Here is a 72,089-nt window from a genome sequence, read left to right as displayed (position 1 = left end):
TGCTCCAGGGTCACATATGTAGATCATGTTTTTTAGTTAATTTTGTTCACGTTGGAAAGTTTCACCCACACCTTCACGTCACATTCTTCTCCCATGATGCATCAGTGCATGACACCGTTTATGCTCATCTTTTGCTCTCACCTGTTATTTACATGTGTCACTTTAAACCTTTTCATCCTGATTCTTCATTGAGGTGATACAGGTTTGCTGGGCCGTTCTCTATTCTCACTGTTGTGTTTTTGTGCTGTTGTCATAGTTGACCTCTGACCTGTGAGGTGAACGTCACAGTGTCATGTTTCATGTACACGGTGGGAGTGCAAACTGCTGCTGTTGAGATGGTTTTAGGTTGAAGTGTTTACACACATTATGTGATGCATTAATGTTACATATTTCTGAGTGAACCGATTTTCAGTGGGAAATTATTTTTTATTCATCATGATTTGATTGGGCATGAAAAGTATGTAATGATATTATTAGTGGAGTTTGCTAAAGTATGTTTCACTATTACTAATGCTCATTCTTATGAGGTATTGACATGAACAGACTACTAACTCAAACTGTGACACATAAATATTAAATCTAGGAAACTAATTAAGAAAGTACGTCTTTTTGACATCACATTGTCTTTAAAGGAATATTTCATCCAAAAATGTACATTTGCTGAACATTTACTCACTCTTAGGTCATCCAAGATGTAGATGAGTTTGTTTCTTCATCAGATTCAGATAAATTTAGCATCACTTGCTCAGCAATGGATGCTCTGCAGTGAACGGGTGCCGTCAGAATGAAAGTCCAAACAGCTGATAAAAATATCACAATAATCCACAGCACTCCAGTCCATTATTTTAATGTCTTGTGAAGCCAAAAGCTTCATGTTTGTAAAAAAAAAAAAAGCCATCATTAATTCATTTTAAACTTCAAACCAATGCTTTGGGGCAAAATTCTGACGGCACCCATTCACTGCAGAGGATCCATTGGTGAGCAGGTGATGGTACATTTTTGGTAAACTGTGCCTTTAAGAACACTAATAGTGTGCACCTCTTCTGCAGGTGTCCTGTGTGCAGATACTGTCAGACTCCTGAACCCGTGGAGGAGAACAAGTGTTTTGAGTGTGGAGTGCAAGAGGTAACAACCCTTTCAGATCTCACTTAACTAATCGATAAAAAAGAATCAACAGAAAAGAAGCTGAGTATCGATTAATCGCACACAGAAAACATCATTACAGTAACGAATAACACATTTCACAGGACAAAAGACATTTAAAATACACAATTTTACAAGTTTAGGACTCAAGTTATCTTAAAAATAGGAATATTTTACATTAACCCTTGTGCATTGTTCAAATTCACTACCCTTTCGGTATGTTCGGGGTGAAAGCATCAACTCGATTAAACTGCTGTAAAAATGTGTCAGATTCATATTTTTTTCAAAATTTTTTTTTGCATAAATCTGTTAATCAACTTCAGTCCTGATCAAAACTACCAAATGTTTTTAAAAAAAATCCAAGATTTTAACTCTTTAATTGCCATGTTTAATTGCAATTAGATTAAAAAAATGTTCTCCCTAATTTGTTGTTGGTGGCTGTTTTTGCCCCATTGACTTCCATTATAACGACTTTTTTTGATTGCAAAGCCATGACACCATATAACCATGCATTCTTGATTGTTTGTGGTTTTCCCTTTTGGGAAGAGGTAAAATTTGTTATTTTTAGAGTTGATCACTGGGTGGGACCATTAACCCTTTAGATAGGCCTGTGCAAAAAAAGCTTAGTTTCTGACTTGTATATGAAGCTATATGGAGTATACGAACATAACGAAAGGGTAGTGAATTTGCCCAGAGTGTACCGTTAAGTTTTTGAAATTTTTTCCCAAAATATGGGTCAATGTAAGATTTGTCACCAAAAATCATTCCATTAGCTCAAACAGAGAAAGTTGTGGCAAAAATAAGACTCAACTTTACCCCCTAGTGGACGAAAACGCCCCCAACAACGCATAAGGGGTTAAGTACTCATACAATACTCATGATATTAGTTCTAAAAAATATTTTTTGAATGTTGGTTTAAAAGCTGCATGTAACACAAATGGTGGTAATTTGATCAGAACAGAAAATATAAAGGGACTGTTTTAAATGGATAATCTCGTCTTCATTAGAAATCCATGTTAAAACGGGATTTAAAAGATTGACTGAATTAATTCAACTAAAACTTTCTCTATATAACTGTGCTGTTTTTAGCTGCCACAGTAACAGCAGTAAGCTTAAGGAAAGTCCTGTATGAGAAAACGAGCACTTAAGTTAAAATACGATGTGCGAAATAATAAAATAATGTGTGCTCTTAGCATTTTTTGGACAAAATCCCCCGAACTTCAAGCTGTATGTAGGATATGTGCCCTCGTGTGTTTTCAGACATGTCATCTTCCTACTTCTTAAAGTTTGACAGGTTAGTTACGGCAAAAAGTGATGGAACTTTTTCATATGTTTATCATAATATTATCAGCTCAGAAAATACTTTCGTTTGACTACAAACTGTAGAGACTGTAAATGTGAAGCATCCTTTCAATGGGCCAAGACTTTCATATTCAGGAAAAAGGTGGATATCTAGATAAGTGAATGTGCATGTTTAGTCTTTTTTAGTTTTTTGTTGCATGTAATGTATAGCATATATCCTACGTAGAAAAAAATATTACGTTTGCAGAGTTTACACACTGTATGGACCTTTAAAAAAAAAAAAAAGTAAATACTAAAAATGAAACAGATTGAGTACTTAATCGAAAGATTGATTAAATAATTGTTCGTTGCAGCTCTGGATGTTTCATTATATTATATTTAAGACATATTTGTTACTGTCTCATAGAATCTGTGGATCTGTCTTATCTGCGGTCATATCGGCTGCGGACGCTACGTTAGTCGTCACGCTTACAAGCACTTTGAGGAAACGCAGCACACTTACGCCATGCAGCTGACCAATCACAGGGTCTGGGACTACGCTGGAGGTGTGTGATGTCACCGAGACCAAAGATGCTAGTGGCATTCTGTTCATGTGCAGTCGCATGCTTGAAAATAATGGTTATATATATATATACAGTATTGTTCAAAATAATAGCAGTACAATGTGACTAACCAGAATAATCAAGGTTTTTAGTATATTTTTTATTGCTACGTGGCAAACAAGTTACCAGTAGGTTCAGTAGATTGTCAGAAAACAAACAAGACCCAGCATTCATGATATGCACGCTCTTAAGGCTGTGCAATTGGGCAATTAGTTGAAAGGGGTGTGTTCAAAAAAATAGCAGTGTCTACCTTTGACTGTACAAACTCAAAACTATTTTGTACAAACATTTTTTTTTTTCTGGGATTTAGCAATCCTGTGAATCACTAAACTAATATTTAGTTGTATGACCACAGTTTTTTAAAACTGCTTGACATCTGTGTGGCATGGAGTCAACCAACTTGTGGCACCTCTCAGCTGTTATTCCACTCCATGATTCTTTAACAACATTCCACAATTCATTCACATTTCTTGGTTTTGCTTCAGAAACAGCATTTTTGATATCACCCCACAAGTTCTCAATTGGATTAAGGTCTGGAGATTGGGCTGGCCACTCCATAACATTAATTTTGTTGGTTTGGAACCAAGACTTTGCCCGTTTACTAGTGTGTTTTGGGTCATTGTCTTGTTGAAACAACCATTTCAAGGGCATGTCCTCTTCAGCATAGGGCAACATGACCTCTTCAAGTATTTTAACATATGCAAACTGATCCATGATCCCTGGTATGCGATAAATAGGCCCAACACCATAGTAGGAGAAACATGCCCATATCATGATGCTTGCACCTCCATGCTTCACTGTCTTCACTGTGTACTGTGGCTTGAATTCAGAGTTTGGGGGTCGTCTCACAAACTGCCTGTGGCCCTTGGACCCAAAAAGAACAATTTTACTCTCATCAGTCCACAAAATGTTCCTCCATTTCTCTTTAGGCCAGTTGATGTGTTCTTTGGCAAATTGTAACCTCTTCTGCACATGCCTTTTTTTTAACAGAGGGACTTTGCGGGGGATTCTTGAAAATAGATTAGCTTCACACAGACGTCTTCTAACTGTCACAGTACTTACAGGTAACTCCAGACTGTCTTTGATCATCCTGGAGGTGATCATTGGCTGAGCCTTTGCCATTCTGGTTATTCTTCTATCCATTTTGATGGTTGTCTTCCGTTTTCTTCCACGTCTCTCTGGTTTTGCTCTCCATTTTAAGGCATTGGAGATCATTTTAGCTGAACAGCCTATCATTTTTTGCACCTCTTTATAGGTTTTCCCCTCTCTAATCAACTTTTTAATCAAAGTACGCTGTTCTTCTGAACAATGTCTTGAACGACCCATTTTCCTCAGCTTTCAAATGCATGTTCAACAAGTGTTGGCTTCATCCTTAAATAGGGGCCACCTGATTCACACCTGTTTCTTCACAAAATTGATGACCTCAGTGATTGAATGCCACACTGCTATTTTTTTGAACACATCCCTTTCAACTAATTCAACTAATTGCCCAATTGCACAGCCTTAAGAGCGTGCATATCATGAATGCTGGGTCTCATTTGTTTTCTGAGAATCTACTGAACCTACTGGTAACTTGTTTGCCACGTAGCAATAAAAAAATATACGAAAAACCTTGATTATTCTGGTTAGTCACATTGTACTGCTATTATTTTGAACAATACTGTATATTTGCACTGAAATGCATGAACATTTCTGGTGATTAGTATTAAATGATATCAAATCATACTGGGTAAAATTAAGATTTGCCCTACATTATTTATTGCTGATCATTCATATCAAAATATGTCAGATTATGGATTATTATCATGTTTTACATTGTTTTTATAAAATGTTTTTGAATGATTTTATAAATAGTTTCTGTTTTCATTTAAATGTTAAAGTAAGAGTAATTTTGTGTTTTCAATTTTTTATTAGTTTAATGTCTATATGGTTTATTTTTAGTTAAGATCAAATAAAATAAGAAATGATACTTTGGCAACTAACTGAAACAAAATAAGATTTTTAAATTTTTAAATTCAAAAGTTTGTTTTTGTTTTCACAACTGGATAAAAACAAGTCCCCCCGTTATTATTTCACTCAAAAAAAAAAAAAAAACATGTTAAATGCATTTAAATGTTGTATTATATTTTAAAATTGTAATTTTTTTAACTTTTTTTTTTTTTATTCAAATTGTTTGTGAGAATTGTGACCCTGAGCCTTTGTTCTAATGTTGTTCAGATAACTACGTCCATCGGCTTGTTGCCAGTAAAACCGACGGGAAGATGGTTCAGTACGAGTGTGAGGGCGACACCTGTCAGGATGAGAAGATCGATGCGCTGCAGCTCGAGGTGTGTGTGTGTGTGTGTGTGTGTGTGTGTGTGTGTGTGTGTGTGTGGAAAGCTTGATTGTCTTAGATACTCCTCATCACCTTATAATTTTTTAACGTATCTTTTTCCTACAGTATTCATATTTATTAACCAGCCAGCTGGATTCTCAGCGCATTTACTGGGAGAATAAAATAGTTCACCTGGAGAAAGACACAGCGGAGGAGGTGAGAACCGCACAGCAGTGGTGTCAAAAGTACTGGCATTCATTACTCAAGTAGAAGTATAGATACTAGGGTTTAAAAAGACTTTTGTAGAAGTTGAAGTATCAACTCAAGCTTTTTACTCAAGTAAAAGTGTAAAAGTACTGGTTTAAAAAACTACTTAAAGTATAAAAGTAAAAGTAATGTAAGGGGAAAAAAATGCCTTTAAGAACAAAAGCTTAGGCCGCACCACAGGGGCCTATTGTGTACTACCCCTCCTCAAAAAAACATTTTTCTAAAGGCCATAGGCCATAATGACTATAATGTTATATTAAAATGTTCATGTTGAAAAATTTGGGATGCACTAGGCTACCTGTTTCAGCCGCATATATGAAAATACAAAAATGGTGTGCACATCCCAAACATCCAATTAGGACGCAGGTGCAAGACAACTAAATGATATAGACAAATAAAGAAGTGAAGTCTGAACACTGAAAACTACTGCTCCAGAGGAATTTAATCGAGCAACGTTTCGACCTTCAGGTCTTCATCAGCCGCATATATGCCCATTTAAAATGAACGCACTTTAGTACAATCCAAATAATTAAAGGACTAGAGATATGATGACTAGTTGCCAATAAGTATTGTTATGGTGCAAAAAGTCAAACTTCAGAGGCTTGTCATCAATAACTTTTAATGGAATGTAAATGTACATCCAAGATTAGCTGCAGGAATCTGCGAGGGCAATGGACAAGAACATTGGTGCAGGCTTAGTAACAATTACACTTGTATGGTTGTCTATTTACAGTAAACATTATAGTGCTGTCAAAATGAATGATTAATCCAAGTGATTAATCAAAAACTAAAATAGAAAAAGAAATCATAATCCTGATACTTTCTTGATTGATAGCTTCTTGTATTTGGTCCATACGTCTGCTATGTCCAGTGTTCGGGGGGTAACGAGTTACAAAGTTGGTATAGCCTACTTATCACAACATTGTCAATCGCATCGTCAATCGAAAACGCTAATTTATTAAAACGTCTCGCCACCGAACTACCTACAGTAGTTTAATTTGTGGAGGACGAAGAAAAAGCACTCATTTGGTAAATGAGCCAGTGAGAAATAATAACTTTTAAGTAGGGTCCAGTGCCTTTTCAATACTTTTAAAATGGTACCGGCTCCTAAACGGTGCCTGAACCGATACTTTAAAAAAAAGAACCACAAAAAAAACTATGGATAACTTTAAAGAACATTACAAATATTTAAAATAAATCCATAGCTTGTTGTGCAAGTTGTGCTTCCCTTAATCTAAGGCTAATAAATGTATTTCACAATCTGGGTCATTATTTAATACAAAACCACACATAATGTTTCTACTGTATCTCTGTCACTCACTCTGATATTTAGTTAAGATGAGTGCTGTCTGTCACTGTCTTTAATCAGTTCTGTGAATTACTGTATGGTCATTCTTTATAAAGTAGCAACAATGTCGTTTTTAAAATACAGTACTGTGCAAAAGTCTTATGGACAAATTAGTATTTTCTCCCTAAAAAGGGGTTTTAAGCCAGTTATTTATATCTTTTGCTGTAGTGTGTCAGTTGGAAATATCAGTTTGCCATTAATTTTAATAATAATCTAGTGCGATTTTGAATGCACAAGCAGTCTGACAACGGCAAAATGAATGTTTGGAAATGTAAACTGATATTTTATACTGACACACTACAGCAAAATATATAAATAACTGTCCGAACACCATTCTTTTAAGTGAAAATACTAACGTGTCTAAGACTTTTGCACAGTAGTGTATGTATAAAGTACGTATGATTAAATTAAGTATATTTAAGTAAGTGTAATTAAAGTATGTGTTCGTTCATATGTGTTAAGGGCTAGATTTTCGCTGGAGGAAACGGCTGTGGTGTGATGAGCGAAAACTTTACAGATGAGAAACCGACTGCTACCTCGTGACCTTTTGTAAACTGTATTTATGACAAAGAACTGCACAGATATGGATATTCTAACAATCTATCGATAAACACATACCTTGTGTCCTCTGTTTGTTTAAGTGCGCATGCGCTGCTCCGTTCGCGGTTTGCGCCTCTGCGGATTGAAGAGCGCGCTGAAAGACGGGAGGAGACCGGTCTGACGCTGGTTTCATGTGAAATTTAAGCGGACTGACTCTGAGGCGATCGGATACCGCTTCCATACCCAACCCTACTTTTAAGAAATATATTTTTTGATAAACGAACCCAAAACTGTCTGTCCTGGCTGGACTGTGATGTGATTTGTGTCACGTGCAGGTGCGATGGATCGCGTACAAACCAATAGGGTGTCGGAATGGTATATGTTAATACTTCTCATCCAACCACAATCAAATTCACTCCATCCGGATGGCGCGATTTATCTGGATAGGTTTTTTTTTTTTTTTTTTTTTTGAATGATGACAAGCCGGAATGAAAACAAGCCGAAATGAAATAGCAGTAACGAAGCTATTTTTAAAATGTAAGGAGTAGAAAGTACAGATACTTGCCTGAAAATGTAAGGAGTAGAAGTAAAAAGTCGGCTGAAAAATAATCACTCAAGTAAAGTATAGATATCCCAAATTTCTACTTAAGTACAGTAACGAAGTATTTGTACTTCGTTACTTGACACCTCTGCCGCACAGTTAGCATTAATAAAACCATAACATCATATGTTTAAGATCATAATAATCTACTGTTACTCGTATTAACATAAGTGATCAAGCTTCTTTGTGTTCATGTGGGTTTTAGATCAACAACATGAAGGCCAAGTTCAAGGAGACGATTGACAAGTGTGACAGTTTGGAGCGGAAACTAAACGAACTCATCAAAGAAAGACAATCCATTGAAAAGAAGTAAAATTGACTTTATCTTTCAGATGGATTTTTCATGTTCATCAGAATCATTGTTTGAAAAATGAATATTTAAACTGTTGGTGGCGCTATAGAGTTGGTCCTAGAGACCCCAGAGTTGGTCAGATCATCATTTTCCTATGTTCCCTTCATAGGGCTGCCGTAATAATAATAATAATAATAATAATAATAAAGAAACATACAAATGCAATAGAAATGACTAAAACCTTAAAATAAATGAAAAGAAAAAAAAAAAAGAAAAAAAAATTATATATATAATATATATATATATATATATATATATATATATATAAATTAATATGAGATTTCCTTCCTTCTATGATTTTATTAGAATTTTGTAATGCATAGTTTAATACAAAGGGCCGAAAGCCAATCACACAGTATATTTTTCATTTTAAAACACAAGTTGCAGTGGGATGGGAAAAAAACCCTGCCATAAAGTCTGGAGATATGTTTTTTCGAAGTTGAACTTGCATTAATTTTACATGGCTTTCTAAACATGCAACTCTTTTGTGCGAGAAATGATTGCAATAGTGATCGATGTCCCTCTAGAAAATGCGAACGGATTTGTTTCAGTTTTGACTTAAACAAGATCTTCTCTGCATTGATGTTCTCTTTTCCCGCTATATTTGTAATTAACGTACAGTAGCAGCGCCGCTCTAGTGGCTTCAACTGGATAGGCTGACAAAAACATTAAAATGCAATAACACTTACATCGTCATCGCATCTAAAATTGTAATGCAATGTATTTGTATTCAAATGTAGATTATTTTAAATTCAACGAATATTCAAAATCCGAAATTTACAGTCATTTTTGTGCTGTTTTTGTTTTCTGCAGATGTTCACAGCTGAACAACAAAGTGCTGAAGCTCGGTCAAGAGCTGCGGGAGGAGCAGGAGATGAACCGATGCCTGCGAGCCAATCAGACGCAGCTCCAGGCGCAGCTGCAGGAGGAGGAGAGGCGGGCTCTCGAGACGGCAGCCAATAAAGATGGCCAGATCGCCGAGCTGCAGGAGCAGCTGCGAGACGTCATGTTCTACCTGGAGACGCAGCAGCAGATCGACCGCATGTCGGCAGACGCCCGACAAGAAATCCAAGAGGGTCAGATCAACATCGCTTCGGCCCCCGCCGCCCCACAGCCCGGGCCCTCGGCCCTCGGCTCCGGCAGACTGAGCGGCCGCAAGGGACGATCCAAGAGGGGAAAGTAGCAAAAGACATTGTGTTTAATATATTCAGTGCTTAAGAAATGTTGCACAGAAAATGAGGATGTTTTAATAACCATCCTTTCTCATGTTAGAAGCTCTAATATATTATATTATGATTTGTTCACTAATATCTTGCAAGAGGACACCTGCTTAGAAATGTAGCTCAGCCCGTTTTATATGAAAACAAAGTCACGGAATTGTATTTTCGGATGTGCTCATAGCTGGAAGATGTCATTCTTTGATTTACTTTATGATTGTAGGAATTATTGAATATTGCTTTCTGCAACTCTTGACGGATGGAGCTCACACAATTCTTGTAATGTTTCACATCGAGAGAGAGAGAGAGAGAGAGAGAGAGATAGAAAAAAATTATATTTTGCTGTAATGCATCTGGATTAGTTTTGTAAACTTTTTTTTTCTTTTTTAAGAATTGCATTTATAATATATGGGAGCTCGTTTCCGGGAAGAAAAAAAACAGAACTGTGAGATAAATATAGAATTTTCGAAAAATATTCTGAATTGCTATAAAATACTCCCAATTCTGAATAATAAAAACAAAAATCAATGAGTTTTTTTTTTTGTTTAGATCTCATAATTATGACTTTATTTCGCATTATCCCGAGTTTCTCTCAAATTCTTTATATAAATATATATATATATATATATATATATATGTGTGTAATTGCGACTTTGGATAAAATTGTCCGAATTGCGAGATCAGATTTTTATTTCCTCTGAATCAGGATTTACATCTCACAATTATGAAATTTTTCTTGGTAAATAAATAATGCCTGAAACTTATATAGTAATACACTAAGGACACACCACAACTATAACGAAAAAGGCACAGAGATACGATATCGTACGAACGATTTCGGACATTTTTGGTGAGATTCTCCTCCTCATTGTGAGCAGTGTTATAATCGCAGGTCACAGATGTGCACTGTAACTCATAATCACAAAGACTTGATGCACAGAAAGGCACTTTTGTAGTGAAAGGGTTAATAGACACACACTGCACAAGATCATCTGGCTTTTGTCTTGTTTTACTCTACAACACATCCACCCACTTATTTTTAGAAAGATGGTTACTCTTTGTATCGTGTCATCTTATTGGTTTCCACACCCTTCTCGTCGGTCACAGATAAGTGGGATTGCTGGGAGCTATTAATATCTTTTTTACAGGAAAATGCAACAGTTATTTAATAAACTGACAACATTTCTGCTAAGCTTTAACGTGCTTGACATTACATTTTATTTCGGAGTGAGCCATATTTGGAAAAACAAAGAATTCACTGACAGCTTTGCAATGGATACTCATAATGTAAAGTAATAATAATGTAATAAAGCTCAGAAAGCAGTTGATCCACGCAAGTATAAATGATAAAATAATGTTATTTATTAATATAATTAAACACTTTTAAATGTATTTTATTATAAAATAAAAAATATGAAAAGCTGAAGAAATAAAAAGCAATAAAATTACATGATTATAACTGATATAGGCCTATATATATATATATATATATATATATATATATATATTATACCATTTAAATGATGTATATTTATAGAAAATGTTACATTTTAATTAAAGAAGAAATTAATATTTGTCTGGAAGGTCATAATCATGTAGCCTATTAAACAAAATACAAAAGCAAGCCAATATTTTAAGATAATTAAAAAAAAAAAATACGAATATGAAATAGCAATCTTATTTCCTTTCATACTGTGATTATTTCCATGAAATAGTATATTTAGAGAAAAAATGAAACCAGGTGAATGGAGGAAATTCACTTAGCATCTATGCACAACGATTCAAATATATTAAAGATGATAAATTATATAATAATGATATACTTTGAAATTATATTTAAATATGAATTCTATACATTTATAGATTATTTGAAAAGTTGAAGAAATTAATAAATCAGAAAACAATTAAAATTCATTATAATAAACAATATAAACTTTTTTGTTGTATACATTTTACGTTAATGCATATACAGTAAAATACAATTGGGAGTAATTATTGGATAAATTAATATTTGTCTGGAAAGGTCTAATCCTGTATCAAACAAAATACAAAGCAAGCCAATGTTTTAAGATCAAATAGTTTTTTGAAGTCAAGATGAAACCACAACTAATTTCCCCCGATATTTTGGTTATTTTTGTGAAACAGGATATTTACAGGAGAAATAAATTGTAAACAGATGGAGGAAATATGCTTATACTGAACTGTAAAATTAAAAAATTATGTAATTAGGAGTCATACAATTCACCATTAAATTTAGTTTTAATTCGTTTTATATAAATATAAATTACATAAATGTATATACGATTGGAATAATTCTTAAAATTAAAATGTGTCTGGAACTGGTCAAACGAAATACAAAAGCAAACCAATTTTTCCAAGATCAAATCATTTTAAGGTCAACATGAAGTCATGCAATTAATAAAGTAAATCTCTTGATTTCATGCCGACTTTACAGATAAGGCAAGCCGTGTGAATGCAAACCTTGCTTACACATTTCATACTGCATGAAAGGATGCAAAAAAATTAAAAAATAAAGCAGACATTGCATGTGGAACATTTACTTTTTATTTAAAAAGTCCTTTTCACATTCCAGTGTTTTTGTTTGTATTTTCTCAATTTCCCTAATAAACGATTTCATCAGTCTCCCATCACCTCTTGATCATCTCCAAACGACCTCCTCGGTCCAGACGCGCGCGTCGTCCTCCAGCTTTGTGACGGTCAAGACGTGCAAGAAGCCCTTCAGTCCTGGAACCACACAAGTAGAGCCTGCATCCCGTCGTGTTGGATCAAAATAACAATAAAAAAGAGAAAAGCATCTTTCCACCCTCCCAGTGCAGGTCTAAAACTCGTAGATTTCAGCACACCGTCTAACACACGCTAGAAACATTACATGATTCATACTGGAGCTCGGAAATATTGTAAACAAGTTGCACTTCCCGGTAGACATCGACAAATCAGTCGTATACAAACCTTTCTTCGACTCTGAAGAGTTATTTCACCCCAAAATGATTTAAAGTTACCCCTACGTTATTCCAAACGTGTAAGAAATGTTTTTAAACCAAAGCCGAGCTGTTTCTTTCCTATTCAGACAAAACGTTCGTGAAAATAAATCCGTTGAACGAGTTTATTCCAAATCTCCTGAAGATTAACGGTTTTATTTTAGGCTTTTATTCACAAAAACATTGTTTACATTTGGATGCACGAGAACAAACCAATGAGATTCGTTCTCGTGCATCATCATATAAAACAATCCTGTCTATTCAGAAAACTTGCATTAAAATGCTCGATTCATATGAACAAAAAAATTATTAAAAAATGAATGTTTTAAAGCATCTGTGTTTTGGATGAAAAGACTTTCAGGATCAGAAATATCTCAGAATGGATTAAAACAATTATTTTTGTTGTGAAGATGAACGAATTTATGGGTTTGGAATGACACGAGTGAGTAAATGACTCAATTTGGGGTGAACTATCCCTTTAATGCAAGGCTAATTTTCGGTATGCAACAATTATAAAACCCTCATCATCAGTGCAATCACAATTTTTTGAAGTAAACAACCAATCAAATCATTTGAAGCATAAAAATTAATGACTAAACATGATTGAATAAACGTCTTTAACCATCACGTTAACAAACTTGCCCCAAGCAGAACTCAATGCGATTGGTTTCATACGATGGCGATTCCAATCAAACAGACGGGAAGGCTAAAAGTGGCTCAAGTAAAGTCATTTGTAACATACGAAGAAGCATCTGGATGCTCGCACCACCTTGTCAAAAATTTGCGCAAAATCTCCTCGGGACTAAGCGTAGCTCTTGGCTGGTTGTGCATCGTAAACGGTGTCAGTCTGGAAGTCGGCTACTTGTTCGGGCCCGTTTTGCTTTGGAGAATCGTCTGCAAACGAACCGTCGATCGCAAGTTTTACAACTGGGAAGTCAGAGACAATAACGCAAGACATCGACACAAAAGACAAAAGTAGTTCACTTTAATTTGCCAAGGAGTTCTCGTTGATATTCCTTCTCTCTTCACACTATGTACAATAATTTATAGCAGTACTTCTAAAATTGCTTGTTTTCATTTGCCTATGTAGTTTTGGCTAGGGACATGAAGGTTACGTTTCCACTTAAAAGTGCTGTGCAGAGCACCGTTGATGTCTGTGCTGAAGCCGTTGTAATGAGACGGATAAATAGGAAAAGGAGACGAGACCAGCGGAGTTCACAGACTGAGACGGGAGGATGCGTTAGGGGCCGAGGACCGGATCGAGGGCGCGCTCAGATTTTGAGGGATTTTAACGTGTCCGCTCTCTTCTTCAACAGTTCCCCGATCTCCTGCAGCGAGCGCAGGTAGCTGCTCTGAACCTTTTCCATGGCCGTCTTTGTGAAGGTCGCTTCCGCCTGAATGAAGCGAGAAACAGCGGTCAAAAATAGAGAAACGGTTTCTTTGAAGCATCATCTTAGTTTCAACCTCAGATTGCATTCAGACTAGCTTTACACCATTTATGGGAGCATGGGCCAGCTGGACAAACAATTTAGAAGTCTATAATAAGTTTTTTATTTTTTTTTTATTATAATTCATTTGAAACAACCCAATAAATGTATTAAATGATGATTTTTAATGGAAAGTTAAGATGATTCTTCTCAAGATTTGAATTCTTCAGTTTTTTTTATACCTAAGAAGCATTTTTGGGAATACAAAATATTCTTAACCTTTTTCCTTGAACATTTTTTCTTAAATTATAATTAAGCAAACTTAAAAAAAATTTTTTTTAAACAATCTTAAAAAAATGTAATTATAAAAACATCTTAAAAAAATCATATTAGAATTACAATTAATTTTGAATAACCTTACAAATAGATTAATTATTTTTAAATAAAATTAATTCAAGAAAAAGTTTTGGTATAATACAGCATTTTCCTGTAAATAAAATTAAAATATTTTTTTTATTAAAAATGAATCAATTCAGTTTTAAAAAATGATACATTATTAATTATAATTACAAAAATCAACTTGAAACAACTCAATTTATTGAATTATTTTTACGATTCTCTTCAAGAATTTGAATTCTTCTTTATTGTTGTGATTATAATTTTTTTTAATTTATGTAAATCCCGTTGAATTACCATATTGTGTATGAAATGTGCTATATAAATAAATAAAGAAGAGAATTCTGGGGAATATTCTTAACTGTTCTAATTAAACATCCTTAACTTTTTCCTTAATGACTATTTAAAAAAATTATAAATGTTGGAATATCGAAAACCAACTGAAATAAAAACTACTAAAGCTAAACAGAAATATAAAAGAGAGAAAAAAATAAAAATTAATCTAAAAGTAGAAGCTAATTCAAAGTATAAATGAGATGGTTAATAAGCATCCCTGGAGCAGACGTGATGCTGCTAATGTTTCAGAGACGCACCTCAGACAGGGTTTGTCCCTCCAGACTGAGGGCTCCCAGCTTCAGCGCCGTCAGACTGATCTCTTGGCTCTTGATGTGCTCCAGCGCCTGATTGAGGAGACTCTGCAAGCTGCTGCTGAACTCCTGATAGGCCGAGAGCACCGGAGGCTGTGCGGGAGACACAGATCAGCTCAAACACAGACCGATCCACATCTAGACTCGGGAGAGATCTGCGCTGTTCCTACCGTTACAGTGCTGGCTTCTTTCTTCTTCTTCTTCTTCTTCTTCTGTAAACTGGACTTCAAGGGTCGGAGGACACTTCCACAGTAATTAGACACCCATAAGACGATGCAAACAGTCTGAAACCAACAGTTAAGAATGAATTATTTTATTTTCTCGAGACAGTCCTGTATTCTCTTCAATTCTGTGATGGAGAGAGACTCACTTCAACTAAGTAGACGTGATTCTCCAGTAAAAATGGTTGCGGCTTGCTTTGACTGTCTTTGACTTCTAATAAATCTCCTTTACATTTTTCCAACATGTCTGTAAAAGCATGTAGGGAAAAAAATCTACATGAAACAAACTGCAACACAACTTATTATTAACTTTTGTAATGTGCATTATTTTCTTCAGGATTTGACTAGTGCAGTAAGGCTGAATAATAATAATAATTATTATTATTTTCCCTGCTCATATGGACTTGGTTGCATCAACAGAAAATAAATTATTTTATAAACAGACAATATTTGATGGTGAATTATTTTCATCATGATTTGATTGGAAAGTGAAAGTGGACTTTATTATTATTATTATTATTATTATTATTATTATTATTATTATTATTATTATTATTATGCTGGCCACATAGAATTGGATTCATCAGCAGAAAATAAACAAAAAAAAATGATTAGTGGAAGAAAATAACCAATATTAGTTAATTTGGATACCAATAATGATTCAACTTGTGATAAAATGTGAAACATTAAAAAGTAGTTTTAAACATACCTTGAAGTTGTACTGCTAAGGATTTGAAAAGATTAGAAATCTGTGTCTGAAGCTCTGCGGATTCATCTAAAAATACAAGAGACAACATTATTATTGTAATACAGGATTGGACGGACCGACGCTGTACATAAGGATGTGTGAAGTAACGAACCCAGGCCGGTGGCCTCGAGCTCCTGGAGGTGCAGAGGGATCTGTAGAGAGGAGAGCTGACACTGACAGCAGCCGCTGGACAGAGCCTGAGCCAGACGAGACGCCACGGGACCCACGAACGGGTACTGATGCTGAGAACCACAACACACACACAATCAGTGCACAGAACTTCCTTTCCCACCAAGGAGCACAAGACCAGTTAATGTCAATTTTTCGATATTGAGTTTTACCCTATTTTCTGGACTATAAGTCACACTTTTTTTTCATAGTTTGGCTGGTCCTGCGACTTATAGTCAGGTGCGACTTATGTATCAAAATTAATTTGACATGAACCAAGAGAAAACATTACCGTCTCCAGGCGCTAGATGGCGCTCTATGCTGCTCAGTTCTCTTGTAGTCTACACTGAAGACATAGAGCGCCCTCTAGCGCCTGGAGATGGTAATGTTTTCTCTTGGTGCTTGGTTCTAAATAAATGCGACTTATACTCCAGTGCGACTTATATATGTTTTTTCCTCGTCATGATGTATTTTTGGACTGATGCGACTTATACTCAGGTGCGACTTATAGTCCGAAAAATACGGTATGCATTTATCTAAAAGCTGAATAAATAATTCCATTAATGTATGGTTTGTTAGGATCTGAGAATATTTGTCTGCGATACAACTATTTGAAAATCTGGAATCTGAGAGTGCAAAAAAAAAATCTAAATATTGAGAAAATCATCTTTAAAGTTGTGCAAATAAATTCTTAGCAATTCATATCATTAATCAAAAATAGTTTTGATATATTTACGGTAGGAACTTTACAAAATATCTTCATGGAACATCATCTTTACTTAATATCCTAATGATTTTTGGCATGTTTTTTTTTTATATGAATTTGATGTTAATGTATTTAATTTGTTAGTGTTTAATATTGTTAGCAAAAAGTAGAAAAATCATAAAATAAGACAAAATGTTATTTTTCTTCACTGTAACTAGAAATATACAAAATCACTTTTGTTTATTGAAATAAAATCTATCGAAATGAAAAATTGTCTTGGCTACTAAAAACAAGTTTATAAAGTTGAGTTTATATGAAATGCATCATTCATTCATTCATACTACAATTACTAGAACAAAAATTAAACAGAATAAAGCTAAATTAAAATAATAAAAATGACAAAAGCTCATTACAGAATTACTAAAACTAAAATGAAAACTCAAAATATAAAATAATTAAAATTTATTCTGAAATAGTCTCGTTTTTCAAGGTCTTGGATAGTTGATATATTACATGGTTTTACTCAAAAGAAAAAAACAAGTAAGTCATGAACATCTTATTCATTAATATAAAATAAAATTGTAATATTAGATAGAAAAACAGATGAGAAATGTTAACCAAAATAAAGTAAAAAAAAATATTTAAAAATGGTAAAAATAAATAAATAAATAAATAAAATATCTAAAGGAAAAAAATGTAAAAGCACATAACTAAATATTAATAAAATGTAGACTAAATTGAAGACTGAAAAATTCAAAATATTAATAAATACTATAAATTACAGAAGTGTACGAGAAACTGTATATTACAATTTAAAATGTTTAATTTCATTATCAAAAGCACAATATTGCATGCATTCAGTTAACATGATCTCATAAAACCTGCATGATGCATATACAGTTATGTGTGGCAGGATTTTGAACCCCAACCAAAAAAAAGCATTTGCTGACCGGTCTGTGAGCGTTCTGACCTGCGGTTGTTTTTCCGTGAACTGCGTGGCCTGGTTTAGTGTGTTTTCTAGCTGAGAGAGCAGCGACTGTAGAGAAGACGGTTTGGCCGTCACTCCATTTTCAGTCGTCTTCTCAGAGTTGCGTGACGCCGGCGGATGAGCGAGCGCAGAGACGCAGCCAATCAGACGCAGCGTGAGCGACCTCAACCTCAGCCACAGGGTGTCTTCCTCTAGAGAGCGCTGCTTGTGCTCATCGTTCAGCTGCCTGCAGTGCGTGATCACCATTAAAACAAACGTATGCTTAAAACATGTCATCGTTCAGGAGGATAGACTAGTCGTACCGGTCCTTAGGGTCCCAGCTCACGAGGACAGTCAGGTCACGGTTGTCCCTTAAACTGTCCCACGGGATGTCATCCTCTTCCGGACAGAGAGACATGGATTTTACACTCTCCTCTAGAGACGACGATCTGTGCAACGATAGAGTGGCAACAATCAGAAACCTGTCGAAATATCACCTTGTGACTTCTAAATACAAAGTAGGATAGATAAAGAGCGACTAACATGTCGGCTTCCAGGAAGAGGTCCAGCAGCATCCGCTCCGTGCGCACCTGGGCAAAGTGCAGCGAGTGATTGAGTCTGTTCCTGAAGGCGATGAACTCTGGGATTTTCTCAAAAGCACCGTACTTGTATGCTTGAATAATGTATTCTGAGGTCTGAGGGATCAAGCAGCATGAGCGTGAGTAAATGAGGACAGAATGGTCATTTTTGGACATGAACTGCTGTTGAACTATGAGAACGTACATCTTTCTGGTTCGAGTGAAAAAACCTGAGGGAGAAGTTACAAGACTGGGAAGCAGCAGCAAACTGACCCAAAGACTCTGCATAGCGGGTTAATAAGTACCTGGATGAAGACAAAAAAAAAAAAAACACATTGCTAGTGCTTGCTCAGCGCATTTAACTGTGATGCATTAATGTGATTCCATGATTTTTTCTTTTTTAGATTATAGTATGATAGACTGGCTTAATATCATAACTTCTTGTTTTTTCCTGTATTAGAAGAAATGTCACTTTTCAAAATATTTTGAAGTGTATTTTTTTTCCGTTACTTTGAATTGGTACATAATGCATTCAAATTTATTTTATTGGTGCGTAAAACAGACAAAAGCATACAAATATATATTTTTTTCTTCACTAGTGTTATTAAATAACACTATTCAAATGCCTTCTGTTAATTCAAAACTGAAAATATGAATTAAAATAAAATCTAAATATTATAAAAAAATATATGCATATTTATAATGTGGTTTAAACTAGTAAGAATACAAAAAAATATAAAAAGTATTGCTAGATTTATGATTTGATTAACTGTGTCTGAAATGCTTCATTACAGTCCGTGAAAAGTGTACTTTAAAATAGTTTTTAATTGGAAGAGTAAACATTAAAATTTGATTTAAAAAAAACTTAAACTTAAATGAAATTCAGAAATGTTGCATTGGCTACTGACTGAAGTAAAATAGCTAAGTACTAAAATTACTGTGAACGAACGTGATTATGAATGTAAATATATATACAGTATTGTTCAAAATAATAGCAGTACAATGTGACTAACCGGAATAATCAAGGTTTTTAGTATATTTTTTATTGCTACGTGGCAAACAAGTTACCAGTAGGTTCAGTAGATTGTCAGAAAACAAACAAGACCCAGCATTCATGATATGCACGCTCTTAAGGCTGTGCAATTGGGCAATTAGTTGAAAGGGGTGTGTTCAAAAAAATAGCAGTGTCTACCTTTGACTGTACAAACTCAAAACTATTTTGTACAAACATTTTTTTTTTCTGGGATTTAGCAATCCTGTGAATCACTAAACTAATATTTAGTTGTATGACCACAGTTTTTTAAAACTGCTTGACATCTGTGTGGCATGGAGTCAACCAACTTGTGGCACCTCTCAGCTGTTATTCCACTCCATGATTCTTTAACAACATTCCACAATTCATTCACATTTCTTGGTTTTGCTTCAGAAACAGCATTTTTGATATCACCCCACAAGTTCTCAATTGGATTAAGGTCTGGAGATTGGGCTGGCCACTCCATAACATTAATTTTGTTGGTTTGGAACCAAGACTTTGCCCGTTTACTAGTGTGTTTTGGGTCATTGTCTTGTTGAAACAACCATTTCAAGGGCATGTCCTCTTCAGCATAGGGCAACATGACCTCTTCAAGTATTTTAACATATGCAAACTGATCCATGATCCCTGGTATGCGATAAATAGGCCCAACACCATAGTAGGAGAAACATGCCCATATCATGATGCTTGCACCTCCATGCTTCACTGTCTTCACTGTGTACTGTGGCTTGAATTCAGAGTTTGGGGGTCGTCTCACAAACTGCCTGTGGCCCTTGGACCCAAAAAGAACAATTTTACTCTCATCAGTCCACAAAATGTTCCTCCATTTCTCTTTAGGCCAGTTGATGTGTTCTTTGGCAAATTGTAACCTCTTCTGCACATGCCTTTTTTTTAACAGAGGGACTTTGCGGGGGATTCTTGAAAATAGATTAGCTTCACACAGACGTCTTCTAACTGTCACAGTACTTACAGGTAACTCCAGACTGTCTTTGATCATCCTGGAGGTGATCATTGGCTGAGCCTTTGCCATTCTGGTTATTCTTCTATCCATTTTGATGGTTGTCTTCCGTTTTCTTCCACGTCTCTCTGGTTTTGCTCTCCATTTTAAGGCATTGGAGATCATTTTAGCTGAACAGCCTATCATTTTTTGCACCTCTTTATAGGTTTTCCCCTCTCTAATCAACTTTTTAATCAAAGTACGCTGTTCTTCTGAACAATGTCTTGAACGACCCATTTTCCTCAGCTTTCAAATGCATGTTCAACAAGTGTTGGCTTCATCCTTAAATAGGGGCCACCTGATTCACACCTGTTTCTTCACAAAATTGATGACCTCAGTGATTGAATGCCACACTGCTATTTTTTTGAACACACCCCTTTCAACTAATTGCCCAATTGCACAGCCTTAAGAGCGTGCATATCATGAATGCTGGGTCTCATTTGTTTTCTGAGAATCTACTGAACCTACTGGTAACTTGTTTGCCACGTAGCAATAAAAAATATACTAAAAACCTTGATTATTCTGGTTAGTCACATTGTACTGCTATTATTTTGAACAATACTGTATATACACAAATAAAAAGTACTATAACAGTACATAAATACTACTAAAATAACACTCACAAACCAGGTGATGTTATTTATTATTACATGGTTTACTTAGTTTTTAACGCGTATGGTAATGTGTATATTTATATTGGAAAACCAATTGAAAAGTACAATATTTCATGTATGCATTTAATCTCTAATAAATCATAAAATAATCGCTTTTTTTAATTTTTAATAAGGTGCACTGATCAACCGTGCACAATAAGACCAGGAACACATATAAAAAAAAATATATATATTTTTAAGACACGTTCTTACCCTATGGTGTCGTGCTGGACGTGTTTGGCGTCCAGACTGGAGTAAAGATCTACCACCGGCTCAAAAGCCCCCAGACGACAGTACAGAAGCAAAAGCAGCAGTTTGAACTGAGCGTTAGAGGAACTGTGGGAGAGACCTTCCTCTAACAGCCCCAGACACTGCCACAACACGTTCTGATCACCTGCAGCACAGACACAGCACATTCACATCAAAACATGAACACTTTCAATCAAGCGGACTGTGGGAATGAGCTCAGACTCACCCGTCTCCAGCCACAGGTCTATAAAGACATGAGCCGCCATCAGACAGTACATATCAGAGAACTGGAGCTCGGTTTTTAAACACGACTTCCCTAGAACAAATAGAAATAAATATAAATATAGGAAGCCGAATAAATATTAGACACATATTAGAAGAAATCTTAATGGTTCAACCTGCCTAGTCATCTGCTTACCGAACTGTAAGCCGTGCTGGTAATGTGCCTTCAGTTGTTTGATGAGGCTCAGTTTGCCCTCGGTGTTGAGCGCGTGCTGCTGACCCAGACTGCGGCTCAGCTGGGTCACACACAGATGTCTCTGAAGAGCTCGAGTGTCTCCTGGAAGAGCAACACCATCCTCTCCCGGAGCGCACAGAGGCACGGCCTCCATTAGCCTGTTGATGAACTGAGACAGTCGCAAGAACGTTCATATGTGTGACCCTGGACCACAAAACCAGTCATAAGGGTCACATTTTCAAAATTGAGTTTCACATATAGATATATTTATATATTACAATATCACACAAGCTGTGAAAGCATTATCACATGAGTGCAGTTTTTTGACTGAAAGAGCACAAGTGCAAATATCATATTGATTTTATCCAACAGTTCAGCAAGTAAAAAGTAAAAAAAATAGTCTGTTTTTGCTCAGTTTTGCTCACAAAATGATCAATAAAGCCAGAGAAGAACTGATGCGCGTCTAACAGCAATGATTTTCCTTTCTGAATGAATCAAGTGAGTCAATGATTCAATGGTCCATTCATAAAGTTTAATAAATTAATGAATCAGCCACCTACTGGAAAGTTTTAGTTTGTTATAGCCTATCATTTCTTATTTCCAATATTAATAAAAAACACATTTAAGAGAGAGTTCACTTAAAAATTTAAAAAAAAAAAAAAAAAAAAAAAATCCACCAATTGATCTCAATGCATTATTTATGCAATTGTAATTTCAGTGTAAATGCATTCATGGCATCTATGAGCTGCAACAAACAGTCTGTAAATATATCAAAATACCAATAATCTTAAAAAAAAAAATATATATATATATATATATATATATATATATATATATATATATATATATATATATATATATATATATATATATATATATATATATAAAGTCATTTTCTCATTAAACACAGTAATGACTTTAAATATTCTTTTTGGGGTATGCAAATACACACACGTATAAAATAATTACCTGCACATATTGGTCAGGTGCAAGAAGATCCAGAAAGATCGTCAAGTCGGTGATGCAACATGGCTTGTCTCCAAACTTGACAAAGAACTGGAACATGAGTTCAAGAGGTTCACCTGCATCATGGTGAGAAAACACGTCAGAAACATACAGCAAAGATGCAGCTGCGTGTAAAGCGGCCCGGACCCATCCTGTACCTAGCTGCTGTGCTTCAGGACAGCTGCGCTCCCGGAGCCGTCTGATGAGCTCCAGACGGGCCAGGTACGGCCCTCTAAGATGCTTGGACTCCTTCGCTTCTTCTGTGGCTATTCGGTCCTCCATGAAGCTGAGGGCCTGGGATATGGAGGCATGCACCTCTCCTTCTGCAGAACTGCAGCGTTGAGAGGAACACCACAACATGTATGAGACCGAGACAGGATGTGTTCAGAATAGCAACTACTTTCTAAATTAAAAAAATTTAATGTATGCATTTAGCAGACTTACAGTGCATTCAGGCTAACATTTTTTTACCTAACATGTGTTCCCTAGGAATCGAACCCACAACCTTTTGCGCTGCTAACGCAATGCTCTACCACTTGAGCCACAGGAATTCAACTTCAAGTACACAAACTGTGCTCAATATGCATGGAGTATTCAATCAACTACAGCCAGTATACAATGCAGTGTACTTGACTTTCCATTTCAAATGCAGCAAACTCTTTCCCAGATATAGAATTACTACTTACTGAGCTCCTTCATGTGGAGGCGTCCAGCTCTGATCAATGAGGTGGAACAAAGAGTCAAAGTACAATAAGTAGAACTGCCAGTCATCAGGGCTGCAGGGAAAGATATAAAGTGACAGGTTAACTAATAAAATGGAACAATTTCAGAAGTGGCTATTTATGTTAAATCCATTACGGATCAGTTTTCTTAGTGGACTCACTTTTTTAGGAGCAGCTTGCAGGACAGTGCGTTGCACTCGGCCCAGCGCTCCAGACGGCGGTACATCATCATGCATTTGTTCTCACGACTCTGCAGTTCACTGGTCAGCTTCTCTGAGGGAGACATGGCAGAATGACTGAGAGACATTAAATGTGTGGATAAAATCAATCAAAACTGTATTTTCAGCATCACTACTCCAGTCTTCAGTGTCACATGATCCTTCAGAAATCATTCTAATATGCTGATTTGCTGCTCAATAAACATTTCTGATTATTATCAATGCTGAAACATTAATATTTTAAGGGAAAATTTGAGAGACCGAGACGGTAGGAAGCGGATACTGTTTGCTTTCTTTATTTTACAAAAGCGCAACATACAGGCTTTACAGATTCTAAAGATGTACTACTCTTATAGTAGTACATTGTTTGGATGTAACCTTCCTGTATTACCACAAAATCCAGCCGTTAATGATCTGTTCGTCACAGACCGTGTGACCTCACTACTTCCTGTGGATTTTTTTTTTCTGCAACTAAGCGACTAATAACAGTCTTGTCGACTAAAGGTTAGTCAGCTATTATGGGGGAAGCCCTAATATTCAATTATTTGACCGTAGGTTACTTAATACCAAAAAGAGATGTGAACTATAAACTATTGTTTCTGCAACAGAACAAAAAATAAAGGCAATTGTGACATTTCATCATTTATTCTTGCTATTCTGACTTTATATCCAACAATTCAGACTTTTCTTCTGAGAACTGCAAAACATACTTTTTTTTTTTTACATATCAAAAACTGCAACCTTTTATCAATTTTATATCTTTCAATTCATATTCAAGTCAGAACTGTGAGACAAAAAGTTCACAATTACCTTTTTTATTTTTTTTACCCAGTTCTCGACCCAAGCTTTCATAATAACATGCTGTTTATATGGAGAAAATCCCCATGCATTGGTAAATTGTTCTTTTTTAAATGCTTCTCAACTCTGGCAACTAACGGCATGTCACAGATGCAACACAAAGACATTCAACTGGGAATAACCCAGAATATTCCTTTGAAGAACACAGTGTTTTCTCCTCACCTCCAAGTGGCCCCTGAACCACCTCCAGCGCCTCCACATATTTCCCCAAACGCTCCAAGATCATGAAGTACAGCTGGACCTGGAACGGCCGAGGGAAAATGCATCAGAAACTTCATATGGCTGAAATCAGAAGCAGATTCTCGATACCATTGTCCTACCTCAGCTTCTGCCTCGATTTTCTCCTCCTTTACCATTTTTTCCACCATACGCTCAGCCAGCGGCAGGAACATGGTCTGAGAGAGCTTCTCGTCTCGTGCGGAGATGGCCTGAAACGTACTGAATTGCTGAAGTCGATGTATTTTGTTCTGCATGGGTTCATCTCTGAAATGTATTGTTTATGTAACCAAGAAAACATAAATTGTACCTGCATCACCAAGCTCATAACCGACCAAAAGTAATAAGGGTTTTTGGGGATAATTTTATACAGTGCCATTCCAGCCTGTCAGAAGAGTGGAAAGACAAAAGTCATTCAAGTACTGTCCCCCTTTACTTAACTTACACATAAATTAAAAGAGTATTACTAATATCGATAAATAAACACCCTATAAGGAAAGGCTATTAAATAGCAGTCCCAAACTAGTTTTTGTTAATCCAATTAAGTTGGTATTAGCAACCACAGTCATTTAAACATATACAAAATAACACAACATACATATACAGTATTGTTCAAAATAATAGCAGTACAATGTGACTAACCAGAATAATCAAGGTTTTTCGTATATTTTTTTATTGCTACGTGGCAAACAAGTTACCATTAGGTTCAGTAGATTGTCAGAAAACAAATGAGACCCAGCATTCATGATATGCACGCTCTTAAGGCTGTGCAATTGGGCAATTAGTTGAATTAGTTGAAAGGGGTGTGTTCAAAAAAATAGCAGTGTGGCATTCAATCACTGAGGTCATCAATTTTGTGAAGAAACAGGTGTGAATCAGGTGGCCCCTATTTAAGGATGAAGCCAACACTTGTTGAACATGCATTTGAAAGCTGAGGAAAATGGGTCGTTCAAGACATTGTTCAGAAGAACAGCGTACTTTGATTAAAAAGTTGATTAGAGAGGGGAAAACCTATAAAGAGGTGCAAAAAATGATAGGCTGTTCAGCTAAAATGATCTCCAATGCCTTAAAATGGAGAGCAAAACCAGAGAGACGTGGAAGAAAACGGAAGACAACCATCAAAATGGATAGAAGAATAACCAGAATGGCAAAGGCTCAGCCAATGATCACCTCCAGGATGATCAAAGACAGTCTGGAGTTACCTGTAAGTACTGTGACAGTTAGAAGACGTCTGTGTGAAGCTAATCTATTTTCAAGAATCCCCCGCAAAGTCCCTCTGTTAAAAAAAGGCATGTGCAGAAGAGGTTACAATTTGCCAAAGAACACATCAACTGGCCTAAAGAGAAATGGAGGAACATTTTGTGGACTGATGAGAGTAAAATTGTTCTTTTTGGGTCCAAGGGCCACAGGCAGTTTGTGAGACGACCCCCAAACTCTGAATTCAAGCCACAGTACACAGTGAAGACAGTGAAGCATGGAGGTGCAAGCATCATGATATGGGCATGTTTCTCCTACTATGGTGTTGGGCCTATTTATCGCATACCAGGGATCATGGATCAGTTTGCATATGTTAAAATACTTGAAGAGGTCATGTTGCCCTATGCTGAAGAGGACATGCCCTTGAAATGGTTGTTTCAACAAGACAATGACCCAAAACACACTAGTAAACGGGCAAAGTCTTGGTTCCAAACCAACAAAATTAATGTTATGGAGTGGCCAGCCCAATCTCCAGACCTTAATCCAATTGAGAACTTGTGGGGTGATATCAAAAATGCTGTTTCTGAAGCAAAACCAAGAAATGTGAATGAATTGTGGAATGTTGTTAAAGAATCATGGAGTGGAATAACAGCTGAGAGGTGCCACAAGTTGGTTGACTCCATGCCACACAGATGTCAAGCAGTTTTAAAAAACTGTGGTCATACAACTAAATATTAGTTTAGTGATTCACAGGATTGCTAAATCCCAGAAAAAAAAAATGTTTGTAGAAAATAGTTTTGAGTTTGTACAGTCAAAGGTAGACACTGCTATTTTTTTGAACACACCCCTTTCAACTAATTGCCCAATTGCACAGCCTTAAGAGCGTGCATATCATGAATGCTGGGTCTTGTTGGTTTTCTGACAATCTACTGAACCTACTGGTAACTTGTTTGCCACGTAGCAATAAAAAATATACTAAAAACCTTGATTATTCTGGTTAGTCACATTGTACTGCTATTATTTTGAACAATACTGTACATACATACACATATATATATATATATATATATATAAAATGTATTTCTGCAATAAGAAATTATAAAATAAATAAATAATAATGGCTCCCTGTGGTTTTATGCCAAAATAAAACTCAATGATTTAATGTTTGAAAAACATAAATTACTGTATAATGAAATTATTATTATTATAGTAATTATATACCACTTTTTAAATTCTAGATTTTTATTTTAAAGTGAATAATAAATAGTAATTTCTTATTAAATTCTTATTTTGTTGATTTAAATAATAATAATAATATTATATTATTACTACTGCTCTTATTATTACAGTAATATTAATATATAATCTAAATTTATGCTGAATTTTGCAGCCCTTCAAACAAGCACAGTAAACCTGGAGATTTTCTTTAACTGGATTTTAAAATCAGATTTGATTTTCCCCCATTTAATTCAGCCCTAATTCATTTTTTAAACAGGGTGTAAAGACTGATGAAATAAGAGCGGATACAAACAAAACCTGCTGCATTTTCTTGTACTCTCCGACCCGGGCGTAAGCCATGAAGAGGTGAGAGTGGTACTCCTCGCTCGCTGGAACTTTCCGGACTGCAGCTTCATAAAGCTTGGACACTAACTCGGCTGTAGAAAGAAAGAGCAAAATGCACAAAATTAGAGTTCATGGGTTTGTGGTGCATGTGGTACCTTTGTGTATTAAAACTAAACATGCTCTGACTGGCATTTCGACAGGACAGAAAAATGACATGTCAGTGCTTGTAACACTCACGTCGGTGCATTTCTCTGTAGAGGATGGTCAGGGCCTGCAGGGAGTTGTCATCTGTGGGTTCGAGAACGGCCACTTCCTGTGCGAGTGTGAAGGCTTCATCCTGTTTTCCTGTGCGCTGCAGACCGATCGCCTTCAAGACCTACCAAAAAAGAGCAGAGCATGTGATAAATGTGTCTGGAGCTAATTTTCCAATCTAGCAGGTCAAATTCATGAGGGTTTTTTCTTTCTTAAAGTGCCCCTATATATATATACTTGATTTGTTTATATGATTTAATTAAACAATTATTTTTTTTATTTATATAATCAATTTGAGAATAATACTAGAAATAACAACAATAATATTGCTATAATTTTGTACTATTTTATAGTCATACAGATAAATAAACATTAAAATAGAAATGATATTACTGATATAAAACACTGTGGGCAAACTGTGCAGATTAACAAAGAAGAACAGCAAACCTGGATAAAATAAAAATAAATGCAAATTACATTTTCTCCCAAAAATTCAGCCCTAGAATTTGCTATTACCGTAATATGACCAGCTGGTCATGGGGTTGTGGGGAAAAATAAAATAAAATAATTAAAATTAAAAATACAATAAAAATAAAGATAAATTAAACTAAAATAAAATAAATAATTAACATTTAATTAAATTAAAATAAATATATAAATAAATAAAACACCTTTGCGCAGTGAAGATCTTTGTGCTTCTTCAGCAGTTTGTCAGCCTGCTGGATTGCCATCTTGTTATTGCCATTGTCAAGGTAATCTAAAGGAGAAAAACAAGTTCAATACAACAAAACAGCACAGTTGTGGAAGTAAATAATATTTTTGATGATTACCAAAGAGAACAACCATGTGTTTCCATCATTAAAGTGTGAATTAAGACTGATAAACTCTCTCGCTGCCACTAATCAGCCAGTCAAACTTCAACAGACCAACACCTAATTATAATTTAACATATTCATGCAGTTACAAACCTTTTTCGAGTTCAATGAAGGTGATGTAAATGATGACAGAAACTACCTGAACTTTAATGAACTAAAATTTAACTGTGCAAGAAACCTCAAGTTACATTATAGGTGGAAAAAATGCTACAAAATTGAGAAATATGATTCCCTTGAAAAATAGGTATGTAAATCCAGTCATGCTAAACCATAATCAGCATCGGTGATGAGGACCGAACGCAACACTGCATCACTGTGAGAACATTCTCTCACCAGCTGCTCAATGCGATTCAGAGTACAAGAACCCTCCCTTCCCATGAGTCTCTGCTAAAAGAACACAGGACCATGTCTGATGACAGCTGGATGCCAAAATTAACCAGGCCACATCATAGAACACTTCTGTGTTTCTGTAAATTAATGCATCCTTCCTTATAACGGTACATTTCTAATCAATCACCCACATAAATCCAGATCACTTTCACACAACAGAATGGCAAGAGGGCAAAAAGCACTAGAATGAAGGTCACTGATCTATTAATCAATATAAACCTCACATGCACAGAGCAGCATCTCTAGTGTAGAAGAAGAATAGCGAGTCATTGATATTTTATTTCATAAAAAATAATAACAATTATATATTATATAAATATGTTGTTTGAATCAATGCAATATAAATGCACAAATCTGTAAAGTCTGAACTCCACAACCTGCAATTACATTTAAAAATCTTTTTTATAAAATCACAATTATAAATTCTGGTCCTGGTTGCTGATTGGTAAAAACAGCACTCTATATCTGAATAAAACATTTTATAATTTATTGGATAATTAAATTTAATAGAATACCATAAAAATATTAAAATCAATTTTATTATACATTTATGCAGTAAATCAACCATTTTATAATGTCAATAAGGCAGATCACGCAATAAAAGTATGCATCTTTAATTAATCTGTATTAATATATGAACTAATGTTCTTTACTACTTTATTCTTATCTACCTTTGATTTATCTTTATTTCTGTTTGCAACTTGACTAAGTTCGACAGTAAAAAATACAACATTAAATTAACTTAAAACAAAGCTATGCGACCCACAAGGTTATGTATTAAGACCAATTAAGTTTCATAGTTAACGCATTTAAAGCCACTCATAGGGCATTTCTGCACAGCTTTGGAGCAAATGTTCCAATTTAAAACGCAATAGTTCTTAACTATATAAACAAAGAGCCTTAAATATAATCTCTGGAAGACAATAAGCAGGTCTACCTTCAGATCATTTATCTTTAATACGAACAATTAAAGCACAAATGGCTCATGAGTGTGTTAATCTCTTTGACATCTCACACAGGTGATGAACCGGTTGATCAAATGACATTCACACCGATCTCTGGATATTTAAACATTATCTCTGTGTTTAGATAGGCTATAAACCGGCTTTACTCTACCGATTGAAACATCAGAGTGTGACCGCGTAGGGACGCACTGTCATCAGGCGCCGCAGCGGAACCGACACCGCGGCTTCAGCTCCGCAGGCCTCACCGGCTCTCCACAGCTCCTGCAGTCCTTTGATAAACTCAGTAACGTACAGGCCGGTCGTACATCACTAGTCAGACCCGATATGTCTATGTAAGCTAAGGACTGCGATGTGAATCTTACCGTAAATAGGTCGCAACCTCCTGTCGTTGGGGTCTTGCACATGGCCCCTCGCCGCCATGATGGAGCAGAGCAGGATTAATTGGTGCGCATGCGCAGAGCAGGCACTCCGGAAAGACTTTAAACAGGAGCCAGGAGTAATTTAATGTAAAAGATACATCCTTTCTTTTACTGTCTATGGACACATCCCTGCTTTATTTTTCTTGCCTACAAAACAAAGAAGTGCAGTGGTACGACCATGTTTCTGCTAAAAAAAAATTATAAAATATTTTATTTAAAAATAAAAGCAATTCGATTACAATAGTATAAAACTATAAATTGTTACCAAAATAAAATAATTTAAAAATAATTTTATTTAAAATATAAAATTAGGTTATAATAAAATAAGAAAACAAATTACTAAATTAAGAATCTGCCAGTAACGTGCTATTGGTTGAAAATGTTTACTATGTACTAAATAACGTATTAATCTCCAAATGATATTTCGATTTATTTTGACTTTAATCAGGAGCCAGGTTCAGTGTCAAAGTAAAAACACAAGTGCAGTGGTAAGACCATGTTTTTGCTCCCAAAAAAAAAAATTGGTAGAAAATGTAAAATAATAATAACAATAATATATATATATATATATATATATATATATATATATATATATATATATAAATAATATAAAAAAATTACAATTAATAAAATATTGAAAAATAAGAGCAATTATATTACAATAGTATGAAAATATAAATAGTTTAAAAATAAAATAATTAAAAAAGAATTGTATTAAAAAAAAATTGGTTATAATAAAATAAGAAAACAAATAACTAAATAGTCTGCCAGTAAAGTGCTAATCATAGAAAATGTTAACTATGTAATAGAAAATGTATTAATTTCCAAATAATATTTAGAATATTTTTTTTTTTTTTTTTTACAGTAAAATTGGGTCTGTATGCAATGTGGGCCAAATGAAATAATTTTGGGGTGGTTGCCAAACATGATCTTTTTACATTTATTTTATTTGGGCATTATTGCTATTGCTATTTGGGAAATATATCGATCATATATTTATAGATCATATATTTATAGATCATATATTAAAAAAAAAATAGAAACCTTTAAAACTTAAAGATATCTTTATTTGATATATGTGGACATTGATGCATATGACTGAGTTAATACAAAAGCAAATTTGTAATGAATGCATCCTCCTTATTCAGTACACAGACAAACATCATGAAAATAACACCGCTGATACAGCATATTTGCATATTTAAGTCAAAGGACAGTCAATTTAGGTGCATACGGTCTCAGAAATGACAGCTCAGTCTCCGTCTCCATCAGAACCGTCCACTTCTGCTCGTTTGGGACGAGAGCTGCCCGCTGAACTCAAGTGCTTGTCAAAGTCCTCTTCACTGATCTTCCCCTTCTTGAGTTTCTTCAGCAGACGCGTGTCATTTAAAAGCTCATTGAAGTCTTCGTCATCAACATCTGATTCCTGGAAGCACACAAATATAGCATTGAGACTTTATAGAGTAGCCTATTCACTTTATTTAGAGCGGTTAACACTGTTTTAGATTGAAAATGTTTCACTATCAAGGGAATACTTCAGTCCAAAATTTTCTGAAAATTTACTTTCTTTGATGCCATCCAAGATCGTTTCTTCATCAGATTAAGAGAAATGTAGCATTGAATCAGTGTCTCAGCAATGGATGCTCTGCAGTGAATGGGTGCCGTCAGACTGAGAGTCCAAACAGCTGATAAAAACATCACAATAATCCACAGCACTCCAGTCCATCAGTCAATGTCTTGTGAAGACAAAAGCTGCATTTTTTGAAAGAAACTAATTTATTGTTAAGGCGTTTTAACTTCAAATGGTCCCTTCTGGCCAAAAGTTGAGTCTCTATCCATAATATTCATTTCAACATAAAAAAAAAAAAAAAGTAATCTTATCTGAATCAGGAGAGAAATTTGCATGGATCAAACACTGAAAACAGTCCAAAACAGTTTAAAAAAAAAATATGCGGGTGGATTTTGATGTGGATTATGAATTAATATTTTGGTCATAAATAACGGTTTAAAGTTAAAAACATCATAATTATGGATTTGTTTCTTACAAACACACAGATGTTGGCTTCACATGACATTAACTGATGGACTGGAGTGCTGTGGATTATTGTGATGTTTTTATCAGCTGTTTGGACTCTCAATCTGACGGCACCCATTCACTGCAGAGCATCCATTGATGAGACACTGATGCAATGCTACAATTCCTTAAACATGATAAAGAAAAACTAATCTTGGATGGTTTGACGGGGAGTATATTTTAAGTATATTTTACCAATTCTTTACTGTCTTTTTACACAAAACAAGACTAACATACATCATCCAGTTTTCTTTTGGAAGCTTTCTTTTTCTTTTTCTCCTTCTTGTTCTTCTGCTTTGACCAGGCTTTGTTCTTAATGAAGTTCTTCTTCATCGGCATCTCTTTTTCTTTCAGCTCCGCCAGTCTTTTTTGTCTGTGTTTCTCCCTGTTTTTATCTTTAAACCGGATGGTGTCGGTGTTGATGGCCTCCGGTTTAAAGTCTGGGAAGGTCTTTCCTCTCAGTTCAGGCATTTTGGGCAAACGGAGGAGAGCAAAGCCACGGGCCAGAGCAGCAAAATCCAGGTCTGTACAAGTAGAAGTCATTTTAATCCGCTGAATTATCTTTATGCATCTTATGAAAGGTTTAAAGTGAAGTCCCTCACCTTTAATGCGGAATATCAGACTACACTCGTGTTTGGCGTACGCCTGCACACACGACACGAAGGCTTTCATGCCCTTCTCAAACATCGCTCGGTCGCCTAAAGCCATCGCCTTCAGTTTAGGCAGAACATCAACCACATCTTTCACTGGAGGATATGCCTGAAGCGGACACTATTTGAGGACAAGAACAACAAAACTATTTTACCCCCTTAAACTCAAAACACTGGAATGCAATTCAAGTCACTTTAAAGAATCTGCCAAATGCATGAATGAAATGCATTTTATTTGATTATTTATAAATGCCATAAATACTCCATCTGAGTTTGTATAAGAAATGAAGTTTCTCTCTGACTTACCTTTTGATTAATGGACAAGAAATTAACATACGACTCTTCCATGGGCAGAAGAAAGACGAGAGCATTGCCTTGGTTTCCGATGCGTGCGGTTCTTCCACACCGATGCACAAAGGAACTAATGGAAGGAGCATTAAATCTGATTAGAAAAATGTGCAACATGCATAAAATATGCAAATAATGTCACCTTAAAACAGTAGTATTTTCCAATATTATTTATATAAAATTACAGTATTTTTTATTTAATATACATTTAGATTTTGTTTTATTTCCTATGTGATTTTAGAAATTTTGTTATGTGCTTGACATTAGTTTTTGCTTATTTTTAATTTATTTTAGTTTCAGTCATTTGAATGTAAACATTTCTACGTTTCAGTTTTTCATCTAATATTTATATTTAGCTTTATTTCAATTACCCCCCAACATTTTTTATTAGTTTTAGTTTAGCACCTATTTGAAATTCACTTATTAAAAACAAAGTGTTGATCCTTAAGAATAATAAATATTTTGTATTTTTACTGTTACTGATTAAAATAAAAGCAGAAGATGACGAAGCATTTTATAATTATGGTTAAGCACAGTTATACGCCTATATAATAAATTGTTTTATTTCTTCAGTTTAATATGTTGCTAGAGTCAGGAGTAAACTTGAAAAATATATTTTTATTGATATTTTTGGTATATAATATTAGTAAAGTAGTGCTGATCTACATACTCTCAATGCATATTTTATCAGCTTTTTGGCTGGAATGATATTTTATGTACTGTCCTTATCTTAAATAAATAAATATCTATGTATGTTGAAGTTTAAAACTTAATGTTAGGGGTTTGTTTGATTCATAAAGTACGAGTAACATGAATAGAAGGACTTTTAGGCACTGTAACACCAGCATAAAATAAATGATGTAATAAACTATTCCAAGCCTTAGTGAATGTAGTATAGACTCAAAGGTACATGCTTCTGAGCTCAAGTGTGTTGATGAATGTCCTGGTCACCTTGCACTGCTCGGTGGGTCGTACTGAAGCACCCAGTTCACTTCTGGTATGTCGATGCCTCTGGCCATGACGTCGGTGCACACCAGAATCCCACTGCACACATGCATAATGCATTTATTCCCATGCTTGATCTTTAACTTCCTCTTTGGAAATAGCTAGAAAGGCATCACATTGCATTACCTCTTCAGTGCCCGGAAGTCTGCAAAGATCTTGTTTCGTTTATGCTTCATCTTCCCGTGGATGCAGTGGATGCTGACGTTCTTGATCAAGACTTCCAGAGCTTTACCGAAGTACTCCACACAGGCACAGGTGCTGTGGATACAGAGAGCAATATCATTTACACTAATGAGTGTGTAGACAGATTTACACTACTGACCAGAAGTTCAAATAAATGACCATTTTTATTATTTTGTAAAAAGCCTCTTATGCCCAACAAGGCTTTTATTTGATAGAGATTTTTATTTTTAAGTATCTGAAACCATAAAAACCATAATATTGTGAAATATTACAATTTAAAATAACTTTTCCATTTGAATATAATGTATAATGCTATTTGTTTTTCAGTATCATTCCTCCAGTCTTCAGTGTCACATTCTTCAGAAATCAGAATAATATGCTGATTTGCTGCTCAAGAAACATTTCTGATTATCAATTTTGAAAATATATATATATTTTTTTAATTGTGAATCAAAAGTTTGGGGTAAGTTAGTCTTTAAGTAAAAAAAGAAAATGCTTTTATTTGGCAAGTATGCATTAAATTGGTCAAAAATGAAGAAAAAAAAATTTATAATATTATAAAGATTACAAAAAAAAAAGAAAAAAAAGAGAAAAGCTGTTCTTTTGAACTTTCTAATATAAGATTACTGAAAAAAGTCACCACGGGTTTCCACACAAATATTAAGCAGTAAAAACTATTTTCAACATTGACAATAATCAAAAATGAATCAGTATATTAGAAAGATTTCTGAAGATCATGTGACACTGAATACTGGAGAAATGATGCTGAGAATACAGCTTAGATCATAGAAATAAATTACATTTTACAATATAGTCAAATATTTTTTTTTTTTCAATTGTAATATTATTATAATTATTTTTTTTACTTTATTTTGATCAAATAAATGCAGCCTTAGTGAGCAGAAGAGACTTCTTTCAAAAACATTCAAAAGAATGCTAATGATTCCAAGCGTTCATCTAACGAACCTGAAGAACACGAGCTGCTTCTCATGTTTGTGCTGCCTGAGAAACGCCACCAAAGCGTTGAACTTCTCCTCAGCACGACAGACCTGCACAGCATGGATAAAACATTCACATAAATAACCCCCACCAAAACACTGGGAATTAGTTGCCAGCCCAACTCGTTCATAATGAGAATGTGAATTAAAGGGCTCATAAAAAAAATCTGATAATGAACAGAGCAGCTATGATGTGCGTGAGTGAATGAGTCCGTGCTGGTTTCAGGCGGCTCTAGATGACTCACGGTGTAATAATTGCTGAGTCTGGCTGGTGTTTTCTGCACGCTGGAGGCCGCCACACCTTTCTCCTTCACTGTGATTCTCACAGGGTTACGCAGACCGGCCCTCACCAGCTTCTCCAGCTCTTGCGTCTGCGTGGCCGAGAAAAGCCCTGTGCGCCGCTGCTTGGGTAAATACCCCAGAATAGTGTTTAAACTGTGGAGGCCAAGAAAAAAGGCTGCATTAGCTCTTTAACCCAAGGTTATTCTTAACTTTGAGTTGTTTTCATAACTTGTGATGCTGGCGGTCCTCTACAGTGAATGGGTGCCGTCAGAATGAGCGTCCAAACAGCTGATAAAAACATCACAATAATCCACAGCACTCCAGTCCACCAGTTAACATCTTGAGAAGACAAAAGCTGTGTGTTTGTAAGAATCAAATCTAGCAAGGCCTTTTAAATTCATAACAAAATAAGAGTCCATAAAGCATAATACTTCTTTCTCTAATGAACAAGTTGTGAATCAGGAGAGAAATCTGCACAGATAAAGCACCATATACAAGTCAAAGCAAATATGTGGATGGATTTGGATCTGAGAGGAGAACAGGACGTTATTATGGCTTATGTATTTTAGCTCAAATTAACAGTATGAAGTTAACGCACTTTAATGATGGATTTGTTTCTTACACAGATGTTGGCTTTACAAGACATTAACTGTTGGACTGGAGTGCTGTGGATTATTATGATGTTTTTATCAGCTGTTTGGACTCTCAATCTGACGGCACCCATTCACTGCAGAGCATCCATTGATGAGTCACTGATGCAATGCTACATTTCTACAAATCTGATGAAGAAACAAACTCACCTTCATCTCGGATGACCTGAGGGTGAGTACATTTTCAGCAGGTTTCCATTTTTGGGTGAACTATTCCTTTAAATGTACTATATTTTAGGTCAATACTATTTTTATTTTAAATAATGTCTTATATTTTGACGGGACTTCAACATAGTAAACAAGTTACACCTCTATATGTATTTCTTTAAAAATATTAAAACCACTTTTTAGAATATTTTTCAATCAATGCAGTGCTTAAATTAAAAATAGAGCAAATATATTCAAAAACGAATGGAGTCTAATGCTATACTTATTGAATAATCTCATAAAACCATGGTATAACCACCTATATACAGAGATTGCTAATTATGCATGTTTAAACACCCAATGCATATTATTATTGTTATTACAAAAGACTCAATGCAGACTCGATAGAAAGTGTGCTTCAGCTGCCAAGCAATGTTAAACTAAGTGTTTTATTGCATACTATTTTAAATGTTTTCTGATTGTTATCTGACAGGCTGATGGTTGGAGATCATTACCTGGCTTCAAAGCCCATGTCCAGCAATCTGTCTGCTTCATCCAGGACAAGAACGTCTAACGCCTTCACAGCGGTGGCCAAATCAAGCCCATCAGCCTTCCTCCTGAACATGTCCTCCAATCGCCCAGGGGTCGCAATTAGGATATTAGCTCTACCAAGTGCACATAACATTGCATTTGTTACATTATAGTTTCCAGATTTAGTTTTAGAAAGGAGCAGTGCATATACTCACCCCTGAGTCTTAAACTTCTCTACGTCCTCGATAGGGTTGCTTCCACCAATTAAAAGAATCTGCCTAAATGCAGACACATCATTTGTCAAATTTACAGGCTGAGATCATCAGACAGTACAGAAGTTGTTTTAATCTCACTTAAACTGAGGAAATCCCTGCAGAAATCGTCCCATCACCTCGCTGATCTGCAGAGCAAGTTCACGGGTGGGTGTTATGATCAATGCACCGACCTGAAAACACATTACAATAGAAATGAATGACACTGATCTGATGCAACGCAAGCATCTAATGAATAAGAAGATAGTGTAAATGAAATGTATGAAATACAAACCTGCATCTTTTTTAACTTCTCTTCTCGTTTTAAGAGGATTTCTAATGCAGGAATCACAAATGCTAGGGTTTTCCCACTGCCAGTCACCTGAAATAAATTAAATATTACGATAGACACTTTGGAATGACTCCGATTAATAATGTTTCTGAAAAAAAAAAAAGTCATATTTTTGGATGGTAGTATATCAAAAGTTTTGACAAATATGAGGCAGCAAAAACTTTTTGCAATATGGATAATAATGATAAATGTTTCTTAAACTGTAAATAAGTATATTAGAATTATTTCTGAAGAATCACGTGACACTGAAGACTGGTGGAATGATGCTGAGAAAATTCAGCTTTGCATCATAGGAATAAATTATAATTTAACATGTACTCAAATGGAAAACAGCTGATATAAACTGTAGAAATATTTCGGAATTTTTACTGTATTTTTGATTAAACATATGCAGCGATGATGAGCACAAAAGACAAAAACAATTCGCAAAATGCGTTGATACAAAAATAAACACATGGTTAAATACTCACCGCTTCAGCAGCCACATCTTTATTACTCATAAAAAGAGGAATGCAGGCAGACTGAAATCGAGAAATAATAGTTAATACAATGCGAATAATAATATTATGAGAAACACGCGAGTCCAGCCAGCGGGAATACTAATACCTGAACAGGAGTCATGTATGTAAATTTCAGCTCTTTAAGAGTCTGTAATATGCTGTCATGTAATTTAACTGGCAAACTCTCCCATTTTCCATCGCTAAAGTTCTCCATCGTTTATTAGTTTAGAAGAGTCTGATCCGTAAAAGTAAACACATGAGGAGAAGACGTGCGCTACACGAAATACGTTCCGAACAGGAAACAAGCGGCAGCAACAAACGTTCCGCATCGCCTTCTGCAGGACACCGATATGAGAGATATAACAATGATTTTATATACTTTTTGTACTTTATGCAATATGTATGGAAAATATCCATAAATTTTAAAATGTATAATTTAATATAATTTCCATCTTAATGTGTTTTTGGAGCAAACCATATTTTGAAAAAAGAAGCGTAACAATGGTAGAAATAACAAAGCAGCATTTTCATATATCATATTTCATGGGAATATTGATCTATAGTTTCTTTCCCTCTTGACTTGCGTTTTCCACAAATACCTGATTAACATGATGTTTGTCCCGGTGTCGTGCATGAAAACCATGCCTTTTTTTTGTAACAAAAAGTCATATTACGATTTGAAACACCATTATATTTTTTTCTGAGATATTTATTCATGGAGAAACATTTTGAAAATTTGTCTGATTTAAATAACTACATAACATTATCATTTTTCCATAAGAGTGCTAAATTTTATAATTCTGTCAATATCAGAACAAGAGGGAGTGTGTTTAATGTCAAACCTCCAAACATTTGATATCTCTGAAAAGCATTAAATATGATCTGTACAGGACAGAAATTCAATAAAATATATCTTCTACAGAGGACAAACATCAATGCATGAGTCCCAGGAGGATTTATGATACTGGACAATCAGGTATACATTAATAAATTAAATAATAATAATAAAACACAAAATATCAAAAACATGGCAGTAAGACTTATATTTTTCTGCAAGTCTCCATGTTGTGCATCCAAATCTACACAGTCACAGATGATAAAAAGGAGACATTTTAAGAACACGTTTCATGTTTATTAAATCAAATCCATATTTGACAAACATATTCATTGAACTTCAGAGGTTTATACAGTTTTATCATCAGTTCACCAGTAGCCTCTGCCAAATCCTTTAGCATTTTCTTTAATGTAAGAGTTGGTTTAGAAAAAAAAATGGTACAAAACTACAGAGTTCCTCCCGTGTGAAGAGACTGGAGATAGAGAAAGAAAAGAAACTGAAATTAAACATTTATAAAACACCAGAAAATCTGCAAAAGCTTTACCAGAATCAGGTTTAAATATGTGCCTTGGAGGTCGTCAGCATGACTTAATGTGATCGTGAGCATGAAATGTGCTTCCATTCACTCACAACATTGTTCATCTGATGGTTTATTACATAATGATAATTCCTTACAATCTTAAACCATATTCACATCACCTAATTCTCATAGTCATGTGCAATCGTAACAGTTCTGAAGAAGAAACACCAAGCAAGAAAATAAAAAGACGTCGGGGCTAAAACGAACTGAACAAATTAACGATTCAAAATCGCACCCTTTACCAAACAAATAATAAAGAGATCTACGGCTAGGGCAAATGAAGACCAGAACTAAGACTGGAGGACTAGCGAACGACCAGGTTCTTCCCATCTCTGTTGAATTGGAGATCCAATTCGTATAACTGGACTGGATGTGTTGATGTTGTGGAACACAGACAGGGTTTTATACGACTCTCCGCACTTCAAAGAATCTCTTCAGGTAGTAAATCTGTCCGAGGGTCATGGCCACCAGCACCAGAGCCTCGAAGAAGGACCACAGCACCACCCTGCTGTTCGTGTTGTCATTGACTAGAGGACACAGACACAATCAGACAGCAGGTCAATATACACAGGCTAAAAACAGATAAAGAATTAATTCAAAGAGTAATAATAGAATGAGCTTTTATTGTCAGGCATGTTTGCACATATGAGGAATTTGTTTTCGTAGCAGACGCTTCCAGAGTGGAACAGAAAGAATAAAATAAAAATAATAAATATATATTTTTCTTTCCCAAGTCAATTTAAATATGCATTTTAGCTGGACTCATGTCATGCTAAAATAAAAAATTCCATATATATATTCCAATGTCCAATATAAACATAAATATTTGTTCATGTCATACCAAAATTAATAATAAAAATATATATTAAATTAATTAAAATAAATAAAATGCGATTTCTTTATTAAAGTATATTTTTGATGGGTTTATGTAAAAAAATATATATATATATATACGGTACATATATATATTCATGTCAAAATAAAATAAAAATTCAGGCCACTTAAACATGTATATTATAGCCGGATTAATGAACAATTACATTTATGCATTTAGCAGATGCTTTTATCCAAAGTGCATTCAGGGTATATATTTTTTTAACCACTCTCTACCACTAATGCCAAAATGAAAATAATAATTAAAAAAACATGAAAAAAGAAAAACATGCATATTATAGCTGGGTTCATGTCAATGTAAAAAAAAAATATATATATATATATATATATATATATATATATATATATATATATATATATATATATATATATATATATATATATATATATTCTAAAGGCCATATAAATATTGACATAACAGCTGGATTCATGCAAAGCCAAAATTGAAGGGACTGAATAATAATTTAAAAACGCACATAGGTTCAGTTTTTAAAAACCCTGCAAAATAATAATTGCTCATTAAGTGTCAACCACAGCAGCGTCGGTGACGTGATCCGAGCGGATGTCTTACTTGCGCGGTGTATTCTCTCTCGGACCTCCATGTATTCCTGCTCGTGTTTGACCGCCGTCATGGCCACCGCCAGCTCATTGATCATCTCCTCCAGCTTATTCTGATGAGCTGGAAATAAATCAATCGCAATTTACTCATAATGATCCATTTCTACTTATGCAGCATGCAAATACAAAACCAGTTTTTACAAACGGCAGAAGAAAAGTTTGCAACCATCTGTGAGAAACGACTTTAGTTTTTTCTTTTCATCAATAAAAGCACTTTTGTATAAAGTATAAATGATAAATACCAGAATAGACTTCAGTTAAAAATGCAAAACAAGCAATGAGAACTTCAAAACAACCTCTTCTATGATAAAACACAGACATTGCTGTTATTTCTGTAAAACAAAACTCCACACAGTATTCTCTTTAGGATTCAGTGAAATCTTTATACACACAGATGCATATTTAAGTGCAGATGCAGTTAGACTAAAGCTCAACATGAACAGAAGTTAAAATGATCCACTGTACAGTCTATTCCTACCATCCCAGCTGTCACCGCCTCCTGAACAGGGAAGAAAGCACATTACAGGCAAAAAAACAACAAGTTAAATCAACTTCAGCACTGCATAAGTACAAAAAAATTATTATTAATAATTAAATTAAAAAAATATAGAGTCATTTCAGAATTGAGATACAATTATAGCTTCCATTTCTTTGATTATTTTCATAATTAAATTAACTAGTTCAAGTAATTTTATTGGTTTCATTTTTGTGTTATATGTCTACAGTTGTGTTAATCTTAATGTCAGTTTTAATTATTGATGAGCTGGAAATAAACGAATAGCAATTTAAATCAATGATTATATCAACGCAAACATTTCTGCATTTGCAGCATGTAAATTCAACGTTATATTTTTAACTTATTTTTAATTCTATTGTATTTTAATTTTTAATTTCAGCTAATTTTTTTGTAATTTTGTTAGCTTAATTATTTTTTTATTTTAAATATGCCTATATATATTTTTAAGCAAAAATGATTTACTTTTTTTTATATTTGCGTATAAAGTTATTCATTTCAAGCAATAATTTTTTACTATAATAATCCTGATATATAGAAATGAAGAAATTGCAAGGCCACCGAAATATTTCAGAACTAGGCCGAAAACATGACATTCATTATAGAAATTTCCACTAATATTTTATTTTCCATGACTTTTCCAGTTGCCCGAAAGATTCCTGGTTTTCCGGGACCCTGGGAAACCTGCCATCTGGAGCCAAAGAGAGCACTCAATGGAAAACAAAGTGTCCAGAAACCCCTGCATCAGTTTTCACGCTCACCCTCAGTCTCCATGTCCTGTCCTTTGGGTGCCTCGCCGATGTCGATGGTGAACATCACAATCTTTGGGGTCATGGTGGACATCTTGTTGCTGAAGCAGAACTTGTAGATTCCGTCCATGTGAGCGGCTACAGAATACTTCCCGCTGGACTCACGGTCTCCTTTATAGATCTGCTTCCCATCCGGACCGGTTATCTGTTCAGGAAAAACAACACGAGGTGAAGTACATCTGCAGGTGTCAAACTATGAACACATCTGTCCAAGTTAATATCTGTGTGTGTGAGAGATATATCAATGTAAACACACACATATACATGCATTTATACACACACACATAAATACTATACACACACACTTTATATTATTATATATACACGCACACACAAAAGCACAGTACAGTGTAGGTTAAAGTAACAAGCAAACTATTGGATTATAAATTATACCAGAACCAATATACCACAGTAATACCACAGTATGTGTTAAACAACTATCTGGTGAAAGTAGGGATGTCAAATTTCGATTATTTCCATGATCGATCGTCGTTTAAATTAACGATCAATTAATCGATTAATCGTTAACCATAATACTGCAAAATGCGTCTATTGTAGGCACGCAGTCAGCGGTATGACAGGATGTGCAAAAGCCACACACACACACAAAACGCTTTCTCACTTGAATTAAAGAGGTTTTAGTCTGAATAAAATGCTAGTAGCAGGATTATAAAATGAATAGATGCGATTATGATCATTTGATAAAATGAAGAGAGCGCGCCATACTTTTGAGGTCATTTTACTTTGTTGACAGTTTCCAATCCCGCACGGAGAACGCTGAACGCACCTCTTTAAATGGTTTTGTGGTGCTCGTTGTTGTATTTTAAAGCACAATTTAGGGATGTCAAATTTCGATTATTTCCATGATCGATCGTCGTTTAAATTAACGATCAATTAATCGATTAATCGTTAACCATAATACTGCAAAATGCGTCTATTGCAGGCACACAGTCAGCGGTATGACAGGATGTGCAAAAGCCACACACACACACAAAACGCTTTCTCACTTGAATTAAAGAGGTTTTAGTCTGAATAAAATGCTAGTAGCAGGATTATAAAATGAATAGATGCGATTATGATCATTTGATAAAATGAAGAGAGCGCGCCATACTTTTGAGGTCATTTTACTTTGTTGACAGTTTCCAATCCCGCACGGAGAACGCTGAACGCGCCTCTTTAAATGGTTTTGTGGTGCTCGTTGTTGTATTTTAAAGCACAATTGCGATGTTTTCAACTGACATTATTGTATAAAATTATCCGAAATGTGGAGCGCGTGTGACTGCGCTGCACATTAAGTGAACTACATCGGCGCTGCTGCACCAAAACACAGTTGCTCACATTAATTTGATCCTGCTGGATTCTGTCCTAGAAAATGTCAGATTTTTAAAAATCCGGCATACAGCGCATTAGATCGTGACAGTGCATGCTTGCAGACGAGGATGAGCGAGCGCGGATTTGGCTAGATTTATTTGGAGGTTATTGCTCATGTCTCATTCGGCACAAATCGAAATGTTTCCATATTCGCAATGTATTTGAATGTTAAACTATTATTTATAATGTAAACTAGGCTTGTACTTAACACGCATTCGCATATAGACGGAAAAGATGATCCTCTTCATATGAGCAAAAACGTCCTTGGCATAACAGCAGAGTGGACCGGTATACTACGGTCTATTTAAACTGAATGCTCCAGGAATGTGTCGGTCACAGCGCCTATGAATCGCTGTTTTGAATCCAGCAATTATTTATTTATTAGAGGAATAATAGGTTAACTGGAAAATGTTACATCGCGACCATGCTTTTGGACCCCATAGTCTTCATTTACGCGGCTTTGTTCTGGTTTGCCGGTTGGTCACGAATTTCCACAAATTCAGTAGCTATATTTAGGCATTGTTTCTTTTCCTAAATCTTCATAGTCTAACCCTCTAATTTCCCAGGTTAATTTTATTATCTTTCGCTTTTAATAACTGTTTTCGCATCTCTTACAGTGGTAAAAATGGGAAGGGAAATTAAAGATTTCATGAATTAAGAATTCGTTCGATTTATTAATTTGTTCCCTTATTTCACTTAAATCATGGGTTATTTAGGGAACAAAATTAATGAAACATGGACAATTGCCACATTAATAATTCGTAGGAATGAATTAACAAGTTGTAGGAATGAATAGACTACCTGTCCTGTCACTGTGTCCCGCAGCCCTGCAAAGCGCACGATATAAAACAGTTATCTGATGAAATGATTAGTAACTACATTTCTATTGCATTTAATGTTGAAGAACTTTTATGTTGTTTCTATTTTAATGTACTTTAAAGTTTAAATCACATTAAAAGCTTAATTTGTACATTGTGAATGAATGATGATGCTTTTATATATCGTCACCGTCACTCACAGCCGCTCGCACGTGTTGAGTGCGCATGAGCCGCACGCAGCCCAACATTGAATCGGTTAACCGACCATCGATAGCCTTAATCGATTGCATCTCTTATCGACAATTAATCGATCATCGATTAATCGTTGACATCCCTAGCACAATTGCAATGTTTTCAACTGACATTATTGTATAAAATTATCCGAAATGTGGAGCGCGTGTGACTGCGCTGCACATTAAGTGAACTACATCGGCGCTGCTGCACCAAAACACAGTTGCTCACATTAATTTGATCCTGCTGGATTCTGTCCTAGAAAATGTCAGATTTTTAAAAATCCGGCATACAGCGCATTAGATCGTGACAGTGCATGCGTGCAGACGAGGATGAGCGAGCGCGGCTTTGGCTAGATTTATTTGGAGGTTATTGCTCATGTCTCATTCGGCACAAATCGAAATGTTTCCATATTCGCAATGTATTTGAATGTTAAACTATTATTTATAATGTAAACTAGGCTTGTACTTAAAACGCATTCGCATATAGACGGAAAAGATGATCCTCTTCATATGAGCAAAAACGTCCTTGGCATAACAGCAGAGTGGACCGGTATACTACGGTCTATTTAAACTGACCAGTGTAACCTTTTAATGTTTAGTTGACATTTTATTTTGATAATGAACAGACTGCGATGTAAGTTTGAATCGCTAGAATATACGTGTGCAGCAGGCTCCGGGGCGATCGAAACAGCTGAGACATTAAAAAAAATATATATTTTCCGCAAAAGTGTTTACTTTCATTTGTGCACACTCACAATAAAAACAGAAGATTTGTGCTCTTGTAAAATAAAGCAAACAAACAGAATGCGTTGTCATCCTTTTTTTTTTTTTTTTTTTTTGTGAACTTATGGAGCGCCCACACTTCTGTTTTAAATCCGTTAATCTTAATTAGCCTGATATATTATATATATATATATATATATATATATATATATATATATATATTATATATATATATATATATATATATATATATATATATATATATATATATATATATATAGTCGGATATATTTCGCATAGCCTATTTAAAAAAAAAAAAAACATGAAAACAAATTGTTATTTTTATGTTGGGCCTATTACTTAGTAGGCTATAAATTTTCCTTAAAGCATCCCATTTTGTCCCAGGGCTTAGAACCTGTGCCCTAGTCAGGTCCATGCAGAAACTTGTGAACGATGCTCGGCGTCACCGTTTAGTGACAGCAGTGAATGCTCCAGGAATGTGTCGGTCACAGCGCCTATTAATCGCTGTTTTGAATCCAGCAATTATTTATTTAGAAATTATAAGATCTGATTATGACAAGTGTGGTATAAAAGCTTTGTTTATTAGAGGAATAATAGGTTAACTGGAAAATGTTAGATCGCGACCATGCTTTTGGACCCCATAGTCTTCATTTACGCGGCTTTGTTCTGGTTTGCCGGTTGGTCACGAATTTCCACAAATTCAGTATATTTAGGCATTGTTTCTTTTCCTAAATCTTCATAGTCTAACCCTCTAATTTCCCAGGTTTATTTTATTATCTTTCGCTTTTAATAACTGTTTTCGCATCTCTTACTGTGGTAAACATGGGAAGGGAAATTAAAGATTTCATGAATTAAGAATTCGTTCGATTTATTAATTTGTTCCCTTATTTCACTTAAATCATGGGTTATTTAGGGAACAAAATTAATGAAACATGGACAATTGCCACATTAATAATTCGTAGGAATGAATTAACAAGTTGTAGGAATGAATAGACTACCTGTCCTGTCACTGTGTCCCGCAGCCCTGCAAAGCGCACGATATAAAACAGTTATCTGATGAAATGATTAGTAACTACATTTCTATTGCATTTAATGTTTAAGAACTTTTATGTTGTTTCTATTTTAATGTACTTTAAAGTTTAAATCACATTAAAAGCTGAATTTGTACATTGTGAATGAATGATGATGCTTTTATATATCGTCACCGTCACTCACAGCCGCTCGCACGTGTTGAGTGCGCATGAGCCGCACGCAGCCCAACATTGAATCGGTTAACCGACCATCGATAGCCTTAATCGATTGCATCTCTTATCGACAATTAATCGATCATCGATTAATCGTTGACATCCCTAGGTGAAAGCAAAGGAAGAGCACCTCGACCCTTCTCTAAATGTTATCAAAACATAAAATACCTTACATTAAAACAATACATAATCTAGTGTATAAGCATTATTAATCACTAACAGCCAGCAATTCACTTCCGGCTTCATGAACCATCTGGCGCGAGCAGTCCGCGACCCCCGCGAACTCCCCACAGCGGGCTAGGCTTAACTGTTAATGACATTTATGAACAGGAGAGGTATTTTAGAAGCCCACCTCCACGTCGATGTCCAGAAATCCTCCCTCTGCGACCTCGAACATGAGGCCCATCTTCGTGCCCGAGTTGACGTTCTCATAGAAACACTCCTCCGCGTGAGCATCGATGCTAACGAAATAGCCGCTCGCCGTGTAAGATATCGCGCTGAGGAGCACGACAAGTTCCGAGAGCGTAAACATGTTCGGTGCGCTGTATTAATGGAGGATTAAACCCATAAAAGAGACTTTACGCCGCGCTGGACCTGTAAAGGCGGAGACTTCGAAGCGCTAGCTTCGCTACCGATGATGCCACGTCAAGCTTTAGACGAGTCGTCCGAAGGGACAAACAGGTTACGAGGCCGGACGTGGTTCGCGTTTCAAAATAAAAAAGTGGAACATTTGCCTTGTCAAAGCGCTGACAGATTGTTCATCGGATTTATCCTGTAAAACAGGTTGCTGCAATATTTTAACAAAGACATTGACCTGAACTGTGTTTACACAAGTACAGAACGGATTTATTTGATTAATATATTTATACAGCATTTTTTGAAAATTATGTTATTAAAAAGAACACAAACCTTACAACGCAACGCAGAGGGAAAAATTATCTTTCTTTGATAACGATGATTAAAATATTATTTATTTATTTGTATTAATTACAATATATTAATTTAATATTATTATAATTGGACATATTATATAGAGAGTATAGAAACGTTTATGTCCGCACATTAGTTTTTGGTGCGCACACACACACACACACACACACACACACACACACACACAGTATAGTACAGTATATTCATATTAAAATCTATAAAGATGTGTTCTGTTGTTCTTGTCTCCGCCTCTAGAGGGCGCGTCAGTGCATTGCGTGGTTTCGTCGCGCGCTGTGTGTCGCAGCTCTGGTGACGTTTTTCCAATCGACTCCAGAAAACTCTCCGCCGCCGCGGCCTAGCGCTCCCGGTCCCTCTTTCCCGTCATTTAATTCACTCATGTCCGTCTGTCTGAATCCAAACCGAGCGGGAGCCGCTGCCGTGTGAGGCGCTGAATACGGGACTCTCGATTTAAGCGGAGTTTTTACCGGAAAAGCTCGCGAAATTACTGTAAACACAGGGAAGGAGCGATGACATCCCGACGGTGAGAAACTAGAAAAACAAACCCAATATTCTCTAAGTTTCGTATTTATTTGACTTCTCTTATCGCTGTAGTGCATCCTGTTTTCATGATAAATCGAACAAATGTTTGTTTCAAGTGTTTTAAGCGTCTAAATTGCAAAACGAGCGTGTTTAATGGAATGGTCAGGCAATTTAATGATTAAAACCTGATGAGCTATTATCTGTCGTCAGGGCATTGAAAGTCATATTTCATATCTGCTGTTGATTGACAGGTCGCATTGTTGATCTGACGACAATTTGTGTTATTGTTGTTAATGTATCTGTCATCTGAATCATAGATAGACAGAGATGCCTGCATAATTCATTGTACATGAACACGAAAGTCAAATTGCATTAGAAACTGTCAAACTGTCAAAGCAAGCATCACTTGACTAAAAGTTATGATTTGTGAATAATGCATTCGTTTTGGCATCACTGTATAGATACACTGCTGACACCAAACATTTGAACGGTAGTGTATGTATATTGTTACAAAAGATTTGTATTTTGAATAAATGCTTTTAACTTTTTAATCATCAAATAATGCTGACAAAAGTATCACAGCTTCCAAAAAATATTAAGCAGCAAAACTGTTTCCAATATTGATATTAATTCAGCATAAAATTAGACTGATTTCTGAAGATCATGTGACACTGAAGACTGGAGGAATGATGCTGAGAATACAGTTTTGATCACAGAAATAAATTACAATGTAAAAGATATTCACAAAGAAAACAGTTATTATAAATTGTAATAATATTTCACAATATCACAGTTTTTTTCTGTATTTTTGGTCAAATAAATGCAGCCTTGATGAGCAAAAGAGACGTCTTTCAAAATCTTACTGATCTCAAACTTTTGAACGGCAGTGTAAATAAGTTGTACATTATATTGCAATGTGTTGTTCCAGTAATGTCTAGGGTTATCATAGATAACTATAACTAAACTTTATCATTTATAATACAGTAAATGTTAACTGAAATAAAAAGAAAACACAAAAGTCATTGTTTCATCTAATTGCCAATGCAACCTTTTTCATTTTAATTTGGTTTAACCTGATTAAACTGAAATAAGAATGAATAAAAACATATTTAAAAAATCAAAACAGAACTAATAAAAAACAACAAAATTACTAAAACTGTAACTAAAATTTAAATAAAGAGAGAAAATAAAAATATGGTTAAAAAAACTACTAAAATATATATTTAAATAAATAATAAAAAACTGTAATGGCATATCAGTGATATTCTCAATATTTAATATGCTAAAAAATTAGTTTATTTTTGAGCTGCATTCCTAGTTTCTGATTCTAAATTATCTTTTTTTCAAATGAAATTTCTGCAGTTACTTTTACGTATGTTTACTGTTTGTTTCCTGGTCAGTAGCTGTTGTGTTTGCTGAGTAAAAAGGGTCCATGCACAGTGCATCAGAATTTGATGTGATGAAGTGTTGATGGTGTTGTGTTTGTTTGTGTCTGTAGCTGGTTCCACCCAAACATCACAGGAGTGGAAGCGGAGAACCTTCTTCTCACTCGTGGTGTGGACGGCAGTTTCTTGGCCCGTCCCAGCAAAAGCAACCCTGGAGACTTTACGCTCTCTGTCAGGTGAGAGGTGATGGAGAAATCAGGATTTAGTGTTAACTAGAAAACATATAGATTATGCATTTGACTACAGTGTAGAAATATCCTGCTAAATTTTAAAGCTAACAAGCTTAAAAAAGTGCACAAAAAGGTGTTTCCAGTAATACAGGATGGCTGTATTGAATTAAAGGATGTAATGTTAATATACTACCAACTTAACTCTTTAAAAAGTACTGATATCCATCATAATAATACAGTAGTTTGTGTGAATGTCAGTGTTTGGTAGCTTAATGTATTCACATTCTGCATGCTTTTCTTCAAGAGACACAGAGGACTTTTGTAAACGAGCTTGATGAGACATTTTAACATTGATAACTCCGTACTAAAGCCATGGAAGCAGGGTTGCACACCGGCAGAACATCTGGCAACCACAAACACCAAAGCTTGTGGAGGCTTGTCTTGAGATAACGCAAGCTAATGAAAATGAAATGTTTCAGGATTAATAACCAGTCTGTTCATGACAGAGCTTTACAGTAAAATTGCATTCTCATTTTCCCACATTATATGGCGAGATAGCTTACAGTTATGTGCTGATATACTGAACTGTCTGCTATTATAAACTGAAGTTTTATGAGCACTGAATTGAAGCTCTTCTCGTCACTAGGCGAAATGGTGCCGTCACCCACATTAAAATCCAAAACACGGGAGACTATTATGACCTGTACGGCGGAGAGAAGTTTGCCACCCTTGCTGAGCTGGTGCAGTATTACATGGAACATCACGGACAGCTGAAAGAGAAAAACGGAGACGTCATTGAGCTCAAATACCCGCTCAACTGTGCCGATCCCACTTCTGAGAGGTAGCTCATTATCCGTCCGTCCTTCCATGCTAGTTGGGTTTTATAGGCCTTTTTATTGCCGTCTGCAACCCAACTCCCTCCTCTGATGTTGTCCTTTATTTTTCTGCAAGGTGGTTTCATGGTCACCTCTCTGGTCGTGAGGCCGAGAAGCTGTTGACAGAGAAGGGCAAGAATGGAAGTTTCCTGGTGAGAGAAAGTCAGAGTCACCCGGGAGATTTTGTGCTGTCTGTACGGACCGGAGACGACAAGACGGACACCAGCGACGGCAAACCCAAAGTCACACACGTCATGATACGCTGCCAGGTTAAGTTCACTTACAGTTTTCACTTGCACGTCAAATTGGTTTTCTTTTTTAAATTAGAGAGAGGTTAGGAGATGGTTAAACAACCAGCTAGTCATTCAGTGAGCTCAAATAATGTACAGTAGAGTTAAAAATAGATATGTTACTTGTTTATTAAATGAAAAGCTGCAACTTTGTGAGTTTTAATACTCTTCAAGTAGTTTTTTCTTACATAAAACATTATAAATAATAATAAAATAAAAACATATACACATTTATTTTTTAATCTATTAGATATTTAGGCAAAAATGCATTCTTGCATGTAGTTTGTGTTACTTAATTGTTGCTCTAGATTGGATTCCTGTTTAAATAGTAGGTTTATTTAAAAGGCTGTTTACCTGTGTCGTGTTATATAAGTGGACTGTAATTTCTATTTTCCTTTTATCAGCATGATCTGAAGTATGATGTTGGTGGTGGGGAGAAATTCGACTCGCTCACAGATCTGGTGGAGCATTACAAGAAAAACCCTATGGTGGAAACGCTTGGGACGGTCTTGCAGCTCAAACAGGTGTGTGATTGACCATTTTATGTAACCATGTATCGAGAAGTGCACTTTTAAATCACAAATGAATACACTTCTGCTCAGAAGATTGGGGTCAGTAAAGAAATGAATGCTTTCAATCAGAAACTATGCATTAAATGGAACCAAAGTGACAGTAAAGGCATTTATAATGCTATGCATATTGATTTCAGATAAATGCTGTTCTTTTGAAGTACCTAAAATCAGAAATGTTTCTTGAGCAGCAAATCAGCATATTAAAATGATTTCTGAAGATCATGTGACACTGAAGACTGGAGTTATGATGCTGAAAATTAATATGAATATGCATGTATTTTTACTGTATTTGATCAAATAAATGCAGCCTTGGTTTACAGAAGAGACTCCAAACTTTTGAACACTAGTGTATATGCACTTAGTACGTTTGACATCCCTAAAACACGTATTTGAGATATGAACTGAATAAGATCTGGCCGTAAGAGTTTTCCAGTGCAGTGTTATGTTTCTTGCAGCCTCTGAACACAACCCGCATCAATGCAGCAGAGATTGAAAGTCGGGTACGAGAGCTCAGCAAGCTGGCCGAGACCACAGATAAGGTCAAGCAGGGATTCTGGGAGGAGTTTGAGGTGAGAGCACACGCCAGATTCAGCTGATCATTTACTGTATTCATTATAAAGCAGGGCTCGACATTAACGCTTGTCTACTTGTCCTACCAGACAAGAAACCTGATCCAAATTTTAATCACAAACAGTAACTAGGGCACCACCGAAACTTTTCTGGTTTTATTACTTTCAGTGTAAACGGTGGCTAATAACGTATAATGCAGTGGTTCCCAACCTTTTTCAACTCGCGGCCCACACAACCAAACACATATGTTTGCGCGGCCCACTTCAAAAAAATTAACTGACCCCGCTATTGTTGGGTTAATAACTTAGTACTCAGAAGCTAGATTTTAAACTATATTTATTGAATAAACTAGGGCTGTGCGATATGAAAAAAAAAAAAAAAAAACTATCGCGATTTTTTTTATCAATTTTGCAATTGTGCTTTTACAGTCATAAATGCATTCAGGATTAATTTTAAACATATTTCCAAAAGAAAACCAATCAGAGCTTTATCAAAAAGTTGTAACATCTCTAGAACAGACATAAGTCAAAATTATCACTATAGTGAAGATGTAAAAAAATGTATAGACTTGTGGCAAAAAAAATAAAATAAAATAAAAATCCTGTATACAGGGACTTTTTTTTCTTTTTTGCCATGCATTGTTCATAGAGCTCATTAATTGTAGCGGTGCCTCAGGTGTTTGCAGTGTGTATACAGTATGTGTATGCGCTCAGCAGTGAGAGCGCATAAATATAACGCGAAAGCACATTAAAATAATTCACGAGTGCGAATCTCTCTTTTCGCACGCAGATTTCCTTTGCTCTGTCACAAAACCAGTCGTGCTTGCTCAGATACATGCTGCTTTGCGAGGAGAGAGTGTGCACACTTAAAACGTGTCTCCTCTCACTTAAACTGCATCCTGTTCACTAACAAATTCACTCTATGCTCATGTGTTAGACATGAATTATTTTCGCACGTTTTTATTTCTAGCCTTTTACCGCAGTGAGAACGCTCTGATCCGTCAACATTGGCTCACAAAAAAGGCGCATCACAGACAGTGTGTGAACCTGGAGTTAGGCATATGCGCACGCTCAAATCGTGATTTTAGGACGTTTTCTTTTAATCGCACAGCCCTAGAATGGACTGGAAATGAACAGAAAATAATTGGCGGCCCACCTGCAGGACCACAGGTTGAAAACCACTGGTATAATGTATTGACAGAATCAATGTCTCATCAGTTGATGCTTGTACACACGGTCTAACTAGCGGAGAAATCAACACTATAAGTGCAACAGCACACAAAGAAACAAACATGAACAAACATACTGCGGTAGAAAAAAATATATAAACATTCTATATAACATATGCAACATCAGACGTCCAGGAGTGATGTTTTCCCGACTTTCAGCTCGATTGAAAATGTGATATTGATTTTATACAACTTTAGTTAAATAAACAAGTAACTGACTTACATTTTAGACACATTATGGATCGTTTCTGCTCCATTTCGCTTACAAAAATAGTTCTAAGCAGAGCCACAGCAGAGCAGTCACGCATCTCTGAGCAACACACAACACACAACAGTCTTTTGTTACCAAATGATTCATTTTTGAACGAGCCATTTATAAAAACGGTTACTTGATTCATTTATTGAATGAATCAGCTGTTTGAACAAATCGGTTGAATCAATGATTCACTCATTTAGACAGTGACTTGCCACCACCTACTGGTGGTTTAATTTTTCCCGACATTTTCATATTTGTACGTCAAAAAGTGAAACATTAATCTAACAACATTATTTATGTATTTGGACCGATGGAGTTTGTTGATACTGATTTAATTTGAATAGTAACAACCATACAGTGTCTTATTAATCTAACTTAATGTATTGATCACATGTAAGAATTCGAAATAAATGGAGACATGTACATTTAATCAGCTAAGGAAAAAAAGTGTAACAGCGATCATTTTAAGGCAAATATAAAAAATATGCTGATTTAAAGTAATACCTGATCGAGCACTGATGAGACTGCTTCAGAATAAATTACATCTGTGCCAAAAAAAACAAACAAACTTTTTATTTTTTAAGTGTCATGTCACAGCTTAATGTGGAGCCCTGTAAAGGCTTGAGTCCTGACAATCATTTTTAATTCTATGTGCACAGACGCTTCAGCAGCAGGAGTGTAAACTGCTCTACAGTCGCAAGGAGGGCCAGCGGCCGGAAAACAAAAACAAGAACAGATACAAGAACATTCTTCCCTGTGAGCAAACCTCATCATCATGCATTAATCACATGCTCCTCATGATCCACCAGTGTCATTAGTGTTATCTCTGTGTCTTCTCCTCAGTCGACCACACACGAGTCGTGCTGACCGATGGAGACGCCAACGAACCGGGCTCTGACTACATCAACGCCAACACCATCATGGTAATAAAGCTGCCTTCAGGTCCTGTCCAAATGATTTCACGTATTTTTTAAATGTAGTAACATGGTTTGTTGTGTTTCCCAGCCTGATATCGAGACTAAAAGCAACAACTCCAAGTTAAAGAGGAGCTACATCGCCACGCAGGGCTGCCTGCAGAACACCATCAGTGACTTCTGGAGGATGGTGTTTCAGGAGAACTCTCGAGTCATTGTCATGACCACGAAGGAAGTGGAACGGGGAAAGGTGAGGGCTTCTTAATGGTTGGACCAGTTACAGACGTTTTCATTCTGGGTCATGGACTGGTTTATATATTGCTAGAAGAAATATCTGAATATGCAAACTTTGACCGTATTTAAGTACATTTGGAATGGTACTAAAGTTATTATTAAACATATTCTTTTGCACTGTCCCAGTTTTAATGCAAGTAGAAAGCAAGTTAGTTCAGATTTTACCTGAAAAGGTTTTAGAATTTTTAATTGTTCATTTTTCAGATGTTAATATATATATTATTACTTGTGTTGTTTGTTTGTTTGTTTAGTTTTTATTGTATTAATGTGATATTTGTCTTTTTGTAATTGAGTTTTTGTCATGAAAAAAGCCTCAGATGCTGACATGGCATTAAATAAGATTATACTACTACTACTACAGTTATTACTGTAGGATGTGATATAATGTATTTTTACAACCTTGAAATTTGTTGCTGAAAATAGAGCTGCATAATTTGGACAATAAAAACTAATTATTTATTTATGATTTATGACGTGATTCTAAAAGAAACTAAAAAAATAAATGTTTTCATGAATTCAAATAAAACCGATGAAAACTGAAATAAAATTAAATAATAAAAAGTATATTTTATTTCATGTAGTAGCCAAGGCAACATTTCTATTTTAATTTAGTAACTTGATTAATTAACAACTAAAACTATAATAAAAATGAAAAGAACTATTTAGACATAAAAAATATAAACAATTGGAATTATAAAATTAAAAACTAATTCAAAATAATAGTAAAAACTATAATATCTTCTAATGTACGCTAAAATAGCTCCAGGTTTGCTGTGCTTGCTGTGTAGGGATGCAACATTTGGCTTTAATTAAATATCAGAATGACTTAATCTTAATAACTAAATAAAAAATATTTACAAAATATAATACAAAAAGAGAAATATTACTATCGTAATGAAACTATTTCACTGTAAAAAAAAAAAAAAATGTATTTAAAAAAAATAATCTATTTTTACAGAACAAATGTAAAATTACAATATTCACAGCTGTCTTTTGCAACCTTTTATTCTCATTGAACATATAGAAAGATGGCTGGTGCATGTTGCATCACTCAGGTTCCTGCAACACACATTTATTCAAATAAATCACAGCCTTTGTGATTTGACAATCACACAAAACCACATCCAGAATTGGATTAATATTTTAGCTCAAGCTGAAATATTCTGAGACGCCCTGTGTGTTTCTTCACAGAGTAAGTGTGTGAAGTATTGGCCTGACGTGTCCGCGCTGAAGGAGTATGGAGCCATGCGTGTGCGCAACGTGAAGGAAACAGTGGCCCACGATTACACCCTGAGAGAGCTGAAGCTGTCAAAGGTTGGACAGGTACGGTAAAACCCCAAATGGTCATGTCACCACGAAACACAGACACAAGTCTTTCTGTAACACCGGGGATCTGGCTGATGTTGTAGGGTAATACTGAGCGTACAGTGTGGCAGTACCATTTCCGTGCCTGGCCTGACCACGGTGTGCCCGGAGACCCTGGCGGCGTGCTGGACTTCCTGGAAGAGGTCAAAATGAAGCAGGAGAGCATAACCGGGGCTGGAGCCATCGTGGTGCACTGCAGGTTATGAGAACACAATCACAAGGTTTCTGTGGGTCCTAAAACAGCCAAATTCACCCTTGCACAAATTAAGGCCTTAAAATGATCTTGAATAAATGCTTAAAGTTCTAAATTCATTGCATTTAAATGTTGCATGCATTTAAATTTTTATGTTTCTTTTTTGCATTATTTTTTTATTTTTGTTTTTTCCTAAAAATATCTAGATAAAAATTTAGATTTAGATAAAAATATCTAAACATCCTCAAATCAAGATGCATGAGATGCAAAAGTTATGAAGTCTCGTTTTCTGGTAAATTTAACAAAATCAAGTGAATTTATACTTTTAAAAAAAAGAACAAATATCTGTCATTGGGGAATAAAAAAACAGATTTTCCCTTTGAAATAATTATATTTTTCTGAGCCCATTGGCAGATATTTGTTAGTTTTAATCATCAACTTAATGCATTTTGATCAGTTTTTCAAGACTTGGAAGCTGCATTTTTAAGCTTTGAAAAGTTGCTAAATAATCATTAGAGAATATATCGATATTACCCCTTCAATATATTCCTTCAGTTTTCTTTACTTGGTCTTAAAGTCATAATTTACCTTTATAAAACCTGCAGAAACCCTGAAAACAAACTTTCATGAATCAACTTTAATGAATCTTAATATTCTTTTAGTAAGGCATTTAGTTTCAGTTTTTTAGTTCATCGTTTAGCAAGTGTGTTCGTTGGTTGTAAACCTGCATTTCTGTCTCTCCTGCAGTGCTGGGATTGGACGAACAGGAACGTTTATCGTGATTGATATTTTAATAGACATCATCAGAGAAAAGGGTAATCTTGTGTTGATCCTCTTTTTGTCCTTTAGTAGGCCCTTCAGGTTAAATCGGGCCACAGTAGCAGATCTGACCTGTCTTGTTGCAGGGGTGGACTGTGATATCGACGTGCCCAAGACTATCCAGATGGTGAGGTCTCAGCGTTCAGGAATGGTACAGACAGAGGCCCAGTATCGCTTCATCTACATGGCTGTGCAGCATTATATTGAGACTCTGCAGCGCCGCATAGAGGAGGAGCAGGTGTGTGCAAGTGACTCTCATATTCATAGAAGAAATCGGGACATTTCACTCCATTGATAGTGTAGATTTACAGGTAATTTTGCTGTGCTTGTTTATAGGGGTGCACAATTTGGCATATTTCGAATTAGATTTTAAATCAAAAAGACTGTGAAATAATAATAATAATAATAATATATATTATTTTCATTATTATTATTACTATTAGCACATAAAAATATTTACAAAATGATACATTACTATTCCACTGTTTGAATTTTTTTTAAGCATTTAAGAAATAAAAAAAATAATGCACATACTGTATAATATAAAGTAATAATAATGTTTTTTTAACCAAACAACAATAAAATGACAGTGCTAATATTTAGGTTTATTTATTTTTAAATATTAAACCATAGAGCTTTTACTGTGGCAGAAAGAAGGTAAACAAAACAATATATACAATTTAAATGAGATATTTCTATTGTAGTGATACTATTCCACTGTTAAAAATATATATGAAAAAATTTAAATATAATAATTAAAAAAAACATCATTTTACAGAACAACAGTACAATTATGATTGTAATATTTAGGCTGTCCTCATTTATTCATTTTCAAACATTAAACCATAGAGCTTTTACTTTGGCTGAAAAATGCAGGGAGAAGCTTAACAGATTTATAAATAAAGGAGCAAAATAGTGTCGATTTGCAGTGTTGCCAGCATTAATTAATCTCAAGGACTTTTTGTTTTAATTAAAAAAAGAGCTCCATGTTTGATGTGGTTATTTGTAGGGATGCACAGTTTGGCTTATATTTGAATGTGATTTATAAAGAGAGGAGCAGAATGGTGTAGATCTGCAGTGTTGCCAGCATGAATGTATCTCATGGTCTGTTTCTTTCAGAAAAGTAAAATTAAAGGACGTGAGTACACCAACATCAAATACTCTCTGTCTGACCTGACTGGAGGAGACCAGAGCCCTCTGCCACCGTGCACACCCACACCGACCTGTGTCGAGTGAGAACATGCATGCATTTACACACAATCTCTCTAGAGAGGAAGCACTGGAGAAATGAATGGCAAATTAAGACAAACAACTTTTTTTTCTCTCTCTGTTTTGTTTGAGTTTGATAAAATTATATTTCCGATTTGGAATAAGCACCAGCTTTCAAATTCAGTATAATACTGAAGCTGCGATACACTTTACTACTATATCGTGATGTATTTCTGAGTGAAATTACTATCAAATAAGAAAAAAAAATGAGCTTGATTTGACTCTTCAGTTTTTGAGTGGATTGTGAAAAGTGAGCGTTGCGTAACGGAATAAAAAGATTTGGTCGAATGTTTTGGATTAGGTTTTCTGACATGTTATTTAAATATAAAGATTATGCATTATCAAATTTAAATATGCAGTCATTTGCATACATTTCCGGAACCGAAATCTGAACACTTGAAAAAGTCAGGTGCAAAATACTTCAATTTGGTGACACATTTTATGGATTTCTGTTTTTTTCTACTCTATAAATTTGACCATACCCAACAGGCTTTAGTTAAATAAATCAGGCAAATGTTATATGAACAACCCCTTCTGTAAAAACCCTCAGAATTTAGGCAAAGTTGTTGTTGGTGTATGCTAAATCTATAAATGCAAACAGATAAAATGTAATAAACTGTTAATAGTGCATTTATCTATTTTCTATTTATTTATCAATTTCTTTTTGGAAATGCACAGATGAATTGAATACAAGAAGACCAGTAACATGCATTAAGAAAAATAGGGTCAGTTTTAATTTCATGCCAGCTATAAGCTGGAATCTTGTGCCATGAAGTCTGGTTAAGATGTAAATGCATGTGTTTTCAGTATGAGAGACGACAGCTCTCGAGTCTATGAGAACGTGGCTTTAATGCAACAGCAGAAGAGTCACAGATGAGATGAGATGAGATTGCAGCACTATCCAAAATCACAGGTATGACGGCTCACTCTTCACCCCAACACATAACAGTATGTTCAGTCCCAGATTCAACACTTTCTTTAGTATTCTGACACATTTACATTTGTTTAGAGTCCTGGTCCCTTCTGAAAATAAACGTATTAACTGTCTTTAAAACCAGGAGAAGAATTTCCTAGTTAATGTTATCTCATTGGACTGGAAACTTACTGATTTTTGTATTTATTGTAGGATTTTTCATTTCTCAGACAGAAATGACCAAACTACAAAATTGCTTGAAATATCTTGTTAGAATATATAACTAGCAAATCTTTTTTTATTGTTTTCTTTCAATAAGTACAGTTTTTGTACTTTTGTATTGTTTTGTGATCATTGATCTGAGCACATGCACCTGGTGAACATGACCAAAGTTATTCCCAAATAATGTTTGTTTTTTACTCAAACAAGTGCATAAGCTCAGATCAATGAGGCCTACAATCAATACATTTTTAAAAGGAAGTTAAACCTGTGCTAATTGACAGAAAATAAGTTCACGAAGGTCGATCAATGTCAAGATTTTGTGAATAAAGAGCATAATAAGAGATTTACAAGCAATCTTTAAAAGGCTGGTCATTTCTGAAAAGGGACACCAAATTAAGGTCAGGTATTTTCAGCACAGCACAAGGGTCAAAATACTAGCATTTTCATCTCTCTTGAGTCATTTCTGCTTGGGTTTTATAGAATTGATGTTGCTTGTAGATGAATATTTACAATATTAACTCTTTCCTCGCCATGGACAAGTTATCCCGTCTTTTAGAAGACGACGCTTCCCCTCCAAAGCTTCCCCTTACGACTTTTGGCATTTTCACTGTTATACACTGGGGGGCACTATTACATATCTCCTAAATAAAAAACACACCTGAACAGGACAGAGAAACTAGCAATCTCTTATGTAAACAGATGCATAATACAAATAATGTGATCATCAGCAATAGACCGCATATAAACAAAAACTACATAATGTTACGGAGTAAAATGATGATCCAGGAAGTGGTATATGTCTGTGCAAGCTTTGGAGGTGTTGATTTAAAGAGATTTACTGGATTTATGCTTTTATAATCGTATTCAATATTATCCAGATGTAGTTTTTGATAAAAATTTGATTTTCTCACCTTTTTGCTGAAAATTATATATTTTTATGAAACCTACCTATATTCGTGTTGATTAAAACAAATAATAATAATGCTTCAATCTAGAATAAAACGAGTAAAGTAAAAGAAGAGGCTTTGATTTTTCTTTTGGTGTATTGCTTATTCAAATATGCATACAGCAAAATATACTGTAGGCCATTAAATTTGATTGAAAATCATCGCTGGCGGTGCCTGGCAAGTAAAAAAAAAAAATGCTGGCGGGGAAAGAGTTAACTCTGCAGGTTTCCAAAAAATTGCCTTTGTAACACCTTGTGCTGAAACGTTGAGGTCTTTAAATATGCTTTCAGTGTTTGTTATGGTTAGTTTCAGTCAACTAATGACTTTTTTTAATCCCTGACAGGAACTGTTTTTGTTGTTGCCAGATGCTCCTGAACACTTGAGAAGTGATCTTGACTGAACTGAGAGACGAAAAAAAAAAAAATGGGAAAAAAAAAATCCAGAGACTGGTCCACACGAGCTCAGAGACGTGTGGATGGAGTTGAATTGCATTTCTCCTTCCAGCTACGTAGCCTTTTAACCCCACACTGTGACGATCATGAAAGCCTTACACAGAATAAACCCAAAACAGCCCCTTTGCAAAATCATGTTTTTTTTGGGTGTGGAGTTTCTGAAATTGATTCGTCTCTGTGGGAAAAGCTTACGCTCTTTCATCATTGTTTTTTTGTTTTTTTTTCATTGCTTTTTTTTTTAAAGAAAGCAAGAATGCTGTCTGGAACACTTAAGTGTGATATTCAAACAGAAAATGGACAGTAGCATCACATACCCCTGTACTAAAATAATTGAGAACAGAAGAGAAGCAGAAGGAATGAGGTGAATCCTTTTCCACCGCAAAAGTTTGTACATTTTATATTGAGTAAAAAAGGCCTGTTTGTGCCATTCGTGTGCTAGTGCTGAATTCAGATCATCCTCTGCCTTTAGTTTAAGCCTAGCGTCCTTAAAACTTTGCACCAGACGGCAGGAGATCTTCAGCACACCCTTGGTTTGCCTTTTCATCCCCACCGAGAGCGACGTCCTGACTTCTTCATGGGACAAAACGTCCTCATTTGTTTGTTACTGAATTATTGCTCCGCTTCATCAGGTCACCCAGCAGCTGCTTTAGCTCGACTGCGAAATGTTTCTTACTTTTTTTTTATGATTTTACTGTCTTTAAAAAAAAAATGAATAAAATAAAATAATTTTTAAGAGTGACTGCACATTCATAGCCTTGTTGATTTCTGGCTTGTAAAGAGCTGTGGATGTAATTATGGATTTTAAAGTGTTATTCGGACCCTCTATGATGGACAAATAATTTTTTCCCAGGTCACATGTTTTCAATTTCTCACAATGCTATTTTTTTGGCTTTTCTAGGTTTTGCTGGCTTTGCTAAACCAAGCTTTTGTTGTGTTCGGCATCAGCAGTATTTCATAATTCGTTTAACATTTTCACAAGTGCTTCTTCCTTCATAACCATGGGTTCTTTGTTCACAGACTTAAGTGTCTTATGGTCACGGTTATGTTTGTGTAATCTGGCCTTGTCTTTCTTGCTTTCTTCACCTTAAACGTTGATTCCTTACATATTTGTAACACAGAAGTCGGAGGTGATGTGCTCGGGCCCGCCATGTATCCGGCGTACTGTAGTGTGTTTATCGAGCGTGTTTGTATCTTGAAGATACTGCTGTTTGTTTGCTTCTTTTTCAAGTCCGGTCTTCTGTTTCTGCCATGCTTTTGGTTTCTCGTGAACATCACACACGTCTGTGTGTGTCGTTGACCAATTATCTTCCTTTACTTTCTTTTGAAACCAACACAAAATGTCACGGCCCTCTTTGATACACGGAATGCATTACAGTCCAAAGCAACTAATGTGAATTTTTGTCATCGTGAAGAGAACGAAACGGTTGTGGAACTCAATGCAAACTATATTTTTTAAACTTGTATATTGTACATGAATATCTTGTAGAGGAGAATGTACTTACTAAACATGTAATTGCCATTAAGATATACTGTATGTTTAACCCAGCAGCATTTCTTCTCGTGCCAGACGGTGAGCCTTACAGAAGCTAATAGGGTTGATCGTGTTGTTCGCCTAGCAATGCAATTAACCGACATGAACTCCTTGATAACAATAAAAAAGAAGCTCACATCTTCATACTCGAGTCCTGTTTATTTACAGTAAGCTGTATGATTTATTTTTGATGGATGCATGGATGAATGTAAAGGAGCAGTTTACTTAAAAATGAACATTTGCAAAAAATATATATGAGTTTGTTTCTAGATAGATAGATATCTACATAGATGCTCTGCAGTGAATGGGTGCCGTCAGAATGAGAGTCCAAACATCTGATAAAAACATCACAATAATCCTCAAGTTTATAACATCACACATAATCTGACGGCACCCATTCACTACGTCACATAATATGACGGCACCCATTCACTGCAGAGGATCCACTGGTGAGCAAGTGATGCAGTGCTACATTTTTCCAAACCTGATGAAGAAACAAACTCACCTACATCTTAAATAGTTTAAGGGGCAAGTAAATTTACAGCAAATTTTCATTTTTGGGTGAACTATTCCTTAATGTTGCATATAAGAATGATATTTTAGGTGAACATCAGATTTTGTTTTTCTTCCTCTGAGATCTGGGAACGTCGCTCCAGTTTTTGGGAACGATCATAACAGGTAATGTTCTGCAAAACAATATTACTTTTGTGATGTAGACATTACACAGCCTCTTTCATTTAATGTCATAAAATGGTAAAAAGCAATGGGCCGAAGCTAATAGATGTATTTGTGCTGGACTCTGTTTTGTTGTTGTGCAGCTGTTTCACTGCAGGGATGTGAACTAAACTCTGAAGACTGACAAGTAAGTAGTGAAATATAAGTGAATATATATATTATATTATATATATATATATATACAGTACAGACCAAAAGTTTGGACACACCTTCTCATTCAAAGAGTTTTCTTTATTTTCATGACTATGAAAATTGTAGAGTCACACTGAAGGCATCAAGGGTTATTTGAGCAAGAAGGAGAGTGATGGGGTGCTGTGCCAGATGACCTGGCCTCCACAGTCACCGGACCTGAACCCAATCGAGATGGTTTAGGAGTGAGCTGGACCACAGACAGAAGGCAAAAGGCCCAACAAGTGCTAAGCATCTCTCGGGGAACTCCTTCAAGACTGTTGAAGACCATTTCAGGTGACTAACTCTTGAAGCTCATCAAGAGAATGCCAAGAGTGTGCAAAGCAGTAATCAAAGCAAAAGATGGCTACTTTGAAGAACCTACAATATGACATATTTTCAGTTGTTTCACACTTTTTTGTTATGTATATAATTCCATATATAATTCATAGTTTTGATGCCTTCAGTGTGAATCTACAATTTTTATAGTAATGAAAATAAAGAAAACTCTTTGAATGAGAAGGTGTGTCCAAACGTTTGGTCTGTACTGTATATATATATATATCTGTCTTATTTTAATTCTATTTATAAACCATTATAGTATTTGTTAATATTTTAAATTAGCTTCTATTTTATATTTCTTATTATATTTCTATTTTCCGTTTTCATTTTAATTAGTAAATTTTTTTGTCATTTTGATGTGTTTGCCATTTCTGTTTATTTACAAAGAAAAAGAAAATAGTGAAATAGCAGTGGAGTTATGGAAAATTAGACCATTCGTTTTGTCTTGTTATATCACTATTTGTGTACTCTTACAGTATTTATTAATGTTTTTAATGATTTTCAATTATATAATTTCAATTGAACCTTTTAATTTATTGAATGCTTTTGTCTATTTTAAACCTTAAAAAATATATATTATTATTTAAAATGAGTATTTTAGTTGTAGTACTACCAGTTTTACTTCAAATAATTGTACTGACAAAGACTTTTCAGGTGAACTACAAAGAAATAAATTAGTAAAATAATGCAATTATGGAAAACAGCGATACATTTTTATTTTATTTTTGTATTACCTATATAATATTTATTTGTTTATTCATATTTTGAATTATTTTTTTCCTTTTTATATTTTATTTTGTTTATTGATGTTTTTTAGTCATTTTTATTTATTTTTATATTTTACTATTTCTCTATTTATTTGTATTTTAACTTTTTCAAGTAGTTACAAAACAGTACTAAACATATGTAAATGACGATGAAGTAAAATAAAATCAATAATAATAAGGAATGGCAGGCGCATCGCTCTGTTGCGGTCTCTTATTCAGTCTCTTTTTCAGTTCAGTGATGTGAGGCTGTGAACTCTCTCATGATTTAATATGAAGCATTTTCTCATTCTGCTCACTCTCAGCTTCCACTCTCATTTCATTTGACCCCTGAACAGCAGGATCTCTGACCTGAGATCAGCAACTGAATGAAAGAGACTGTTATTTCAAGGATCGAGGATCATGTTTTTAAACTGCAGCAGGCGAGTTACAGTCACAAATGTGATGCAGGAGCATTTCATTCTTATTATTTAATATTGTAGTATTTATTAATTTTTTTAATTAGCTATGGGTTATGTAGGTTATTTACGTGAAATAAACAATTACTGAAATGAAGTATAGAATTTCAGCTAGTTTTGTTAATGTTCAACATTACTCATTTTAATTTAGTGTAATTCTATAATAAAAAATATAAGCAAAAAAAAAAAATTTTATAAAAGCGATATGGTTACACAAACATTAATGCACACATATATATACACCCATATATATAAACCTACTTCAAATTACAAAAACACAATATTACTAAAAACCTTTAAAAGAATTGGGAAATATAAAAATAAAAACCTTCAAAATATTAATAAAATTATTTTTTAAATATTACAATTATTCATATTACTAGAATTATTATTTATACTTTAGAATTTTTTTCTGTTTTAGTAATTTGTAAAGGTGCTTTTGTAATTTTGTTTTTTACAAAAAAATTCCCTTTTTCATTTTAATTTTATTGTAGTAATTTTCTTTGTTTTAGTAATATTTAATGTGCTTTTGACGTTTTCCTTAGTTTTAATAATATTATATTTTTATGTATTAATATTACATTTTTTGTTGAATTTTTTTTATTTTAAGTTTTGTTCTAATAGTTTAAGTGTTTAAATATTTAAGTGTAAATTTTAGGGATATTTTTTCAGTTTTTAATCTAGTTTCTAGATTAAGTTTTTAACCTAATATTTGCATTTTATATAAAAAAGATTGTCATCAGTTTTAGTTTTATCATGTGTCCTTTATGACATTATTTGGCTGTAATTCTAGGATAATTTGCTTCAAAAACAATCACAAGGGGGCAGTAGAATCCCATGAGGTCACACGGTCACTGACGACTGGAATTTTGCTCAGGATTTATAATTATAACAAATTACAGCATAACTGGTCATTCTGAATGTGACCTTTTAAAGGTAAAGAGCCGGTGAAAGATGGTAATTGAATACTAAAGAAAAGAGTTCATGTGAGATAACCAAACTGGATGACAAGGCGTATATATAAAAGATTATTGCTATATGTATAAATTACAGCAATAATGCAAAATGATGTACAGACCTACAGAAAGAAATGTGGGGCAGAAGGGCTGGATATTAAAAATAAATAGTTGACACCACCACCATCATCATCAATCATCATCTTCTTCTTCTTGAGGTATGTGTGTGGTGTAAATGAATTGTGCAGTTTCTTTCTCATTGGATGCCTGCACGGCTCGGTCAGACAGGATTGGGTGGGGTTTGGCTTTTCTTCTCCCTAAAGACAGTATTAAAGCATCATTCCTGCATCACTGTGGAGGAGACAGAGAAACAGAGAGACGCACGTCTTCATCAGCTGAGCGCAGGAGGAGAGCGGTGAGAGGCTTCACATCACTGACAGCTTGCATCAACTGCAACTCAGATATTCAGATACAGAATGATCATTCATTGCATTTCAAGCATTTAGGTGAATGCATTGGGTCAGGACTCAGGAGGAGGTTTGTGATTGTTATGCATGTCTCTAAAAGCTGTTTAGACTGGTCCTGGATCAGCTCTATTATTAGACATATGCATTGCAAATAGAAAGCAACACAGATGGCAGAAACAGTCATGCATGTTGTGCAATTAATGCGGCGTGATTAAAATTGATTTTTGAGTTAGTGGCTCTCTTCTTTGGTGGACTTTGGTCGAAATCTGCTTAGCTTTGAACGAGACTGCTCATCAAATAGTTTTTGAGAAACATCCTCAAAAGGCTGCTGATGAGTGTGTGTTATGTAAAGGGAAGTTGAGTTTTTTTTTTTATATCTGACGGCATTCAGAGTCAATAAATGTTGCTTTACAGACACATCTACAAGTTTTTGAGTTTAAAAAGAACCCTTTTTCTTTTGCACTTCAAAGCTTTGCATCATTTTAGAGTCTTGGATGATAGAAAAGCAAAGTCATTCTCTGGAAATGTGTTGTTGTGGGTCAGGGCCCATCCAGGTTTCTTGTGTATATAGTTATAGTCTAAACTCCAGCATTCTTTCAGCTCTGATCTTTCTCTAATTCCTCAACGCTTGACTGACTGTGCGTGTGATTAGTGGCTTTCTTTGCTCTCAGCTATCAGATCAGCTTCTACTTCCTCAAGATGGGATGCTGAAAATTAAATGTACTCTATGGTTAAACTGATCACTAGTAATAAATATTAACTCTGTAAATCCTGACATATAAAGTAAAGTAAAATCATTTTATTTTAAATGGAACCGTTTATTTGAATTTTAGACAATTTCTTGCATGTGTTTTTTGTTGAGCATCACATTTGATACATCAGGCATTAATGGCTCTTAATAGTTTGACATAGTGAAGCATCTCAGTTTTATTCAGAGGTCCAGTCTGAACAAAAATATGCAAATTTGTGCAGATGCTGATATTTTTATGGACAAAAGGTGAGATGAAATTCTGTCAGATTTTAATGTAAATCAACAAGATCTTTATAACCGCATAGCAGATACTTACATTAAGTGAAATAAAACTTCTTTCAGTTTATATCTTCAGCAATATATCTTAGTAAGATGATATTTAAATGACCAAATTATATAATGCAATACAATGATGATTGAGAGATATATCTAAACAAATAAACACTCAAAAGTTTAATCATCGTATTTGAGACTCACATTAAAAATTATTTTCTTAAAAAAAGATAATCAAGTAAACCTATGCTGCTTTAGTCCAGTAAGTGTTTGTCTTGCAATATTACTAACAATATCAAAGTTATTCTTATCTTTACTTTATAAAAATCAGTAAAGATGTAAGTTTTGATCATTTTAGAGGCTTTAGAAATTTGCATAGTTGATGGGGATTATAATACCCATGTTTGGTAATTATGCATCATTTCTGGCATTTCTTGTTTTGTCTCAGTGGACAGATGAAGCCTTTATCATATAATAGATGTTGTGGGCTATAGCATAAATTAAATAGTGAAGAAGCAGCTGTGTGCTTCCCTACTGCAGACAGATGGCCATCACAGGTATAAAGCTCATGTGCATTAATTGTAGGCATAAAAATATAAAAATGCATTTGCAGTGCTTTTCTTCCATGATGTGGAAAACAAGATATTATTCCAGGAATAAATTCAGGGCAAGATTTGGTTTTACCGAACTGAACACCTTTAATATTGCAGACACTAGTCCATATCGAGATTTGATTAAATGCTCTACTTTTGATTTATTCATCCAAAAATGGCCGAATTCCATGACGTTCTGCTTTATACAGAAAGTTCAATTTCCGTGATTCAATCCCTGTCGCTTTTCAAAAAGGGGTGAATTTATGAATGAAAGTGTGAAAGTTCTGACACAAAACGAAGTTGTTACTTATCCTCATGCTTTTTAAAAGTGGGTAACGTATCACGTAGGCTACACTGTAATGTTAGTTATTTATAATCTCAAAGTCTGTGCTTACATTAAAGCTTCATTTATTGATAGATAATCAATTTTTACCCAATTTTTCCTCCTGAGTTTCAGGCCGGTAACACACTGGCTGCGTGTTGTGAGCGTGGCGTTTCTGCTGCGTGGCGGCTGCTCCACGTTTTCTGTGTTTTTATACAGTCTATGGTCTTTACACACCAGAATCGTGCCTGACGCGCTGCTGCTGCTGTAGATGACATAGAGGGAGACCGCCGACAGACCAGGATTTGTCTTCATGACAACAATATCTATACTTCATGTTGAGCATAAATATAAAGCCTACTGATAAAGGACACCGTCAACAGTATTGACGGCAAAATAGACAGGTGCAATATTTGAAAATCGAAAATTTTTAATTTATTTTTTAAATTACATTTATATCTGAATATATATCAGAGTTCGGAGGGCGTTCGCGAATCATTTGAGTCAGTTCGGGAGTTCGGAGCGGGATCGCGAATCATTTGAGGCAGTTTGGGGATCGCGAATCATTTGAATCAGTTCGGGAGTTCGTAGCGGGATCGCGAATCATTTGAATCAGTTTGGGAGTTCGTAGCGGGATCGCGAATCATTTGAGTCAGTAATGGGGATCGCGAATCATTTGAATCAGTTTGGGAGTTCGGAGCGGGTTCGCGAATCATTTAAGTCAGTAATGGGGATCGCAAATCATTGAGTCAGTTCGGGAGTTCAGAGCGGGATCACAAATTTGAATCAGTTCGGGAGTTCGTAGCGGGATCGCGAATCAAATCATTTGAGCCAGTTATGGGGATCGCGAATCATTTGAATCAGTTTGGGAGTTCGGAGCGGGTTCGCGAATCATTTGAGTCATTAATGGGGATCGCAAATCATTTGAGTCAGTTCGGGAGTTCGGAGCGGGTTCGCGAATCATTTGAGTCAGTTCGGGAGTTCGTAGCGGGTTCGCGAATCATTTGAGTCAGTTCGGGAGTTCAAAGCGGGTTCGCGAATCATTTGAGTCAGTTTGGGGATTGCAAATCATTTGAATCAGTTCTGGAGTTCGTAGCGGGATCACGAATCACGAAAAACTCGCGCTTGTAAATTTTCAAATTGGCCTTAACCTTTAATCCATTGCTTCCAACTGGGGTGGCCACCCCGGTAGATCCGCCCCTGCCGATCAGGAATCGATTAGACTGATTAGGTTTCTGGTGACGTGAGTTAAAGCAGAGCAAGTCGTGACATTTTGAGGAAAACATTGGATAGATTTGGACATTGTTTTAATACAAATTAATCAAGTTAATGTGTTGCATATTTGTCTGTTATAATAAATGAAACAGGCAATATTGCTGCACTCAAAAAAATCATGGCATGGTTTATTATGAACTATTTGCATCTATTTGATTTTATTTAAATAATAATAATTATTTTCATTTGGAAAACAATTTGATTAATTCAGACAGAAAGTGTGAACATGGTTCAAACAGCTATGACTATGAAACAAGCTATATTCAATTACTTAAAAATGTATGAAATTAAAACAGTTGATTTATTTATTGATGATAAATATACAAACCTGGTTATTATATATTTAAAATACATTTTTATTAATACTATTACAGAATCTGACCTGGTTCCTTTATGTAGTACTTACAAGTTTATTAGGTTATGTAAAAACTGTGTAATTCAAAAGGATGGAATTTTTATAATATTTTTATATTTTTATACAAATACTCAGATGTAGGTTTAAATATTTTCAGTACAACACTACATTGTTCACAATAAGACCAGAAACATGCATTAACATGCATCAATTTAGATTTCTCTTAACAGAAACATTCTCCTATTCCTCTCTAATCAGAATTGCAAAGGGCCCGCAACCGAGCCTTGAGGTACACTGCTCACTTTTCTGAGGTCTGCATGGAAATATCTGCCTTGTAGAATTCATTGGGTGTTCAAAGGCATGTAAAAATAAGGGTAACCCTATTTGACAGTCCACACTCAGCTCTCCATGGATTTAACACCATTCTGCATCCGTTAACTTAAAGGGAGACTCATCGAAATGGTGGTAAAGGGATAAACTTTGTTGAGGTTCTCAGTAAGCCAGTAAGCCGCTTCTTACCAATGAAGCTCTTGACGTCTAGAGTAGGTGGATGATCTTATGTGTGCTGATGCTGATGTTGTGTTAGTGTGCATTCTGTGACAAGAGAAACTGCAGTGTGTTTGTTACAGGAATATGTTAAGTAGGTCAGATACAGTGTGTCAGATGCCCAAACTGAGCAAAAATTAGCAATTTGGTGCAGTTGCTGATATTTAGATTACCATAAAGACATGAAATTCCAATAGCTTGTAATATAAACCAACAAGATCTTAATAACAATATAGCAGATATTTAAATAACATAATATAAATATCTGTGTTCACGCTTCATCGCCCAATAATGTCTTAGTAAGATGATACTTAAAAGCCTAGTTTTATGATCAAAACATGTAATGCAATGCTGACTGAGGGATGAACAAATAAACATTGCTCAAAAGCTTGATAATCACATTTGATACTCATTTAAACATGATTGAAAAAAAAGATAATCATATAAACCAAACTTGAAATATTACTGACAATATCAAAGTTATTCTCATGTTTACTTTATAAAAAATTGGATTTCACAGCAAAAAGACACTATATGAAGGAGGATATTTTCACAATTATAGTGAAAGACCTTTTAGTATCTAAAAATGTGAGTCATTTATCAGGCTACAGAAGTTTTGTTCAACAAAGTTTTGATCATGTTAGAGGCCTTAGAAATGTAATACAGTAGGCTTTATAGGGTTAAGTGGCATGTATGCAGGTTTGTAAGATGTACTTTGAGATACTGCTAAACTATTATATATCACCTCTGCTTCCTATTTTTTGGCTTTGCTAGAATCCATTTTTCTAGGTCGCTGGGCCTTTTGCAGTGGACATGCAGACAGACCCTTTAGGAGCACATTGTGTTGTGAAGCTAAAATGCCTCGGTTTCTTTTTACGTCACATCAATTTGTGGAGCGTTTCCGTGGGCTAGTGACGCTTCTCCTGCTCGGCAGCTGCTGATGAATTCCAAGTGACATGGGTTTTTCTCTTGGCTTCGTGGCGCGCCTTTGCTTTCCTGTTATGAAAGCTTCTTAACACCTGATTTATTGGACATGTTCACAGAAC

At 35.1% G+C, this 72,089-nt stretch overlaps 6 protein-coding genes across 8 annotated transcripts in view; 3 read left to right on the top strand and 3 right to left on the bottom strand.

The window, feature by feature from the left end:
• The window catches only part of brap (BRCA1 associated protein), a 16,305-nt gene extending 6,082 nt beyond the window's left edge, over nt 1-10,223 (top strand). The window contains exons 7-12 of the mRNA XM_052607589.1: nt 1,050-1,125; nt 2,852-2,990; nt 5,265-5,374; nt 5,488-5,577; nt 8,323-8,426; nt 9,283-10,223. Of these exons, the coding sequence (XP_052463549.1) occupies nt 1,050-1,125; nt 2,852-2,990; nt 5,265-5,374; nt 5,488-5,577; nt 8,323-8,426; nt 9,283-9,652 (889 nt within the window). The 3' untranslated portion in view covers nt 9,653-10,223. The remainder of the gene's footprint in view (nt 1-1,049; nt 1,126-2,851; nt 2,991-5,264; nt 5,375-5,487; nt 5,578-8,322; nt 8,427-9,282) is intronic.
• A 2,010-nt stretch (nt 10,224-12,233) lies between these two features.
• Nucleotides 12,234-30,665, bottom strand: naa25 (N-alpha-acetyltransferase 25, NatB auxiliary subunit). 2 transcript variants are annotated; one of them, XM_052607587.1, is made up of 24 exons: nt 30,556-30,665; nt 28,635-28,720; nt 27,949-28,087; nt 27,685-27,803; nt 25,262-25,336; nt 25,056-25,163; nt 24,898-24,976; nt 23,821-23,932; nt 23,624-23,713; nt 23,096-23,268; nt 22,902-23,014; nt 21,894-22,101; nt 21,702-21,791; nt 21,440-21,620; nt 18,749-18,848; nt 18,509-18,660; nt 18,289-18,414; nt 17,969-18,212; nt 16,237-16,366; nt 16,086-16,151; nt 15,526-15,623; nt 15,326-15,439; nt 15,102-15,248; nt 12,234-14,079 (listed from the first exon to the last, which is right to left on the bottom strand). In XM_052607587.1, the coding sequence occupies exons 1-24, from the start codon at nt 30,611-30,613 to the stop codon at nt 13,957-13,959; spliced, it is 2,931 nt and encodes a 976-aa protein (XP_052463547.1). In that variant the 5' UTR covers nt 30,614-30,665; the 3' UTR covers nt 12,234-13,956. The 2 variants fall into 2 exon arrangements, with proteins under 2 accessions (XP_052463547.1, XP_052463548.1); XM_052607588.1 differs by lacking the exon at nt 30,556-30,665 and adding an exon at nt 30,345-30,491.
• A 992-nt stretch (nt 30,666-31,657) lies between these two features.
• ddx55 (DEAD (Asp-Glu-Ala-Asp) box polypeptide 55) lies at nt 31,658-38,913 on the bottom strand. The gene is made up of 14 exons (XM_052607586.1): nt 38,690-38,913; nt 38,554-38,604; nt 38,027-38,113; nt 37,834-37,925; nt 37,696-37,758; nt 37,465-37,614; nt 36,116-36,305; nt 35,839-35,921; nt 34,816-34,947; nt 34,636-34,728; nt 33,643-33,757; nt 33,289-33,457; nt 32,924-33,210; nt 31,658-32,038 (listed from the first exon to the last, which is right to left on the bottom strand). Exons 1-14 carry the CDS (start codon nt 38,795-38,797, stop codon nt 31,865-31,867), a joined length of 1,794 nt encoding a protein of 597 aa, XP_052463546.1. The 5' UTR covers nt 38,798-38,913; the 3' UTR covers nt 31,658-31,864.
• Nucleotides 38,914-39,693: 780 nt separating this feature from the next.
• On the bottom strand, nt 39,694-47,918 carry LOC128020835 (transmembrane emp24 domain-containing protein 2-like). Of its 2 annotated transcripts, XM_052607583.1 has the most exons (5): nt 47,596-47,918; nt 42,786-42,978; nt 41,989-42,009; nt 41,464-41,571; nt 39,694-40,525 (listed from the first exon to the last, which is right to left on the bottom strand). In XM_052607583.1, exons 1-5 carry the CDS (start codon nt 47,773-47,775, stop codon nt 40,401-40,403), a joined length of 627 nt encoding a protein of 208 aa, XP_052463543.1. In that variant the 5' UTR covers nt 47,776-47,918; the 3' UTR covers nt 39,694-40,400. The 2 variants fall into 2 exon arrangements, with proteins under 2 accessions (XP_052463543.1, XP_052463544.1); XM_052607584.1 differs by lacking the exon at nt 41,989-42,009 and having other exon boundaries at nt 47,596-47,912.
• A 507-nt stretch (nt 47,919-48,425) lies between these two features.
• Nucleotides 48,426-63,182, top strand: ptpn11a (protein tyrosine phosphatase non-receptor type 11a). Its single transcript, XM_052607582.1, has 16 exons — nt 48,426-48,714; nt 50,212-50,334; nt 50,975-51,169; nt 51,280-51,472; nt 51,898-52,017; nt 52,521-52,634; nt 54,779-54,875; nt 54,963-55,042; nt 55,125-55,283; nt 56,519-56,650; nt 56,737-56,891; nt 57,633-57,700; nt 57,791-57,942; nt 58,824-58,936; nt 59,781-59,886; nt 61,399-63,182. The coding sequence occupies exons 1-15, from the start codon at nt 48,701-48,703 to the stop codon at nt 59,848-59,850; spliced, it is 1,785 nt and encodes a 594-aa protein (XP_052463542.1). The 5' UTR covers nt 48,426-48,700; the 3' UTR covers nt 59,851-59,886; nt 61,399-63,182.
• Nucleotides 63,183-66,734: 3,552 nt separating this feature from the next.
• LOC128020833 (rabphilin-3A-like) overlaps nt 66,735-72,089 on the top strand; it is a 19,765-nt gene continuing 14,410 nt past the window's right edge. Inside the window, exon 1 of the mRNA XM_052607580.1 lies at nt 66,735-66,876. The gene's annotated coding sequence lies outside the window, so the exon portion shown is untranslated. The remainder of the gene's footprint in view (nt 66,877-72,089) is intronic.

The sequence above is a fragment of the Carassius gibelio genome, chromosome A10 (genome assembly GCF_023724105.1).
Source record: "Carassius gibelio isolate Cgi1373 ecotype wild population from Czech Republic chromosome A10, carGib1.2-hapl.c, whole genome shotgun sequence".
Lineage (NCBI taxonomy): Eukaryota > Metazoa > Chordata > Actinopteri > Cypriniformes > Cyprinidae > Carassius > Carassius gibelio.
This window is presented reverse-complemented; position numbering and strand designations above follow the sequence as displayed.

Coding starts and splice junctions, on each gene's coding strand:
- naa25 (XM_052607587.1), bottom strand. CDS start 30,613: ATGGCGGCGAGGGGCCATGTGCAAGACCCCAACGACAGGAGGTTGCGA. Junction 18,661..18,748: donor TTCACTCGAACCAGAAAGAT/GTACGTTCTCAT, acceptor TTGATCCCTCAG/ACCTCAGAATACATTATTCA. Junction 18,415..18,508: donor CTCTTCCTGGAAGCCGACAT/GTTAGTCGCTCT, acceptor ATCGTTGCACAG/ATCGTCGTCTCTAGAGGAGA.
- ddx55 (XM_052607586.1), bottom strand. CDS start 38,797: ATGGAGAACTTTAGCGATGGAAAATGGGAGAGTTTGCCAGTTAAATTA. Junction 37,926..38,026: donor AGAAGTTAAAAAAGATGCAG/GTTTGTATTTCA, acceptor ATGTGTTTTCAG/GTCGGTGCATTGATCATAAC. Junction 33,458..33,642: donor TCTTGTCCATTAATCAAAAG/GTAAGTCAGAGA, acceptor GTCCTCAAATAG/TGTCCGCTTCAGGCATATCC.
- LOC128020835 (XM_052607583.1), bottom strand. CDS start 47,775: ATGTTTACGCTCTCGGAACTTGTCGTGCTCCTCAGCGCGATATCTTAC. Junction 42,979..47,595: donor TTCTGGACATCGACGTGGAG/GTGGGCTTCTAA, acceptor TTTCCTGAACAG/ATAACCGGTCCGGATGGGAA. Junction 40,526..41,463: donor AGAGAGAATACACCGCGCAA/GTAAGACATCCG, acceptor TGTGTCCTCTAG/TCAATGACAACACGAACAGC.
- ptpn11a (XM_052607582.1), top strand. Junction 52,018..52,520: donor CGGTCTTGCAGCTCAAACAG/GTGTGTGATTGA, acceptor TGTTTCTTGCAG/CCTCTGAACACAACCCGCAT. Junction 52,635..54,778: donor GATTCTGGGAGGAGTTTGAG/GTGAGAGCACAC, acceptor CTATGTGCACAG/ACGCTTCAGCAGCAGGAGTG.